The 72079-nt window shown below is 46.7% G+C and overlaps 1 long non-coding RNA gene across 1 annotated transcript; it reads left to right on the top strand.

The window, feature by feature from the left end:
* Positions 1-33480: 33480 nt before the first annotated feature.
* On the top strand, positions 33481-34474 carry LOC120991817. The gene is made up of 2 exons (XR_005776825.1): positions 33481-33611; positions 34224-34474. It is a non-coding gene; the product is annotated as an uncharacterized LOC120991817 (long non-coding RNA).
* Positions 34475-72079: the final 37605 nt, after the last annotated feature.

Below are 72079 nucleotides of genomic sequence, written 5' to 3'. Positions count from 1 at the left end.
CTCTTGGGGCAAGTAGTATGATGCTTGTTGATTGGCTGCTTTGCAGCCTTTAAAAAAGCGCCGAACACCGAACCCGGACTTTTACGAAAATGTTCGGGTCCATGTCATGGACACCCCAAAATTCGGTACGAACCCGAACTATACAGTTCGGGTTCGCTCATCCCTATTTATAACTTCTTCATATATCTTTATAGCAGTCAGTCAGAGATCAGCTTTCCTCATACAGAGCTCCAAATCCCCTGCAAAACCTTAGAATAAAATGATAAATTGTAGCTGCCTGCAGCCACCACTAGGGGGAGCAGAGAAGCATACTGTACAGGCAGTCATCAGTCCTGAGCTCCCTCTAGTGGTGTCTGCAGGCAGATCTAATGTTGCCATTTATATCAGTGCAGAGGATTTGGAGCTTTGTATCAGTAAAACAGAGCTCTAATCACTATAAAAAAATATCAAGAAATGAATCAACATAAAAAATGTCCTGATGATAAAAGGCGGACATTCACGTTACATATAAGAGGATAATAATCACATATGATCATGCAGTATATATACAGTACAGACCAAAAGTTTGGACACACCTTCTCATTCAAAGAGTTTTCTTTATTTTCATGACTATGAAAATTGTAGATTCACACTGAAGGCATCAAAACTATGAATTAACACATGTGGAATTATATACATAACAAACAAGTGTGAAACAACTGAAAATATGTCATATTCTAGGTTCTTCAAAGTAGCCACCTTTTGTTTTGATTACTGCTTTGCACACTCTTGGCATTCTCTTGATGAGCTTCAAGAGGTAGTCCCCTGAAATGGTTTTCACTTCACAGGTGTGCCCTGTCAGGTTTAATAAAGTGGGATTTCTAGCCTTATAAATGGGGTTGGGACCATCAGTTGCGTTGAGGAGAAGTCAGGTGGCTACACAGCTGATAGTCCTACTGAATAGACTGTTAGAATTTGTATTATGGCAAGAAAAAAGCAGCTAAGTAAAGAAAAACGAGTGGCCATCATTACTTTAAGAAATGAAGGTCAGTCAGTCAGCCGAAAAATTGGGAAAACTTTGAAAGTAAGGGCTATTTGACCATGAAGGAGAGTGATGGGTTGCTACGCCAGATGACCTGGCCTCCACAGTCACCGGACCTGAACCCATTCGAGATGGTTTGGGGTGAGCTGGACCGCAGAGTGAAGGCAAAAGGGCCAACAAGTGCTAAGCATCTCTGGGAACTCCTTCAAGACTGTTGGAAGACCATTTCAGGGGACTACCTCTTGAAGCTCATCAAGAGAATGCCAAGAGTGTGCAAAGCAGTAATCAAAGCAAAAGGTGGCTACTTTGAAGAACCTAGAATATGACATATTTTCAGTTGTTTCACACTTGTTTGTTATGTATATAATTCCACATGTGTTAATTCATAGTTTTGATGCCTTCATAGTCATGAAAATAAAGAAAACTCTTTGAATGAGAAGGTGTGTCCAAACTTTTGGTCTGTACTGTGTATATATATATATATATATATATATATATATATAGTGCCATCTTTACTGGGTATCTGTAGTGTCCCTTATAGCAGAAGGGCCCATATACGTAACACCGCACATAACACAGAGGGGAGATTATTCTCAAATTATATGAAGGATAACTGGCTCAGTTACCCATAGCAACCAATCAGATCATTCCTTTCATTTTCCAAATGAGTTTTGAAAAATGAAAGGTAGAATCTGATTGGTTGTTATGGGCAACTGAGCCAGTTTTCCTTTGCACCAGTTCTGATACATCTCCCCTATAGTGCAGACTGGGTTGTACTGGACCCTATACAGATATATGACATGTTTATTTCTAAATTCATCCTGCCCAGGAGTCACCCCCAAAAAGACAGTAAAATACCCCAATTAACAACATTGTAAAAAATACCCCCATTTTCAGAGCCAGCACACTAGGGGGAGCTCACTACACCCAGATGTATAACTCTATATACGGCTAGCTCCCCCTAGTGGTGTCTGGGACAGGTAGGATTTAGGATAAATGTAAAGCATCATGGGAGATGTCAGATGAGGGGTGTGAGATCTCACCGGCGTCCATCTTCACCTCTCGTCGTCCTGTAACGGTCTGAGGACCACTGACTGTTGGTTTCCTTTCAAGTTTAAATTGTCATGCCCTGCTCAGGCTATGTACGGAGGTCTGCCAGATTAGCAGCACGTGTCTAGCCTTTTGTTTTGGAGTCGAGCTAGATCCGCCTCCCTTCAGGTGCACTGGGTGGGGTCGTTGGTTTCAGTTTAAATCACACCCACTCCCAGTGTTCCTTGCGGGTTATAGCTTCTGGCTGGCTTTGTGAAAGCAAGGAAGGAAGGAAGGATTGGCTGTTCTGAAAGATAAGTTGTTTTCTTGTGGTTTGCTGTCTAGGCTGTAAGAGAGACGCCTGCCCCTCCAGGTTCAGAGGGAGCAGGCTGCCTCTATCCCCCTTTCACCATCTTAGGGACCTTGGGGTGTTTTCAGCCCAGGCACGAGGACACATTGTTCCCATTTTAAGGGTCTGAATGTGGGCATAGCAGAATAGGGAGAGCTGGTAGGGATTTGTCAGGAGGTGACCCTGATCCCCAGCTTCTCGCCTAGAAACGTATTTGTTTATTTTTCTATGTGTCTGATATCCTGTCCGCCGTGACATTATAACCCGCCAATACTTTGCCATTGCTCAGCGGTTTTGAGATGGAGTCAATTGATGCGCTAGTTGATCCCATGCAGGGATTATCCCCAGAGGTTGCGGATTTGCCAAATTCGGTCACACGGTGTCAGAATGCTCTGGCATCAGGTGCAAGTCAAATTTATGGGGAACCTAAAGTCGCTCTCCCTGATAGATTTGCAGGGGGTGTAGATGACTTTATCCGCTTTAAAGAGTCATGTAAATTGTATTTTCGGCTGCGTCAATCTTCGTCTGGTGATGAAAGTCAGAGGGTTGGTATAATCATTTCTCTGCTTAAAGGGGACGCGCAATCCTGGGCCTTTTCTCTGCCGCCCGGTTCTCTGGCCCTCCGGTCGGTGAAAGAATTTTTTAAAGCCTTGGGATTAATTTATGATGACCCAGATCGGGTCTCGATGGCGGAATCTAAATTACGTAATTTATTACAAGGTGAACATACTGCAGAGGCTTACTGCGTTGAGTTTAGGAGATGGCCTACCGAGTCAGAGTGGCATGACCCCGCATTACGTAGTCAGTTTTGTCAGGGGTTATCTGAGAGCTTGAAAGATGCTCTTGCCTTTCATGAGTACCCGGATACTTTGGAGAATGCTATGTCTTTGGCAGTACGGTTGGATAGACGCTGTAACGGGGTTCCGAAGGTGCACTCGGTCCCCCATTAGCCGCAGACCTGCTGCTTAGCTTCGGGAACGAGGATCTGTGTTTTACCTCGTTCCCAGGGCGGCTTTACTAGCTGGGTGGCTCCCTGCTCCTAAGTCTTCCTTGAGCGCCGAGCTGATCACTCGGTGCTCGACTGGTTGGTCTGTCGGTCATGTGACGCTGGCCACGTCACATGACCCTCACTCCCCACTATAAATACAGGCAGCCTGCTGGCCACAGGTTGCCTGTTAATTTAGGTTCCACCTGAGATTTGGTCTTTCCTGGCGTACTTACCTTCTGCTGAATTCCTGACGATCCTCTGCCTGCTCCTTGTGTACTTTGCTGCTCTCCTGGTATTCTGACCCCGGCCTTCTCCTGACGATCCTCTGCTGACTCCTTTGGTACTTCACGTCTCTCCTGGTATTTATGACCCCGGCTTCTCCTGACAATTCTCTGCTTGCTCTATTTGTACTTTGTAGCTTTCCTGGTATTGACTCGGTCCGTTCACGTCCTGTTGTTTGTCTGTCTGTCATCCCTGCACTTATTCCAAGTTAGGGATTGCCGTCCAGTTGTCCCCTGTCATTAGGACTCGCGAGGCAAGTAGGCAGGGCCAGGGGTAAGGGTGGAGCGCAGTGGTCACTTCCCTCCCCCCTGTGTGTGTGTGTACGCGACAGTTACAGACGCATTAGGGAGAGGTGTAAGGCTCCCTCCGCGCAAGGGATCCCTTCTGTGAGTGGTTTCGTCTCACCTGCTCCCCAGGGTGATATTACATGTAACTCTGGGGTAGGGGAGGAACCCATGCAGCTGGGTCAGGAATCTTTCCGTTCTGGTAGTAGAGACTTTAGGAGGTTGCATAAACTATGTTATTACTGTGGAAAAAGTGGTCATTTTATTTTTGCTTGTCCATTTGTTAAACCGCATGTTGAAGAGAAAGAATCACAAAAAGGTTTACTTAACCACCTCAGCCCCCAAAGCTTAAACACCCTTAATGACCAGGCCACTTTTTACACTTCTGCACTACACTACTTTCACCGTTTATTGCTCGGTCATGCAACTTACCACCTGTTGAGGGAAGGGACATATTCAGGTGTGCATGTGTGTATATATATATATATATATATATATATATATATATGTGTATGTATATGTATGTATATATGTATATATAGGCCCTTCTTCTGGGCCCGTCCAGTTGTGATGTGTTGCACACATAGAGATGTATGTGTGCCCCCTGGGCGGCATGCATCTCTATGTGTGTAAGCCATATGGGTACATATATATCTATGGATGTGGCCCAGACATCTATGGATGTATATGGGCCCCTATAATATAGGAGGGCTTATTCCTGCCCCTATGTTAATATAATGTCCGTTCATATATGCGTATAGATGTGCCCCAAGCATCTATGCGCATATATGCCGGAAACCCGCCGAAGTGCGCCTGCCAGGTGGGTGGAGGAGACCGACAGTTGGACAATTATGTCCAGCGTCGGCCTCTACAAAGGACAGAGGATCAATAAGATCCTCTGCCCTTTGTCACCATCTCCGGCCGCGCCGGAGATGGTGCGCCTAACAGAGACATGGGAACAAAGAGTTCCCATGCCCCTGTGAGTGGCTGACCTCCGGCGCTGTAATTACAGCGCCGGAGGTAAGCGTCCGCTTCACAGGCGGGAGGATCAAAGGATCCCCCCCCTGGAAGCGCGCTCCGAGATCCTCGGGCCGGCGCGGTGACGTCACATCACCACGCCGGCCCACGGGTTGAGGCCGGCGGTGCGCATGCGCACGGCGCCAAGAGGAGGACTGCGAGCGGGCGCCGCGAAGTTTAAATAGACCGGCGGCGCTCCGCTCTGCAGTCAGGTAAGTCCACCACCACCAGCAAGCGAGGCATCCCCTGGACAACGAGCCCCCCTGGACAACGAGCATATTACCGCTAAGTATATCCCCCTCCCTATACCACCAACGATATATATATATATATATATATATATATACGACATATATAGATATATATATATATATTATCCCCTGCCATATAACCCCTTATACCACCAACGATCCCCTGTCCCTGATTAACCCCTCATATCCCCTGATTCCCTTGCATTCCCTGTAGTCCCCTAAGTAACCCCTTATACCACCAACGATCCCCTGCCCCTGATTAACCCCTTATAGCCCCTAACCCTCAACCCACCAACTTCTGTGTTCCCCTATAGCCCTGGTTTCCCCATAACCCCTGGTACCTTCCCCTGCCCTGAGCCTAATCCCACTGTGTTCCCCCAGGATCCTACCCCTGACACCCCTTCCAGACTGCCCTGCTTATCCCAGACGCAGCAGTGTCTGGATTTACCCCTTGTTATTCCCGTAGGGAGAGTATATTGATAGGATTGGGTGGGCTTCTGGTAAATGTATGTATGTGTATTATAGTTAGATACTGGGGAGGAATTGGGATTGTGTTAGCGTAGACAGAACCGTATTAGTGTGTGTACTTACCTTGCTGTGGGTTGCCATAAACTATATATACCTATTCCCTTTGATATAGATATATATAGTTGGAAACATAAATCCGTCGTAGTAGTAAGGCGCGACAGCCATAGTTGTAGTGTATTGTTGGTACTGTATTATTAGTGTATTATGTGTGTTATGTTCAGTAAGGATTAATAAATACTGTCATATTTATACCTATTGTGTAACGTGTGGTTACTAGCGGTAGTTAGTAAGGCGCATGCAGCTAGTTTAGTGGTTAGTGTAAGGCAACCAGTAGCGATTTGTTGTTACGTAAGGCATAAATAGGCGGAGTTATCATAAGACGACCCACTCCTATTTATGAATATTAATTATTGAGATTTGCATAAATACCAATAATTAATATCCCCTTTAACACCACCCAAATGAATTTTACCTCCTTTTCTTCTCACTAATAGAGCTTTCATTTGGTGGTATTTAATTGCTGCTGACATTTTTACTTTTTTTTGTTATTAATCGAAATTTAACAAAATTTTTGCAAAAAAATGACATTTTTCATTTTCAGTTGTAATTTTTTTTTTAAAAAAAACGACATCCATATATAAATTTCTCTCTAAATTTATAGTTCTACATGTCTTTGATAAAAAAAATGTTTGGGTAAAAAAATAATGGTTTGGGTAAAAGTTATAGCGTTTACAAACTATGATACAAAAATGTGAATTTCCGCTTTTTGAAGCAGCTCTGACTTTCTGAGCACCTGTCATGTTTCCTGAGGTTCTACAATGGCCAGACAGTACAAACACCCCACAAATGAACCCATTTCGAAAAGTAGACACCCTAAGGCAGTGATGGCGAACCTATGGCACGGGTGCCAGAGGCGGCACTCAGAGCCCTCTCTGTGGGCACCCAAACCCTGGAGAAAGTCTATGGTGCACCAATATGCCTTAGACTTTTCCTGCCATTCATTAGTGCAGGACATGCTATGAACAGCACAGGCAGTGCATTGAATGTAGGCAGGTTATTATAGCTAAATGATAAAGTACATGGAAGATATATGATATTGGTGTTCAGGTTAAATTGCCGTGTTGGCACTTTGCGATAAATAAGTGGGTTTTGGGTTGCAGTTTGGGCACTCGGTCTCTAAGAGGTTCACCATCGCTGCCCTAAGGTATTCGCTGATGGGCATAGTGAGTTCATAGAACTTTTTATTTTTTATCACAAGTTAGCGGAAAATGATGATTTTTTTTTTCCTTACAAAGTCTCATATTCCACTAACATGTGACAAAAAATAAAAACTTCCATGAACTCACTATGCCCATCACGAAATACCTTGGGGTGTCTTCTTTCCAAAATGGGGTCACTTGTGGGGCAGTTATACTGCCCTGGCATTCTAGGGGCCCTAATGTGTGGTAAGTAGTTTGAAATCAAAATGTATAAAAAATGACCTGTGAAATCCTAAAGGTGCTCTTTGGAATGTGGGCCCCTTTGCCCACCTAGGCTGCAAAAAAGTGTCACACATCTGGTATCGCTGTACTCAGGAGAAGTTGGGCAATGTGTTTTGGGGTGTCATTTTACATATACCCATGCTGGGTGAGATAAATATCTCGGCAAAAGACAACCTTTCCCATTTTTTTATACAAAGTTGGCATTTGACCGACATATTTCTCTCACCCTGCATGGGTATATGTAAAATGACACCCCAAAACACATTGCCCAACGTTTCCTGAGTACGGCGATACCAGATGTGTGACACTTTTTTGCAGCCTAGGTGGGCAAAGGGGCCCACATTCCAAAGAGCACCTTTAGGATTTCACAGGTCATTTTTTACACATTTTGATTTCAAATTACTTACCACATATTAGGGCCCCTAAAATGCCAGGGCAGTATAACTACCCCACAAGTGACTCCATTTTGGAAAGAAGACACCCCAAGGTATTTCGTGATGGGCATAGTGATTTCATGGAAGTTTTTATTTTTTTGTCACAAGTTAGTGGAATATGAGACTTTGTAAGAAAAAATAAATAAATCATCATCTTCCGCTAACTTGTGACAAAAAATAAAAAATTCTAGGAACTCGCCATGCCCCTCACGGAATACCTTGGGGTGTCTTCTTTCCAAAATGGGGTCACTTGTGGGGTAGTTATACTGCCCTGGCAATTTAGGGGCCCTAATGTGTGGGAAGTATTTTGAAATCAAAATGTGTAAAAAATGACCTTTGAAATCCTAAAGGTGCTCTTTTGAATGTGGGCCCCTTTGCCCACCTAGGCTGCAAAAAAGTGTCACACATCTGGTATCGCCGTACTCAGGAGAAGTTGGGCAATGTGTTTTGGGGTGTCATTTTGCATATACCCATGCTGGGTGAGAGAAATATCTCGGCAAAAGACAACTTTTCCCATTTTTTTATACAAAGTTGGCATTTGACCAAGATATTTATCTCACCCAGCATGGGTACATGTAAAATGACACCCCAAAACACATTCCCCAACTTCTCCTGAGTACGGCGATACCACATGTGTGAAACTTTTTTGCAGCCTAGATGCGCAAAGGGGCCCAAATTCCATTTAGGAGGGCATTTTTAGACATTTGGATCCCAGACTTCTTCTCACGCTTTAGGGCCCCTAAAATGCCAGGGCAGTATAAATACCCCACATGTGACCCCATTTTGGAAAGAAGACACCCCAAGGTATTCAATGAGGGGCATGGCGAGTTCATATAAAAAAAAAATTTATTTGCACAAGTTAGCGGAAATTGATATTTTTTTGTTTTTTCTCACAAAGTCTCCCTTTCCTCTAACTTGGGACAAAAAATATCAATCTTTCATGGACTCATTATGCCCCTCACGGAATACCTTGGGGTGTCTTCTTTCCGAAATGGGGTCACATGTGGGGTATTTATACTGCCCTGGCATTTTAGGGGCCCTAAAGCGTGAGAAGAAGTCTGGAATATAAATGTTAATTTTTTTTTACGTATTTGGATTCCGTGAGGGGTATGGTGAGTTCATGTGAGATTTTATTTTTTGACACAAGTTAGTGGAATATGAGGGGGTGATCAATGACAGGAGGGGTGATCAGGGAGTCTATATGGGGTGATCACCACCCTGTCATTGATCACCCCCCTGTAAGGCTCCATTCAGACGTCCGTATGTGTTTTGCGGATCCGATCCGTGGATCCGTAAAACACATACGGACGTCTGAATGGAGCCTTACAGGGGGGTGATCAATGACAGGGGGGTGATCAGGGAGTCTATATGGGATGATCACCCCTCTGTAAGGCTCCATTCAGACGTCCATATGTGTTTTACGGATCCACGGATCCATGGATCGGATCCGCAAAACACGTACGGACGTCTGAATGGAGCCTTACAGGGGGGTGATCAGTGACAGGGGGGGTGATCAATGACAGGGGGGTGATCAGGGAGTCTATATGGGGTGATCACCCCCCTGTCATTGATCACCCACCTGTAAGGCTTCATTCAGACGTCCGTATGTGTTTTGCGGATCCGATCCGTGGATCCGTAAAAAAACACATACGGACGTCTGAATGGAGCCTTACAGAGGGGTGATCATCCCATATAGATTCCCTGATCACCCCCCTGAAAGGCTCCATTCCGACGTCCGTATGTATTTTGCGGATCCGATACATGGATCCGTGGATCCGCAAAACATATACGGACGTCTGAATGGAGCCTTACAGGGGGGTGATGATACCATATAGACTCCCTGATCACCCCCCTGTAAGGCTCAATTCAGACGTCCGTATATGTTTTGCGGATCCGATCCATGGATCCGTAGATCCGCAAAATACATACGGACGTCTGATTGGAGCCTTACAGGGGGGTGATCAATGACAGGGGGTGATCAGGGAGTCTATATGGGGTGATCACCCCCCTGTCATTGATCACCCCCCTGTAAGGCTCCATTCAGACGTCCGTATGTGTTTTGCTGATCCGATCCGTGGATCCGTAAAACACATCTGAATGGAGCCTTACAGGGGCGTGATCAATGACAGGGGGGTGATCAATAACAGGGGGGTGATCAGGGAGTCTATATGGGGTGATCAGGGGTTAATAAGTGACAGGGGGGGGATGTAGTGTAGTGGTGTTTGGTGCTACTTATTACTGAGCTGCCTGTGTCCTCTGGTGGTTGATCCAAGCAAAAGGGACCACCAGAGGACCAGGTAGCAGATATATTAGACGCTGTTATCAAAACAGCGTCTAATATACCTGTTAGGGGTTAAAAAAATCGCATCTACAGCCTGCCAGCGAACGATCGCCGCTGGCAGGCTGTAGATTCACTCGCTCACCTTCTGATCCTGTGAACGCGCGCGCCTGTGTGCGCGCGCTCACAGGAAATCTTGCGTCTCGCGAGATGACGCATAGATGCGTGACTCTGCCTGAGACAGCCGCCTCCGGAACGCGATCCTGCGTTAGGCGTTCCGGAGGCGGTTAAATACCTCCTGCAATCCAGCCATAGGCTGGTGAGACATAGGTCGTGTACGTTCTGCCTCACAAGTGAGGAGAGACGCACCCATACAAGCCCTAGAAAACAGTACAGGTCCCCAGCAGGAAGTAATGGAGCACAGATGCAACAGTTGAGCTACCTGCTGCCCGCGTTTGTCAGCATGGCGCATGGCAGCAGGAGGGAAAGAGGGAGCCCAGCGCCCGTGGGTAGGGGCAGCAGTGCCGGCACGGACCGCTGGGCTAACACATTACATCACTTATCCCATACTGATCTAAAATTATAGACTATATTATACCCCAGAGCTGCACTCACTATTCTGCTGGTGAAAACGCGGTAAAGTTTTATCCTTTTGCAAGTTAAGAGGGATTGGATTTATTAGAGACCTTGACTCAGGTCAGGCGATTATTATGTGAACCGTCGAGCTGTTAAATGCCGCGACCTGACCAGCCACCTCCACAGCCTCTATGTGGATGAGGTTGTCGAGTTTACCCCAGCAGAGAGCACATACGCCACTGGAATCACCCGACCCATTCCAGAACCAGAGTACTGGGAGACCAAGGAGAGCTCAGAATCAGAAGAGGAGCCAGTACACACTACTGCCCCCAAGCGGCTGGATGCCAGATATGTGCTTCGACCGACCCATAGCCAGAACCAATATGCCACTGGCTTTGTAGGGACAAATATCCTGTGGCAGCCCGCAATCGCCACTAGGGATCCAGAGGTGCGCTCAAAGAAACAGAGATCATCCAAGTTTTGGTCAATGTCCCTATCTGCACCTGACCCAGTGCAGGAATGTACCAGCTATTGCGGCAACTGGTGGTTCCTCCCATCTAGACCATCCCAGTTCAACCTCAGGAAATGAGAACGTCTACATCCCTTGCTACAGAGGTTGTCTCTGTTGCTATTACCAAACCTACTGCCACAGTTGTGCCAGCTATGATGGAAGAGGAGCCTACTGATAAGAAACCCATAATTGGGCCGGAGCCCAACTCTATTAAAAGATCTAGAAAAACCCTCTATCTTTGATGAAGTCAGGAGACAACTAAAACTGCCTATTGTGCCCCTAAAATGTGTTCCTGGAGGAACCCCAGAATGTTCATCTCCCGATTCTTGGGATTCTGGAAGCCCCAAATCTACAGATGTTCCGTCTAGCCTGGACCCCTACAATTAAAGTAGGCCGGCTACTCATTTAAAGGAAACAAGAAGAAGCAAGAGCACTGTTGAGGGCGGAGTTCTTTGTTTTGCTTTTCCAGTTTGGAACTCCCTCTCCCTTTTATTAAAAGGTCTCTATTAAAGACTCCATCATTCAGCCAAACCCAAGTTGTGTCACTGTTTGCACCAATTTTATTCCCATTTTACCCCCTTTTCAGGTTGTCCGGAACTTTAAAACAACCAAATGTTCTGCAACGTTCAAGAAAAATGTACCCAGAAAGACCTTTCTGTGCCTAATGAAGAAACTTTGCACTTTAATTCCATGTGGATTACAAATTATTTATACCCCAAATCAGGGATGGACTTTGTCTCAGGACTTTTGTCATGGACTACCTTGCCCCAATGTGAGATCACCGCCCATTTTTGTCACTGTGAAGTAACGAAGATCGCAATGCCCAATTTCCTTATGCACTAAGAAAAAGTGATATATATATATATATGTGATATAGTTGCCTATAATGTGTTGTTGTGCATAACCCTTCATTTGCAGGAGGTAACGAAGTGTCATAACAGTACATTGGAATAATTATATCCACATTTGTATTTGTGGCATGTATTTGGTGTATTTCAGGTGATGGTGTAGAGTTCCACAGCTTCTATCAGTACAAACGTCGAGGGCGACTTATATTTTAGCAGTGGTGTATGCAGTGTCCCACATTTGTGTGAAAGGGACACTTTAAACACACCTTTGTATTTATTATATGTATTACTAAATGTATGGTATTCCCTATTTATCAGGCTGATATTGTCATTACACTCATTCGCCCCTAGGTGGTGCTGGCACCACTTATTTATATAGCTTGGGGTGTGTCTAGTCAGTGCAAAGTCTGATTTGAAGAGTGTTAGTTAGAAGAAGTGTGAGGAAGGAAGAAAGTGTATGGAGGAAGAGAAACAGGCCTCCTCCAACATGTACAACATGTAGTCTGCTATTTTTACCCCTTGGTTTTGGCCAGACTAGGGGAGTATAGAGATCATTATTTACAGCAGCAAAGCACCAGACATCAAGTCTATGTCTAAATATGAAGTAAGCCTAGTGAGGGTTGGAGCTGATTCAAGCCTATGGACTTCAGAAGCAAAAGTGACCAGGAGCATCTTTAGGAGTACCGAACACAAATAGACAGTTAGGGCCAGATTTATCATTACTCTGACAGCTCACTCCACTTTCACATATGGGTAAAGTCAGTTTTAGCCCAGTCAGATTTATGATCGGGCCTTTAAGACTGTAATAAATGTGGTTTGACGGTAGCAGTTTATCCGTCAGTAAGCAGCTTTACAAAAGTCGCACATCTTTACGAAAAAGTCGCACGTTTTTATGAAAAAGTCGCATGTTCTATTAAAAAGTCTCATAAGAAAATCCTCCATAGGTTGTATTATACGCCCAAAATCCAGGGGAAATTCCCCCAAAATAGGGGCCGGGACTGTTGCTGCCCTAAATGCGGCTATGTTGATAAGGACTATGTCCATCTGCTTTGGAGTTGCACTAAAATAAGAAAATATTGGGATGAGGTTTTCTTTGCTTTACAACAGGAATCCCTAATGAACTATAACCCGGGGATATTGATAGTGATCTTCGGTGACTATGGTTCAGAAACGGAAGTCCCCCCCCAGATTAGACGGATTTGGATGAGAGGTCTGATGGTAGCGAAGGCTATATTGGTGAAGTACTGGGGCTCTGTCTCTCAGCCCTCTTTTAGGGAATGGGATCTATACCTTCAACAAATCAAAATCTATGAGGACATTGAAAGGAAGCGGAGAGTAGCACGCAGAGCCACGTAGATATCTTTAATGTTTGTATTATCTGTAGTATTTGAATGAATTGAGGGAAACGACAGCCAATGGGGGGGGGGGGAGGGATAAAAGGATATTTATGTTTATGACTATTATATTATTTACAATGATCTGTTCTAAATCGGTCTTTGTACTAATTGTATGTCTTTTTCAAAATAAAAATATAAAAAAAAAAATAAAAAAAAAGTCTCATAAGATAAGCATGGTCCTCACTGGAGTGAAATTGCGACTTTTTTGCGACTTTTTAAATAGTCCCAATAGTAAATCTGTCTAGAGATTCATTTACATAAGAAAACACGCCCACTTTCAGAAAACTGGCGAGCATAGTGCAGAGCAGAAAAAAGTCGCAAATTTGTGCGCAGTTTTAGCGTTTGGGACTTTTTCACTCCATTATTCTGACCTGAGCTAATGATAAATCTGGCCCATAGTGTGCAGAACTGTCTTTATCCTGAATACCTCAGGAGAGATTCCTGCAAATAATGAAGCAGAGTTTGTGCCTTCCATGAGGGGAACGTCTTTATGAAATAGCTCAATATAAAGTAAGGAAATAGTATATTTAGTACCAGAGTGCTATAGATGGAACTTAAGATAATTACAGAGGTATTGCCTGTAGAAGAACTTTATTAGAGATTCCCTCCATTGACAATTGCCTAAAGCCTGAAATAAGGATTGCCACTGTATCAACTTCTAAATAATTGCCTATGCCATACAAATGCACCTTGTTGATGAACTGTAACAACTGTCCATTTATTGATTCAGTAAATGTTCAACTGGTTTACAACAACTGTTGACTCTTCATCATTTACTACTACTACTACTGTCAACATTTGCACCTTACAGTGCTGGCGTCACGAACCAGGGGCCCAGCCGTACAAGCACCCTAAACATCACCATCAAGGGCACCTCAACCAACATCTGGCTGGTGTTCCCTGTAACCAGAGTGCCCTGGAGGATTTTGTGCTGTCTTCCCATCATCTGTACGCTAGCCCAGGGAGGCTCTGCTAACCATGAGTATATGAACTATTACACCCACTGGCTCACTATCCCCTGTGGTTTGGTATGGTACACCAGTGCTCCACAGCGGCAGCAGCATGATGTCCTTACACATGGTCCTGCTGATCTGTGTAGGAGGAGGAGCGGGGCAGGCTGGGAATCAGCCTCTGCTCCTCCTACACAGCAGCGCGATGTGGCACAGTATCCTGCTGCTGCTGATTGGGAGCGCAGATCATGGAAAGAGCCAGATTACTGAGGCGAGGAGTATTTATTGTTTGTTTTTTTTCACTTTCTGTGAAGGGGGCACATCTGGGCATAACCACTGTGAAAGGGGCACTGGGCACATATCTTGGCATATCCACCGTAAAAGGGCACATATCTTGGCATATCTACTGTGAAGGGGCACACATCTTGGCATACCTAATGTGAGGGGGCACATATTTTGGCATACCTAATGTGAGGGGGCACATATCTTGGCATATCTACTGTGAGGGGGCACATATCTTGGCATATCTACTGTGAGGGGGCACATATCTTGGCATATCTACTGTGAGGAGGCACATATCTTGGCATAACTACTGTGAGGGGGCACATATCTTGGCATATCCACCGTAAAAGGGCACATATCTTGGCATATCTACTGTAAAGGGGCACACATCTTGGCATACCTAATGTGAGGGGGCACATATTTTGGCATACCTAATGTGTGGGGGCACATACAGTCAGGTCCATAAATATTGGGACACCTACACAATTCTACCATTTTTGGCTCTTGGAATTTGAAATGAAACGAACACGATGTGCTTTAACTGCAGGCTGTCAGCTTTAATTTGAGGGTATTTGCATCCAAATCAGGTGAACGGTGTAGGAATTACAACAGTTTGCATATGTGCCTCCCACTTGTTAAGGAACCAAAAGTAATGGGACAATTGGCTTCTCAGCTGTTCCATGGCCAGGTGTGTGTTATTCCCTCATTATCCCAATTACAATCAGCAGATAAAAGGTCCAGAGTTCATTTCAAGTGTGCTATTTGCATTTGGAATCTGTTGCTGTCAACTCTCAAGATGAGATCCAAAGAGCTGTCACTATCAGTGAAGCAAGCCATCATTAGGATGAAAAACACAACAAACCCATCAGAGAGATAGCAAAAACATTAGGCGTGGCCAAAACAACTGTTTGGAATATTCTTAAAAAGAAGGAACGCACCGGTGAGCTCAGCAACACCAAACGACGCGGAAGACCACGGAAAACAACTGTGGTGGATGACCAAAGAATTCATTCCCTGGTGAAGAAAACACCCTTCACAACAGTTGGCCAGATCAAGAACACTCTCCAGTAGGTAGGTCTATGTGTGTCAAAGTCAACAATCAAGAGAAGACTTCACCAGAGTGAATACAGAGGGTTCACCACAAGATGTAAACGATTGGTGAGCCTCAAAAACAGGAAGGCCAGATTAGAGTTTGCCAAACGACATCTAAAAAAGCCTTCACAGTTCTGGAACAACATCCTATGGACAGATTAGACCAAGATCAACTTGTACCAGAGTGATGGGAAAAGAAGAGTATGGAGAAGGAAAGGAACTGCTCATGATCCTAAGACTGTTGGTATTCAGGAAAAAGGGGGTTAGGATAAGACATACCTTCAGGCCCCCCATTATTTACTTATCCTAAAACAAAGGACACGGACTCCGTTCAACTTTAACTCTCTTTTACTGGGTGATTGTTGGCCACAGCTCACATTATAAAGGCAACTTTAAACTCCTCCAACCACTCCTTCTGTGCGTGTGCCAACCCCTGGACACCAGAGGGCACGTGCGCCAAATCTGTTCCCATCATGCTCCTGTTCTCTACATTGCCGCCAGCTGTGACTTCCGAATTCCACACCAACCAGGAACCTCGAAAAAAGGAAATACAACATGACCATCCAAACACACGACAATCAAAAACCATAACAGGGGAGGGAGGGCAGGACCAGCTTGCCTTCGCCGAACAGAGGAAGAGGCAGGAGCGGGGGGGGGGGGGCGTATATATCACTTGTCATTGCCACCTCCCCTTCCTGCCTTCTAGCCACACCACTATCCATTTTAACCCTTCCACCCCCATTCCCACTCCTTTAACCATACATTGCCCACCGGGCCATATGAAAAGGCAGGGGCCTGCTTATAACCTGGGAAGGGATAAGGGACACCATCAGTCCCTCATCACCCTCCCTAAAACTGTCGGGTGCTCTCCAGCATACCACCTCATCAGTGAAACATGGTAGTGGTAGTGTCATGGCGTGGGCATGTATGGCTGCCAATGGAACTGGTTCTCTTGTATTTATTGATGATGTGACTGTTGAAAAAAGCAGCAGGATGAATTCTGAAGTGTTTTGGGCAATATTATCTGCTCATATTTAGCCAAATGCTTCAGAACTCATTGGACGGCGCTTCACAGTGCAGATGAACAATGACCCAAAGCATACTGCAAAAGCAACCGAAGATTTTTTTAAGGGAAAGAAGTGGAATGTTATGCAATGGCCAAATCAATCACCTGACCTGAATCCGATTGAGCATGCATTTCACTTGCTGAAGACAAAACTGAAGGGAAAATGCCCCAAGAACAAGCAGGAACTGAAGACAGTTGCAGTAGAGGCCTGGCAGAGCATCACCAGGGATGAAAGCCAGCGTCTGGTGATGTCTATGCGTTCCAGACTTCAGGCTGTAATCGACTGCTACCAAGTATTAAAAAGTGAAAGTTTGATTTATGATTATTATTCTGTCCCATTACTTTTCGTTGTTTAACAAGTGGGAGGCACATATGCAAACTGTTGTAATTCCTACACCGTTCACCTGATTTGGATGTAAATACCCTCAAATTAAAGCTGACAGTCTGCAGTTAAAGCAAATCTTGTTCGTTTTATTTCAAATCCATTGTGGTGGTTTATAGAGCCAAAAATGTTAGAATTGTGTCGATGTCCCAATATTTATGGACCTGACTGTATCTCGGCATATCTACTGTGAGGGGGCACATATCTTGGCATATTACTGTGAGGGGGCACATATCTTGGGAAATCTACTGTGAGGGGACACATATCTTGGCATATCAACTGTGAGGGGGCACATATTTTGGGATATCTACTCTGAAGGGGGCACATATTTTGGGATATCTACTCTGAAGGGGGCACATATATTAGCATACCTGCTGTGAGAGGGGCACATATCTTGGCATATCTACTGTGAGGAGGCACATGTCTTGGCATAACTACTGTGAGGGGGCACATATCTTGGCATATATACTGTGAGGGGGCACATATCTTAGCATACCTACTGTGAGCGGGCACCTATCTGTGAGTAGACGTGAGGGACTAAAACATTGGGTAGAAAATAAAAGTAGGCACATAAGGACTGATTCACATATATCCGCTCTGTAGCATGCTCTGTGTAAGGTATTTAATCTATAATACATATAGTTTCATTTCTGTAAGCGCCATGCAAAATGTCATAATGGCCCACTGAGACTTTATCGCCCAAGGACCCACATGAACCTGGAGATAGCCCTGCCTCCTGATATCTATCATAATGTGACAAATGTAGAAGAAACACCACGGGTGCTAATCCACATGTTGTACCGCCATCTAATGCTGCTATAACCATGGACCGGAGGTTCTTGGTATACATTGTTTTCAAAATGTATAAGCCCACTTGCCACGTCACGGCGACATCCTTCAAGTGGGTTCCTACACTAACACTGTAACGGATCTCCTAGCACCCCGACCGGGTACCTCCGTTGATAGATGCTCCTAATGCTTCCCGAGGTCCCCAAGCACTCCACTTGACACCGTAAGCGCTGCAGACCCCACGAACCGCCGAAGCTTGGTTGAGGTCTCACCGTCTCCTACGATAAGGCTCCAGGCTCCAGTGGGTGAACCTCTCCCAAATCCCGAGAGCAGGAACAGATCTTAAAAGGGCTAGTAGTTATGCCAGGGGAGTATAGCAAATCTTCAGCGTATAGCAATCCCCCAGTGTCGATCAGTTACCCAAACACCAGCCTCAACATGGTAAAGGGTAAAACAGGAACTCTTTATTTGAACACACAAGCATTGATTTATACACATTTTCCAACAAGGTTACCACCCACAGGGTTTTGTAAAAACAGCCAATAACCACGTACAATACACTCAGACACTCCCACACAAAATCCTCCCCTCTGCCCGTGATACAATTACCTCACTCTGGGTTGATGCAATCATCACAGGCAGGAGAATACACAATGTCCTCTGTCCTGGAGACAACCGAGACGTAATTCAATTATCTCTCAGGACAAAGGACATCGCCAATACACACAGAGAGACAATAGAACAGACCTCACTACTAAACGTATACAATGTCCCACCCTTTTCAATACACATAGTCATTTAACATCCCAAAATGGCACGAATTAGACCAGGGGTTCAAGTTAGTACAAGTCCTTTGTGAACAAAGGAAGCCTCGCTGATGAGAGGGCCCATAATCCTGGGGCAAGAGGCTGGTAGCCAGGCCCCTCCAAAACCCAGTGGCGAGGTTGGTTTCGCCACACATCTCCCCCTCCCAGGAAAGACTAACCAGATACCTGACCTCACGCCGGTCGGTATCTGAGTTAGTCTGGCAGTCCACCCACAAGCCAATACTGGACCTGTTGAATTTTGGGGCCTGGCTCTGTTCTGTATGTCCCCAGCTGTTGAGGGGGCATCTGCTTGGAGCTGTAGATACTCGGTGGGCAGAGGCCGACTGTGCTCTGCCCAGATGCCAGCTCTTCCGATGGGGTAGCCTGTGGGAAGTCCAGCTCTGGAGAAGAGGATAGGGGAGGGCAGAGGTCAACTGTGTTCTGCCCCGATGCCCGCTCTTCAGCTGGGGAAGCCTGTGTGGAGTCAGCCTCTGGAGAAGAGGATAGAGGAGGGCAGAGGCCAACTGCGCTCTGCCCAGATGCCAGCTCTTCCGCTGGGATGGGGTCAGGGAATCCTACCCCCAGGACCTTGTTGCGGATCAGCTGGGGAGAGGAGGGATCGCTTACCTCCTCCTCCTGGCATTCCTGCGGGGTTGGTGGGGACTCTGTACCGGCCGTCCAGCATCCCGGTAGGCCTGGTGCAGAGACTGCGTTCCCATCTGCATCATTGGAGTTAGGGGTGCTGTCCCCCTGTGGTTGGGGAGAGAGACCGGTTGTCTCCTCTCCCTTCAAAGTACACTGCCGCTGGGGAGCATGACCAACTGTCCCTACTCCCTGAAACTCTGGCTGCCGTTGGGGATCTGGGCCGACTGCCCAGCATCCCTGTAGGGCCGGTGGAGAGATCTCGGTCCCATCTCCACCTGCCATATGGGTTTCCCCCCAGGACCAGTCTATGAGGTCCCCTACCTCTGTAGCTGGTACTGAAGCAGGGGATACTTCAGTCGGGTCTTCCCAGCTGTAGAGTTGTAGGTCTGGGACTGCCACCCAGCTCTCTGGCAGTGTATATTGGGACCGAATTGAGCTGAAGAGGTATTGGTAATCCTGCTCCAGCTCCCACTCTTTTGACACTAGAGATGCCAGATCTTGTCTCACCTCTCTCACTGTAGCCCAGTCATGCATAGCCTCCCTGTAGTCATAGATATCCCAGAACTGGGACTCTCCAGCCTCTCCGAACTTCGGTTCTGCGAAGGCCTCAAACAACAGGCCAGGGCCATCATAATCCCCACCCTCGGGTCTGTCGTGCTCAGCCATCCAGGGGGAGTGCCGAATCACATACCACCAGAGTGCTTGGTAGGTGTTGTCTAGCCAAAGCTCCTTCCATACCAGGCTCTCCAGTTCTGTCACCCACTCACCGAGGGGCTTCTCTCCCAGAAGGGGCATTCACAGGGCCACTCGCATCCGCAACTGCTGCTCCTCACTGGGGAGACACTCGCCCCGCCGACGCTGTACATCTTCCAGGGCCTCGTGCCAGACGCCTTTCCGGACTGCATCCCTCCAGTCTGGGTCATCCTCCTCCTCGTAGTGGAACGCTGTTTGAAGACTAGCCGATTCCATCCTGCTGTAGCCAGGGGCGCTGTACGGATACTAGCGTTGCCCTCAATTTTGTAAATCCACGAATGGTGTCTCCGAGCTGCTTCTCCTCTCACTAGGACGTCATCCCAATGCTTGCCACCAATGTAACAGATCTCCTAGCACCCCGACCGGGTACCTCCGTTGATAGATGCTCCTAGTGCTTCCCCAGGCACTCCACTTGACACCGTAAGCGCTGCAGACCCCACGAACCGCCGAAGCTTGGTTGAGGTCTCACCGTCTCCTACCCAACCTGGACCTACGACAAGGCTCCAGGCTCCAGTGGGTGAACCTCTACCTAATCCCGAGAGCAGGAACAGCTCTTACAAGAGCTAATAGTTATGCCAGGGGAGTATAGCAAATCTTCAGCATATAGCAATCCCCCAGTGTCCATCAGTTACCCAAACACCAGCCTCAACATGGAAAAAGGGTAAAACAGGAACTCTTTATTTGAACACACAGCATTGATTTATACACATTTTCCAACAAGGTTACCACCCACAGGGTTTTATAAAAACAGCCAATAACCACGTACAATACACTCAGGCACTCCCACACAAAATCCTCCCCTCTGCCCGTGATACAATTACCTCACTGGGTTGATGCAATCATCACAGGCATGAGAATACACAATGTCTTCTGTCCTGGAGACAACCGAGACGTAATTCAATTATCTCTCAGGACAAAGGACATCGCCAATACACACAGAGAGACAATGGAACAGACCTCACTACTCAACGTATACAATGTGCCTCCCTTTTTAATACACATAGTCATTTAACATCCCAAAATGGCACGAATTAGACCAGCGGTTCAAAATAGTAAAAGTCCTTTGTGAACAAAGAAAGCCTGGCTGATGAGAGGGCCTATAATCCTGGGGCAAGACGCTGGTAGACAGGCCCCTCCAAAACCCAGGGGCAAGGTTGGTTTCGCCACAAACACTAATGACTATTATTATTTATTATAAGACTAGAGTATTAGAACTATTACTATTATTCCCCTTATTATACTAGTGCTAACCTATTGTTGTTAATTATGTCCCTACACCTAAAACTGTTGATCCAGAAGAAGGCGAAAACCCCTGGACACATTCGGCCAATCTGTGTCACAAGGGAAAAATTCCTTCTCAACCCCGGGAAAAGGCGATCAGTCATAGAACCCTGTATCAAGCCCCCTGATGCCTATCTCTAAATTACGTCTTAATTCCTTAACCTGTTGATCCAGAAGGCGAAAACCCCTGGACACATTCAGCCAATTCGTGTCACAGGGGAAAAATTCCTTCTCGACCCCGGGAAAAGGTGATCAGTCCTAGAACCCTGGATCAAACCCCCTGATCCCTATCCCTAAATTAGGTCCCTATCCCTAAACCTGTTAATCCAAAAGAAGGTGAAAATCCCTGGACACATTTAGCCAATTCGTGTCACAGGGGAAAAATTCCTTCTCGACCCCAGGAAAAGGCGATCAGTCCTAGAACCCTGGATCAAGCCCCCTGATCCCTATCCCTAAATTAGGTCCCTATCCCTAAACCTGTTGATCCAGAAGAAGGCAAAAGCACCTGGACACATTTAGCCTATTCATGTCAGAGGGGAATAATTCCTTCTTGACCCCGAGAAAAAGGCGATTAGTCCTAGAACCCGGGATCAAAACTCCTGATTTCTATATCTAAGTTTTCTAAAAATCATGTTGTTATTTTTTTAATTTTACTATTGTTATAGATTTATTACTATATTACTACCCTTTTACCTAAGTATTAATATTTAATAACTCTAATTTTATTTTATTTTTTAGATTTGGTTGCTGCTGGTGGTCTTACAGCTCCTTACTATCCTTCACCGGCAGAATGGTTTGAAGAGGATGGTCCAGAGGATGTTCTTCTTTCCTCTCAGGTTGGTGTTGACATACTGGAAGGTGGTTGGCTGGTGGATCTTCTGTCTTCTTCCAGGCTGATTCTGAAACCTGTTAACCCATAAAAGAGACTTAGTCACAGATCTGATAAAGGCAGTGAATGTTCTCCCAGGTGTAGGACCCTTGTGATCACACACTGATGGCCGGTCCTAAGGGTAGTAATATGGAAGTCCTGAAGAACCATTTATAACTTCTTCATATATCTTTATAGCAGTCAGTCAGAGATCAGCTTTCCTCATACAGAGCTCCAAATCCCCAGCAAAACCTTAGAAAAAAATGATAAATTGTAGCTACCTGCAGCCACTGCTAGGGGGAGCAGAGAAGCATACTGTACAGGCAGTCATCAGTCCTGAGCTCCCTCTAGTGGTGTCTGCAGGCAGATCTAATGTTACCATTTATATCAGTGCAGAGGATTTGGAGCTTTGTATCAGTAAAACAGAGCTCTGATCACTATAAAAAAATATCAAGAAATGAATCAACATAAAAAATGTCCTGATGATAAAAGGCGGACATTCACGTTACATATAAGAGGATAATAATCACATATGATCATGCAGTATATATATATATATATATATATATATATATATAGTGCCACCAATTCCCAGCACAGGGCCCTCAATAAACAATACTGGCAGGGCCTCAATAAACAATACTGGCAGGGCCTTAACTGACAGAATTTGGGAATCCTGCACCAGCCACTAGGGGGAGCTCACTACACCCAGACGTATAACTCCATATACGGCTAGCTCCCCCTAGTGGTGTCTGGGACAGGTAGGATTTAGGATAAATGTGAAGCCTCATGGGAGATGTCAGATGAGGGGTGTGAGATCTCACCGGCGTCCATCTTCACCTCTCGTCGTCCTGTAACGGTCTGAGGACCACTGACCGTTGGTTTCCTTTCAAGTTTAAATCCGGCGATCCCATTGGCTGCTGAGCAGTGACATCTGGAAGAGGAAATTTAAAGGGACAGGACGCTGTTATCTCACTGCAGTGCATGTCCTGTATGTGAGATATGATGAAGCGGTGGCGATAATCTGCGGGGACCGGCTGCTATCACTCCTCATCCACCAGGGGGCGTAATATCTGATCAGTGTTATATCCTACATATTATTACACTATTGTATGCCAAGAAGCATCGAAATCTACAATTACGGTTTTGATAAATGTTTTTACCCTTTCCTGACCAGGTTATTTTGCATCTCTGATTATGTAACTGATTTTGATAGAGGAATATTCGTAAAAAATTCCCTTACGTCCTACCAGCAGCACAGATGGGGTTAACTGCCCCCCCGTGGACTGGTAGGACCGGCGGAATTTTTAATGAGCCCAAAGAATAACCAATAGAAGAACTCCAGCTCCCTTAAAGGGAGGGGTTCGCCGCCCAGCCCACCGTGTTTTTTTCTGTCCTTTGGACAGGTGGACTGGCGAAGCTCTCCCTTTTTGGGATTTGGAGACCATTATCAGCTATGTTTGTTTGGTCTCTTTTCTTTTGTTACTTTTCATCTAGCGCTTATGTCTCTGCGCTTATTTTTTTCCATTTTCCCCCAGTCAGCTACTATAAGCGATACCTGGGGGCGATGTGTTCCTTTTGGTGCACTGGCTCCCCTCCTGAATGCATCCGTTCGTCCGATCCGGCGTGGTATGGGCGCCGCCATGACCGGAAGTGGCGCGCGGTTACTGGCGGCGTCACTTCCGGTTTTTCGGCTGATCTCGATTTGTGTGGGTTTGTTCCCACAGGGAGTGGGGGCCATATAAGGGCAAATTAAATGCCTTTCTTTACCACTGTAAGGTTTTAAAGCAAGTAGCTTTACAAGGACTCCTGGGGAGGGCTGGTAACAGGGCCCCCTCCCCTGGGTGGAGCTGTTCATCTACATAAGCTCCATGATAGCTTCATTCTGTTCTGGCTGCGCTGCTTTAACAAGCTAGCTCCAGAGTCTCCTGCATTCAGTGAGAGATATTGCTGTCATCTGATTGCTATTCTATTCAGCTTTATCATTGTGCTTGACTTCTCCTCTGGTTCGTGCCGCTAATTAATGTATGTTTCTCCCTTACTTTTAGGGATGCTTTAAATTTTTCTTCTTTCGTTTCAGCTATGGCTTCTCCTAGAGAGTCAGACCAGCAATGGAAGTCAGCGGCCAAGAGGAAACACCTGGCCTGTTACGATTGCAACACGCCTCTTGACGATAGTTGCCCCTTTTCCAGGTGCGACAGCTGCCGTCCGCCACTGCTACAGAACCTACTATGCAGGACATGTACCAGTGGGCCAAGACTTACGTAGACGACTCCATTAAGGGGGTCGTATGCCTGCTAAATGAGAGGTTACCGATTCCCTCTCAAACTCCGATGGAGGTGGTCGCCCCCCACTGATAGACCGATGCCCCTTTCTGTGGGGTCATCTTCCTCTGATGAGGAAGAGTCAACTTCATGTTTCTTTCCACCCGAAAAGACACAGAAGCTACTAAAGTCCATCAGGTCGGGGGACCATGATGTTGACGTAGGGGAGTCTTCCGATCCCGCCTGCCGGACCCAGCGGGTCTATAAGGCAGATGAGACCCTTCTCTCTATGATGCGCACAGAGTGGAAAAAGCCGGAAAAAGATCCAGTCCTTACCCGGAAATTTAAGTTAATGTTTCCGATGGCTAAACCCTTAGTGGAATCATGGGGTTCCATTCTTAAGGTGGACATGGCGATAGCCAAGTTGTCCAGGCGCACTCTGGTTCCTGCAGATGATGAGTCTAGTCTGCAGGACCCTCTAGATAGGAGGGAAGAATGTACCCTAAGAAGGGGTTACTCGGCGGCCGCAGCCTCGGCCTCGACATTCATTGCAGCCACAGAGGTCTCTTCTTTTCTTAGGTCTAGATTGAATCAGATCCAGACGGATGTCGACCAAAGTGTCTCTCGGGACGATATCCTCGCCGCCTTCAAATCCGTCAATCTGGCCATGGATTTCCTGTGTGACACATCCCAGCTACAGCTGAAATTGGCGGCCAAAACAATGGCTCTAGTGTCTGCTGCTAGGAGACCTCTGTGGCTAAAGCCCTGGAATGCAGACAATGCATCCAAGTACAACCTCTGTGGGCTTCCCTTTGAACCGAACCGGCTATTCGGTTCAGAATTAGACACCATCATGGAAGGTCTCTCAGATAAAAAGGGAAAGAGTCTCCCCCAACAGCCCTTTCGGGGCAGGGGTAGACAAGCTCGCGGGGGCCGACCAGGACAGCAGGCTGGACGTAGAGACTGGGGGGGGGCCGTCTTGAAAGTTCTCTAGACGCTCCCGTAAACCCACCAGGGAGGCAAAGCCCTCCTGACTATGGGCCTTCCAGAGGCTCTTGGATAAACCCTGCTGCCCCTGTCGTTACGCCTCTAGATTTTCCCGTACCCCTTCCTCACCTTCCTGTAGGGGGGCGTCTTTCCTTTTTCAAACACGTATGGGCCCAGGAAGTCTCAGATCCCTGGGTCCAAAGTATAGTAGCTACGGGCTATCTAATAGACCTCGTTTCTCTCCCCCCAGGAAGATTCATTGCTACGCGCAGTTTTTCGCCGGCCAGACAAAGGATCATAGAGTCCTATATCCAGGATTACCTTTCCAAGGGAGCCCTGGAGGAGGTACCGGCAGGGGAGAAGGGCCTAGGGATTTATTCTCCAGTATTTCTGGTACCCAAGAAGACAGGAGATCTTCGGATAATCATAGATTTGAGATTTCTCAATCGTTTCGTAAGGAGAACCATGTTCCGCATGGAAACCATAAGGTCAGTCAGCCACCTCCTCAGCCCTGGGGATGTGATGGCTACTCTGGACCTCAAGGATGCTTACCTCCACATCCCAATCCATCCTTCCTCCCGGAAATTTCTCAGGATCGCGGTCCAGATTTCAGGAGTGTGCAGGCATTTTCAATTTGCCGCCCTTCCCTTCGGAATCTCATCTGCCCCCCTTATCTTCACCAAAGTGGTAGTATCGGTGGTGGCAGCTCTGAGACTCCAGGGTCTGACCATTGTCCCTTACCTGGACGATTGGCTTCTTCTAGCCCCTTCAGTCCCTCTACTTTCCCATCATCTTCATGTCGCAATGTCGAAAGTGAGCCCTTCAACTTCTATTCATTATCTAGGATTCATAATCGACTCTCTGGAGCTGTCCCTCCAGTTGACGCCAGAAAGAAGAACGTGGATTCAGGACCTGGCAAGGTTCCTTTACGTACCACGACGAGTCTCTATACGGACCCTCATGAAGATGTTGGGGCTCATGTCAGCGGCTACGGATGCAGTCCCTTGGGCTTTATGGCACCTCCGACCTCTTCAGTCGGAGGTCTTAAACAAATGGAACGGCAGCCTTACGGGGCTAGATTCCCGGTGCTCCCTATCCAACCAAACCCAAAATTCCCTCAGGTGGTTGTCCATCTACCAGAAGGGAAGTCTATGACCCAACCAGCTTGGCTCATATTGACTACGGATGTGTCCCTTGTAGGCTGGGGCGCCCATTAAGACGGATCCCCAGTTCGGGGATCTTGGTCTCCTCAGGAGCGGCATCTTTCTTCGAATCTCCGCGAGATGCGTGCTATCCAGCTAGCCCTCCTTCACTTCGCCCATCAGATTCGGGGCAAAGCAGTGAAAGTCCAGTCAGACAACATGACTGCCGTGCTTTACATAAACAAGCAGGGAGGCACAAGATCCTTACCCCTTCTTTCAGAGATTGGGGTAATTCTGCAGTGGGCAGAGCTGAGCCTATCCCATCTATCCGCCACTCACATCCGCGGCTCCCTTGATATCATCGCAGACCGCCTAAGTCGCGGCTTACCGACCATTGAATGGTCACTGCATCCGGAGATCTTCAAACAGCTAGTCCTCAGATGGGGTTTGCCAGAGGTGGATCTCATTGCAACCAGGTTCAACGCCAAGGTACAGAGGTTCTGTTCCCTATACAGGGAGGACAACCCCCTGGCGATAGATGCTCTGACAATACCATGGAGGTTCAGGCTGGCGTACATCTTCCCTCCTTTTTCCATGATTCCGAGGGTATTGATGAAAATCCGTCAGGATCAGGCCTCGGTAATAGCCATCATACCATTTTGGCCCAGGAGATCCTGGTTTACCCAGCTCATTCAGATGAGTCGGGGACAATATTAGAGACTCCCCCCGGAGCAGGCCCTGGTGTCGTGGGACACTTATCTCTGCCCAGATCTGCACAGATTCAACCTGACAGCCTGGAGGTTGATCAGTCCCTTCCCAGAGTGAATAGGCTCTCTGAGTCAGTCCTGAGAACTTTGTCGCATTCCAGAGCAGAGTCTACCAAGAAGGCCTACTCCCGGATCATGAGGATCTTCACCTCTTGGTGTAGCTCCAACCAGGTGGTGTCTGCAGATCCGCCCCTCTCAGCGATCTTACAATTCCTTCAGGATGGGATAGACAGAGGTCTCTCCCCATCTACCCTGAAGGTCCAAGTTTTTGCCATCTCGGCCTGTCTCAACAGGCCATATTCTCGGGACCCGCTCATCAAACGCTTCCTTAAGGGAGCGGAAAGATTGAAGCCTACAATACTGAAACCCATTCCTCAATGGGATTTGTCAGTTGTTCTCAAGGGGTTAGCATCTCCCCCCTTTGAACCCTTGGAGGAGGCAAGCTTTAAATTTCTAACACTCAAGGTGGTCTTTCTTCTGGCCACAACCTCGACCAAAAGAATTTCGGAGCTGCAAGCTTTCTCCGCTTTACACCCATACACCCATGTTCTTACAGGATAGGGTCCTTCTAAAATTTCTACCTTATTTTAGACCTAAAGTTCCAACCTTTCAAAATATCAATCAGGTAATCTCTCTACCTGTATTATTCTCTGCCTCCTCCTCTGATGTTCCAGTCCGACATCCACTGGATATATCGAGATGCCTCCAGATCTATGTGGATAGATCCAAAGAATTCAGGATAGATGAGAATCTCTTTATCCTGTTTGCCCGTAAGTCTAAAGGCCGTAAGGCGTCTAAAACTACTATTAGTCGCTGGGTCAAGGAAGCCATTAGGGAAGCTTTCACCTCCCAATCCTTAGATCCTCCGGAGTTTGTGAGGGCCCATTCTACAAGGGCCGTAGCTACCTCTGTCGCGGAGAGAAGTCTTCTCCCCCTAGAGTTGATCTGTAAGGCAGCTTCCTGGAGCTCTGAATCAACCTTCATCTCCCATTATAGGATAGATGCTAAGGTAGCAGATTTTTCGGCCTTTGGGCAGACAGTCCTTACTTCTGCTGAGCATGAGGACCCTCCCTAGGGGATTCTTCTTGCTATCTCCCCATCTGTGCTGCTTGTAGGACGTAAGGGAATCGTTAATTTCTAACGATAATTTGTTTTCCCTTAGTCCTAACAGCAGCACACAAATTTCCCACCCTAAAAGTACTTTCTTGTTATAGACACAGTGGACTGGGGGGTGAACCCCTCCCTTTAAGGGAGCTGGAGTTCTTCTATTGGTTATTCTTTGGGCTCATTAAAAATTCAGCCGGTCCTATTAGTCCACGGGGGGCAGTTAACCCCATCTGTGCTGCTATTAGGACTAAGGGAAAACAAATTATCGTTAGAAATTAACGATTCTGCTGTTGGTAAAAGATGTCAATTATGTCTTCACCATTGGCTCCAATCTGTGACAGTGATCAGGAAGCTGGAAGATCTTCCGGCCACACACCCTGTGATATATCATCATCATCACCCAGATCTCAGGAATATATGTTACACGTACTGATATAGTATATACTTACTTCTAGGCTTCCATGACTTATCCACAAGCTGGTTTTAGAAAACTTGGGTGACAACTAATACGGCCGCCAGTGCAGATCCCCCCCAAGGGTTGTCACATGGGGTGTACAGGATTGTGGATGGCTACAATGACTAATAAGAAGAAAACCACCATATACTGCTAAAGTAATACCGCCATATACAGCCGGTATATAACCACCATATACTACTAAAGTAATACTGCCATACACAGCCTGTATAATACCACCATATATTGCCAAGATAAGAGTGTCATATACAGCCTATATAATACCACCATAAACTGCTAACGTAATATCACCATATACAGCCGGTATCATACCACCATGTACTGCCAAGATAATAGTGTCATATACAGCCTATATAATACCACCATATAGTGAGAACATAATACTGTTATTTATAGGCTGCAGAAAATATCCATATGGTGCTAAGTTAATACTGCCACATACCGCCGTCATAATACCACCATATTGCGCTAACATAATAATGCCATAATCAAACTGTATAATACCACCATATACTGCCATGATAATGCTATACAGCCTGCATATTATCACTAGGGTTGAGCCAATAGAGCTTCGGATCAGAGATCAGAAGAACAAACTTTTTAATGCGGTCTCTGTACAGCATTAAAATGTATTGGCTCTGCGTAGACAAAATTTGTATCGGCCAAAGTTGCGAGACTTCACTGAATTCATTCGGTATTCCTTTCTTTAAAGGGAACCTGTCACCTGGATTTTGTGTATAGAGCTGAGGACATAGGTTGCTAGATGGCCACTAGCACATCCGCAATACCCAGTCCCCATAGCTCTGTGTGCTTTTATTGTGTATAAAAACCGATTTGATACATATGCAAATTAACCTGAGATGAGTCAGAGCTTGAAATATGACTCTTCTCTGGTCACACAAGTAAGATATGACTCTTTTATGTTAATTTGCATATGTATCAAATCGTTTTTTTTACACAATAAAAGCACACAGAGCTATGGCGACTGGGTATTGCGGATGTGCTAGTGGCCATGTAGCAACCCATGTCCTCAGCTCTATACCCAAAATCCCGGTAAAAGGTTCCCTTTAAAAACATTTTAAAATAGAAATCCGAAGTCGGGTTTGGTACTGGCTGGTACCTCGGTATTGAACCCGACTTTGGATTCCTAATTTACTATAGTCTTTCATTGAAGTCTTGCGCGACTTCGGCCAAGACGAATTTTGTCTACGTAGAACCAATACATTGTAAATTCTGTACGGAAACTACATTAAAAACAAAGTTTTGGAGCGAATCGACTTTGGATTGATGATCCTAAGCTCGATTCGCTCAACCCTAATTATCAACATATAATGTTAAAATAATATTGCCATATAACGCCTGTGTAATACCACCGTGGAGTGCTAAGACAAGACCGTCATATACAGCCTCCAAAATAATACCATATAGTGCTAAGATAAACAGTCAGTTATCTTTAATGGGGGGGCAGAGGAAAATAACCTGAAATAAGCAGATAACTTACCAACGGGGTCGTACGTCAATCGCCGATCATCAGCCATAAAACAACCACTGTCGGCTTGAACATCAGCATCCATAATCATAATGATCAGTGACTGCAGCTTAGCTGCATTGTGTATAGGAGGTCCTGTCTCCATTTAAACTTGGTCTGCTGTTCTGTATCTCCCTCATGCTTTACACTGCAGCACTGCCTGTTCAATTTTGCTGCTGTGTGTAAGTGGAAGGTAAGTATGTGGAGAGATGATCAGGTTACAGTAAGGATAGAAGATTATAAAATACAGGGACACAAACCCTCAGAGAGAAGAGGACTATCCTGCATGTAGATGGCGGGGCATTAATAAGGGGGAGGTGCTTTCATCAGCCATTGATTAGTAAACTCTTGACTCCTCCTCCTGAACTGTGCAGGACTCAATGCAGGAGGAGAGGTTTTGGGGAAGTTGCTTGGGCTGTTTCCAAATTTTTGCGCCTACTTACGCTCTTGGGTACAGTAAGGCCCCATAGACTTCTTTGGGGGCCGTATTATGGCGGCGTACCACTTGCATATAACTCTGGTGTCAATCGGCGGCCGAAATGAAATGGATTCTACAATTTGGACAACCCCTTCGTAATCACCAGTGTGAGCACAACACAAAAGTACAGATCTCACATACTGCAGACCTTCTGATGAGAAGGACGAGGCCTTATCCAAGCAATCAACGGTGGACAGAATCTCTTCCTTACTTTTCAGAAAAGAGATTCTGCAGCATCTGCGCCTCAAATTCTGTAATTTTATTTAAAGGATTAGAGTGTTTCATATAATATAAAGATCTATATAAAGTTTTGGAACTATACAGATAAGAAAATAATAATCAGCCACCAAATCAAACTAAAAATGTGAAGCAGAAAATTTACTGTTAAGGTAAAAATCAATGTATAGAAAACTGAAAATCTGCATCCATTAAACAAACACTATCCATATATCTTAGTTCATTAACATATTCAAATAATCTGGCCTTCATCCTGGCAGAGTTTTGTGATGTCACCACATTTGCATAGAATGTTCTAGAACTGGGCCTACAGCCGTGATGTCACTGGATGACATCTCAATGATGGATTTGTGAAGGTGGAACTCAATGTTGGATGCACACAACTTCAGAAAGAAGATTGGACGCCATCATGAGGATTCATAGGCGTCTGCGGTATGTTGATCGGCGGCTGCTGGTCAACTCTCTCTCATCCTGCATGTCGATTGGCTCATTCCTTCTGACCCGATTCAGGAAACTGAATCAAAAATGGAGGACTCTGATGAGGAACTCCAGCTTCCTGGCCAAGAAATCAACCATCATGACACAGGTCAGGAGCTTCTTCAGGTCAGTTACCTTAAGACGTAAAAACCACGTCATCCGCCATGACATAGCTGAGAAGACACCAACTATTTTTATTGCTGATCCAAACGTTGCACATGAGGGGCCCCTAATACCACAAGGCATGTCCCTGGGAGAAAAAACAGAAAGTGGGGAACCCCCACAAAAAAGACCTCGGGACGCTGATACTGTGGAGCCATTTCTTGACCACAAAGCACCACCTTCTAAAAAAAACACCAAAGAGCTGTAAGCGACGATGTAATAGAAAGACTCGTCAAAAACAACACATAGCAATGAAGGATGATGTCTCTTTAAATTTTGTGACCCGTAAAACATCGGACAAGAAAATGGCTGAGTCTGCTGAAGAACTTTTAAAGGCATCTCGTGAAGCTTCCAAGCCAGTCCTAAACGGAAAGCACCAACCTCCAATGACAGTCAGTCTGGGGACATTTCCACCAGCCAAAAGAGCTGCGGCAGAAAACATGTCCGCTCCATCTACCAAAGATGTAGGAAGCCCGGAGCTGGGAACATCACAAGTGGAGATGGCCTATACCCAGAGAGCACAGAACAACTTGTCTCCAAAGCACTTATCCATCCTGAAGAGCAGCGGCCAGGAAGGCATGCTGGACGATGACATCATTAATAAGGCCCAGGATCTCCTGCAGAATCAGTTTGGGGACTTTGATGGCCTGCAGCCCGCCGCTGCTATTCTCTTTCCAGGGTACAGTGTGCTAAAGAAGGCCGTACAAATCCACTACGACGAGGACAGGGTGCACTGGCTGACCACCTGCTTCAAAAATGGCGACATCCTAGTGGCCGACAGCATCAAGACCAGCAAATTGCCTCTATCTGTTTGCGAGCAGATTAATAACATCTACAGTGTAGTGGTCAATGAGCCCCTGAAAAATCTAGAATTTCTCAACGTGGATCAGCAGAGAAACACCTATGACTGTGGGGTGTTCGCCATAGCATTTGCCTTTGAGTTTCTGGCAGATGACGGTGAACCCACGGCGATCTTCCAGCACGATGTGATGAGAGACCATCTAATATCCTGCCTGCAGAATGGCAGGATCACAGGCTTTTCCAAAAAGGTCAATTAGCGACTCCATGTCTTTCATGACATGTCGAGTCTATGATGGGCCAAGAGATCGCCCTGACCAGAAGCCTGATATTACCGAAACAGACCTGGATCCTCTACTTCACCAAAGCTGCAGTCTCTACCCAATCCCAGATTACAACCGCTAGCCCATGGCACAGGTCTACAACCCACAGACTTGTTGGCATCGGTAAGTGACTATTCTAAGTTTGATCATTTCCGTGTACGTATTGTAATAATGTCTTCTCATGTGATAATATATGTATGTGTAGAAAGTACTTAGACAACACCAAATGTTCGGGGTAATCACACCCCACAAACATTGGCCTTTTAGCCTATGGGTCCCATAACTTTGCTGTGTTTATAGTTATACCTATTTATGAGGGGGGGGGGGAGGGGGTAGCCTAGTTTATTATGTTAACTCAGTCCTACAGACCCGATTATCAGGCAGTTGTGTCCTAGGAAAATTTGTCAGACTATCAGATGATAGGGACCACATCCATGAGGAGACCTTGTTTCCTCATTGTGTATATTGATATTGTTTTCTGTATAATTTGGACACAGCGGTATCCACTGGTCACCACTGGAAATGAAAACTGCCTGGGGTTAAGAAGGCAATTGCAGCAGATCGGATCACCAGAGGTCTGAGACAAAATGAGGTGCAGAAGAAACCATCTCCTGATCTTCACCAGTGACCCCTGCTAGAAGGTATTGGCCTTAAGAACCAAAAAGAGCCCTAAATAAGGTAAGATCCTTGTTACAGGAGTCATAAAATATGATGCGATTTATAATAGGAGCTCATAATAATAATAGACATGATGCCAAATTCTGGAGACACCAGAGTGATGACACAGAATAATGTAGGGTTTAGATTCTCGACGAAGATGATTAGAGCAGTAGACATTAGTGGAAAATCATCCAAATCGCCTGATACATGGCATATAAGAATGATAAAATTCTAACTGCCTACAGTTGCCACTAGGGGGAGCTCCCATTGACCTTGATATGTAGATCACCTTGAGCAATGGCTCCCAGAATTTTAACTATAGAAGTGTGTAAGAAAGCAGGGGTTTTGATGATTTGTATCAGGAAAACTGAGCTCCAAACCTTCCTGAGCTCCAAAAATATATGAAAATAAATCATCCCACGCTTATAAGGTGTATTCTGTTTATGTTGGATACAGCAGTGGGTCCCAGAACAAGATAACAGCTATATCAGTCAATGACATTGATAATTGTTGGTATCGCTGTTTTGAAACATGGGCCCAAGTTTAATACAGTAAATTGTGTGTCACTTACATGTAATTTTTCGTTCTTCCATGTTCAGTCATAATTAGTTATATTTTTTGCATCTGCAGATCACTGTACCAGAGCGGGGGTCTCACTGTGTCCCTGCAATGAATATGGGATACAGCTGGAGGTGATGACTCTACCACAAGTCAGCGACATGGTGGCCACCATGTCAGGATCAGATGACCTGCACTTCAGCAAGAGGCAGATTCCGGGCTCGGTCTCTGCACTCACCCACCGGACTTTCTGCAGTCAGACGTATTCACTAAAGAAGTGAGTTTCCTGCTGCATCAAAGGCAGATTCCAGGCTTGGTCTCTGCATTCACCACTGGACTTGACATTCACCGGACTTTCCGCAGACAGGTGTATTCACCAAAGTAGTGAGTTTCCTGCTGCATCAAAGGCAGATTCCAGCTTGGTCTCTGCATTCACCACTGAACTTGACATCACCGGACTTTCTGCAGACAGGTGTATTCACCAAAGAAGTGAGTTTCCTGCTGCATCAAAGGCAGATTCCAGGCTTGGTCTCTGCATTCACCACTGGACTTGTCATTCACCAGACTTTCCGCAGACAGGTGTATTCACCAAAGTAGTGAGTTTCCTGCTGCATCAAAGGCAGATTCCAGGTTTGGTCCTCTGCAATAACCACTGGACTTGTCATTCACCGGACTTTCCGCAGACAGATGTATTCACCAAAGAAGTGAATTTCCTGCTGCATCAAAAGGCAGATTCCAGGCTTGGTCTCTGCAGAAGTCAACCTACTTGACATTCACCAGTTTTCCACCGCCTAGGGGAGGGGCAGTCCTTCAGCCATGGCTCCCTAGAGGTTTCCTCCACTGGGGGTTTTCCTCTCCTGAGTGCTGAAGGCCCGACTCATCATGAGTCAAAAGGCCCATCATCAACAGGGCCACATTTAAGACCAGTGCCCTGACTTCTAATGAGAACAACTACTGTACATTTGATACCTTGCAGTTAATAAAGAAGTCAGTGTATATTAAGTAGTGGTGTGTCTGAGCCTCTTTATAAATCTTCATAGTCAACTGGATGGGGGTGCAGGGTGTCGGACCCTTGCTGCTCAGATAGTTATGGCCTTTCTTGGTTTTACAGCTAGGCTTATTTTTTTTATTCCCTACCTACAGTGGGGGACTGATTGGTGGGGACTGCTGGGTCCCCCATGATCATGAGAATGGGGATCCTGTGTCCCCGAAGAAATGGAATGGTAGGTCAATCATGTTCCCTTCTGCTTCATTCAGTGTCTATGGGACTTCTGGAAATAGCGAGTCATTGTACTCGACTATCTCCAGCAGACCCATGGAGAGTAGCTATGTGCATGCTCGACCTGCCACTTCATTCATAAGTGGACACAGGATCCAGTTCTAGTGATCAGTGGTGGTCCCAGAAATTTTGTGGATAGGGGAAAGTTTTGTATCAACAGAAACTATATCCGGACCACATACCCCTTGAAGTCAACAGGCGCGCAAAAATGTGGATGTAACATGGACCATATCCAGATTTTTGTTATAGCGAATCCGCAATTTGTAGACCGCAAAACAGATATGTTGTGTGCATGGAGGTTATATGAAATAGATTTTTCTACATAAAAATATTAAGAGGTAGAGTCAGCGATGTACCTCCAACGGAGGCAGACCACGCAGTTGCTATGGGACCCCTGGAGGAAGGGGCCCAGTCATGGACAAAAGTCCTGGCCCACCTAATTACACTTAATTCTCGCTCCTGTCTTGAGTCCCTTGTCTGGGGCTCAGGCTCTGCTTTTCAGCTCCCTGCTTCCTCTATCCTGTCCTCGGGGCCCCCCTTTACTCAGTACATCATCTGTGGCTAGCTCTGCACCCGCTGGAGTCCCGACTAGCGCTCTATGTTGTCTCGCTGATAGGCGCTAAGTTGGCTTGTTCTGTGCCACGGGAGTTGGATTTCATTCCTCTGCAAGTGACAGTGCAGGGGATGATGAGAGTGACTTCTGCGAAAACTATGACTTTAGGTGAGAAGTGAGTGTGCTGTCAGTAATATGTGTTTTGTGGAGTAGTGAACCCTTATTTCCAGTGCTGAACCCCCAGTTCTGCTCTGCAGACCGACATAGTGTAATGCCGCCATGTCCTGCTCTGTGCACTCAGGTACAGTAAGTGTCTCTGTGTCAGCTTCATGCACTGATGTAGAGACACATTGTTTGTCCTGCTTTACACTGCAGCTTAGCTCCATTTGGCATTACTATGACCACAGGAAACAATCCTTCACATTACAGACGTGGGGCTGCATGCAACTACCTGAGACGCCATAAGGGGGGCACTCCAAAATATAATACTGGAACATGTATGAAAGAAACTAACTGGTGGTAGGAAACCTATCCAGATGTGTAGATGAAACTATATGGGTAATGTAGAAGAGACAGCGGCAAAAGGAGGTATATGACGGTAGAATATAAGAGAAATACATGATCGGCATGCATATAAAGTTATAACGGTGTCTTCTAATATGGGCTGAGTTTCCACAAGGAACAATAAATTGAGTAGGTTGAAACCCAGTGTGCCCTTCCCATTCACAATACATTTTGAGCCTCATGCCCCGTACAGAAATGCCCACTTTGGGCACATTGGCACAAGTGCTGCCCCTTTAGGGTCCGTTTTACAGGATGATCAGGAGCCAGGATCTCAGAGCAGATGGGGTAAAATACTGCATCCCTATCTGGACTCACAGTAAGAAATGAGGAAAGTTACACATTCATAACCTAGAAATCGAGTTGTGCTTTTATTCCATTCACATTCTATGTAGAATCCCCATCATCATATACAGTCAGGTCCATAAAGTATTGGGACATCGACACAATTCTAACATTTTTGACTCTATACACCACCACAATAATTGGAAATGAAACGAACAAGATGTGCTTTAACTGCAGACTGTCGCTTTAATTTGAGGGTATTTACATCCAAATCAGGTGAACGGTTGTAGGGATTACAACAGTTTGCATATGTGTCCTCCCACATGTTAAGGGACCAAAAGTAATGGGACAATTGGCTTCTCATCTGTTTCATGGCCAGGTGTGTGTTATTCCCTCATTATCCCAATTACAATGAGCAGATAAAAGGTCCAGAGTTCATTTCAAGTGTGCTATTTGCATTTGGAATCTGTTGCTGTCAACTCTCAAGATGAGATCCAAATTGCTGTCACTATCAGTGAAGCAAGTCATCATTAGGCTGAATAAACAAAACAAACCCATCAGAGAGATAGCAAAAACATTAGGCGTGGCCAAAACAACTGTTTGGAACATTCTTAAAAAGAAGGAACGCACCGGTGAGCTCAGCAACACCAAAAGACCCGGAAGACCACGGAAAACAACTGTGGTGGATGACCAAAAAATTCTTCCCCAGGTGAAGAAAACACCCTTCACAACAGTTGGCCAGATCAAGAACACTCTCCAGGAGGTAGGTGTATGTTGTGTCAAAGTCAACAATCAAGAGAAGACTTCACCAGAGTGAATACAAAGGGTTCACCACAAGATGTAAACCATTGAGAGCCTCAAAAACAGGAAGGCCAGATTAGAGTTTGCCAAACAACATCTAAAAAAGCCTTCACAGTTCTGGAACAACATCCTATGGACAGATGAGACCAAGATCAACTTGTACCAGAATGATGGGAAGAGAAGAGTATGAGAAGGAAAGGAAACTGCTCGTGATCCTAAGCATACCACCTCATCAGTGAAGCATGGTGGTGGTAGTGTCATGGCGTGGGCATGTATGGCTGCCAATGGAACTGGTTCTCTTGTATTTATTGATGATGTGACTGCTGACAAAAGCAGCAGGATGAATTCTGAAGTGTTTCAGGCAATATTATCTGCTCATATTCAGCCAAATGCTTCAGAACTCATTGGACGTCGCTTCACAGTGCATGTCACCCGGTGCGGTAGATAATTGTGTAACCCCCCCCCCCCCTTCCCCGAAGCAATAATTATTTTGCTATATATGGGGGCTATGGTGGTGCTACTGCCGTAGGGGGGCATCCGTTAGCTCAGCAGGCCCCCCTAGCAGTCAGAGCCTGGTCTCGGGAAGAGCACTTCCAGATTATTTTCTGTCCGCCGCCACAAAACAATGGTGCTTATAGAACAGACTCCACAGTGTAGAGGTATACTGTATATTGTGTGGCACAGTATATGCTATATGTGTATAACAAACATATTTCACATGAAAACTTACAATTACTTGGCTTGGCCCTTGGATCTCGGACGCCACTTCAACACTTCAACACTTTGGCCGGGGGCTCGGTGGAGCTGATGTTGTGCTTTATCCTAATGAGAAAGATTTCATAATAAGGATTTGGAGAAGGGGCAGAGGGATAGCAGAGCAGGGAGAGGCTGGTTCTGCTACTAGATATTCATATCATGAGGGAGTAATAAAAGACCACATAATGCCCGACCCCCCCCCAGTAGTAATAATTCTCTTTATATGTTCAAAAAATACACCCTTGTAATGCCCCCAGTTGAGCTAATGTCCCCATAGTGCCCCCATAATGTCCCAGTATAAAATACCCCTATATAGTGCCTCCCAGTAAATTCCCCCATAGTGCTCCTCATCCCCCCCTTCCTGATAGTGCCCCCCATAATGTACCAGTATAAAATGCCCCATATATAGTGCCCCAGTAGATGCCCTTAGTGTCCGGCCTCTGATAGGCTGCCGGCCTAGTGATCCCCATTTCACTACATCACAGAAACAACTGAAAAAAAGATCTAAAAGCAGTTTAGCAGCAAACTTTGTGAAACTTTGTGAAAACTAATATTTGTGTCATTCTCAAAACTTTTGGCCACGACAGTACAGAGCAAATATACAGAAGGAAAGACACACACCGCCTCCCGTAGAAATTACACAGGTTGTAACCTTTCAAAACCATATTAAAGTCTAGAGATGGCTATAATATACTAAAAAGATCAGCAACTGTGAACATACATTACATCACTTATCCCATACTGATCCAGAATTATAGACTGTATTATACCCCAGAGCTGCACTCACTATTCTGTTTGTTGAAATCACTGTGTACATACATTACTTATCCTGTAGTGATCCTGAATTACATCCTGTATTATACTCCAGAGCTGCACTCACTATTCTGCTGGTGAAATCACTGTGTACATACATTACTTATCCTGTTAGTGACCCTGGAGTTACATCTGTATTATACTCCAGAGCTGCACTCACTATTCTGCTGGTGCAGTCAGTGTGTACATACATCACATTTCTTATCCTGTACTGATCCTGAGTTTTATAGCAAGACACGGAGGCTCCTATTGCTATCTCTTCCTTTACTGTCCACCAATAGCAGCAAAGAAAATTTACATAATGAACAATGTAACCATAAAAACCATAGTCCCTCCCCAGACAGCCCCTATAACCGGCAGCTCCTCCTCTGGGTCTTCCTCTTTCTTTGCTGCTGCCACCAAATAAGTGCTGCATTTTTGTTCTCTCATTACTATAGTCCCTTTAGATCTCATTGTGATCCACATGTTTTAGGGCATCATTGTTTATTGTCTGTTATCTATATATTTGCTATATGGTTCCCCTTATTTTATGGACTGGGGATGATTCTTGTCTGAGTTTCTACTCTCTTTTCGCACCGTTTCGGGTTCCCCCCCCCCCCCCCATTATATTTCTTGTGCTTTATTCCCTTTATCTGTTGATTATTCTCTACTGCACCCCCGTTTTTTCCCCTTATCTCTGCATTCACTTGTTTTTCTCATCCTCCCCTTTACCTGCGGTCGGTGCTCGCTTCTGTCTTCAGATACCTGGGCGCCCGGCACTTCTCCTATTGCGGCCGGATCTTCTTCTCCGGCCCTGCTGGAATTTGCGAGATCTCGGGAGATCCCGGCGGCCATTTTGATCGGTATTCTCCCCGCCTATCGCGGGATTTCGGCGGCCATCTTCAAGCCCTCATAGCTGGGCTCCGGATCGGCTGCCGAAGCTCCTGCTCCTGTCGCTTCGCTTTTGGGGTGATTAACCCCTACCTTGCCACTCCCGCTTTGCCTTGTGAGTACTGGGATAACCCTATAGACCCTTTAGGCCCTATAGTCAGCTTCCTTTGGGAGATATATCTTGCATTATGTCGGCCTCTGACCAGCCTTCCACCCAGGCCTGCCCACATCCTCCTGAGGCTGTTGGGGTTGAGAGGGAAGACCCTCATTCCCTAGCACTGCAGCAGTCTGTCTCCAGTGCTATAATGGCTGCTATGGACTCTATGTCCACTATATTATCTGCAAGCATTTCTCAAGCTCTTGCTGCACACCCTCCTAGAGAGGCCCTGCAGGCTGCCCCTTTAAGGGATCCGCCATCCAACGCCATTGACACTCCTGTATCACAGGAAAATAGAACTGGTGTGCGTACTGCCACCCATGGAGAGCGTGCTGGGATCACGCAAGAGAGCCTTGCCGCGCCAGGCAGAAAGGGCGCGTACATGGAAATGTGCTAGAGCACAATCGGGCACTGACTCGGACTCTGATAAGGGTTCAGATGTAGAGGCGTTTGCGGATAACAGCTATCCCTCTGATGAGGAAGTTCCTGATCTAGGGCCGGACCCCAGGGGCCCCATACCTTCGACTTCGCTGGTCAAGGACTCGGCTTCTCCCGTAGTCGATTTAGCATCTGCCTTGGTAGACCCTTCTGGCGAACTGATGTTCGACCCAGACGCCCTCCACCACCCCAGGTCGGCGGAGTGGCTTCCTTCGGACCATGTGGGCAAGTACCTTGAATGCCGAGTTCTGTCACCCGCTGAGTAAAGAGGCTCGTACAAGCTAAGAGCTGAGTGCCCCAGGCCCCTGACCCTAACAAGGTCTGCGACACTCCTGTTGGTCGACCCTAAAATGACCCAGTTTTTAGCCAAGACCGGCTGGAAACCCCCTCGGTAAGGGGTCGGACTCCGCCTTACGGAGCTGTTAGGATAAGCTCCTTGATGTTTTCGGCCCTCTGACTAAGCTGTTAGAAATTGCTGAGGCGGCCAGAGCAGATGGCTCGCGGATAGACCCCGAAGAGCTTCGCGGTTGGGCCCAAAGAGCGATTTGTATCGCTGGAAATGCCAATACATCTTTGGCCATTGAACGGTGTAAGGCCATTCTTTTTAAGATTGATCCCAAGCTGGCCAACCTTGCCCTTACCGAGGCAGGTAAGGACGCACAGGGGCTTTTATTTGGCGACTCTTTTATAAAAGATCTAAGCCGCTTTGTTGGAGCGTTTACGGCCTTAGATAAGGCCCAATCCTCTATGTGTAGAGTGTTTCAGGGACGGGTCTCCACCAGGGCCGGCAGTAGCAGGGGCCGCCTGTCCGGCCGATCCACTTTTCAGGCCCGTAGCGCGGGCCGAGGCTCCTTCTACCAGAGACCCCCTTTCCAGGATCAAAGGAACTCCTCGCCGTTCTTCCCAGCCAGAGGCGGCCATTGGCGTTCCAGGTCCTTCCGTGGGAACCCCAACTCCAGAAGACCTTTCGGTAGGTCTTCCCCCTGTGGGGGATTTTTCGGATCATTGCATCGGGGGCAGACTCCGTCATTTTTTCCATGCCTGGTTAGACATCACATCCAACCCGTGGGTCTTGTCCACAGTCAGGGGTTTCCATATCGAGCTCATAGACTTCCCCATGCCACCTCCCTCCACCCCTCTTTTTGCACTGTCAAGACCCGATTGCTCTTTCGTAGTCCTAGAGCTTGTGTCACTGTTCCACAAGCGGGCGATAGAGCGGGCTCCTCCTTCTCCCGGGAGAGTCCTCAGCAATATATTTTGGTTCAGAAGAAGGGCGGTCAGATGCGCCCGGGTTTAAACCTTCGGGCTCTGAATACCATAGTGCGCTATCGCCACTTCAAGATGGAGGTGATTCACCTCCGCAGGGATTTACTTCTTCCCGGGGGACTGGATGGTGAAATTGGATCTCAAGGATGCTTACCTGACGGTCCCAATTTCTACTCAGTCCAGAAGACCTGCTCAGTTTTCTATGGAGAGGGGAGGACTTGGCGTTACACTTGCCTTCCTTTCGGTCTGTCATCAGCTCCTTGGTGTTTTCACCAAACTAATGCGCCCGGCCATGTCTTGGCTTCGCAGTCGGGGCGTACGTTTGATTGTCTATCTGGACGACATTCTTATCTTGCATCAATCCAGGTTGACCTTGCTGGAGCATCTAGGCTGGACCTCGGATCTACTTTCACGCCTCGGCTTTCTCCTCAATCTGGAGAAGTCGTCCCTGAATTCCCCTCTACAGAGGATGGAATTCCTGGGGTTCACAGTATATTCAGTGTCGAATCCCTCAGCCTCCCACGTCGAAGCTGCGCTCCATTCGAGAGGAATTACGACACGGCCTGTCTGTCTCTCAGTTGACTTTGCGACACCTAGCCCGCATCATTGGCCGCTGCTTGGCCCCTATCCATCCAGGCGGTATTTCCGCGAATTATCGCGGCCCTTCAAGCTCTGAAGATCGCGCACCTTCGTTCAGGTCCGGCGTTGCAGATACTGTGACCCTGGATTTGGAAGCCCGGGGAAGAACTCCCCTGGTGGATCGACAACCTGGAGGCATGGAATGCAAGGCGATTTTCGGCCTTCAACCGGAATTTGTGGTGGAGTCGGATGCGAGCCTACAGGGCTGGACGACGGACGAGACGCGCCTTCACATTAACGCGTTTCGAGCTTCTGGCCGGGATCTTTTGCCATTCGGAGCTTACCAATGGGATGGAACATGCCTGCATCCGCCTACGCATGGACAACGTTTCAGCGTCCGTTACGCCAACCGTTTAGGAGGTACCCAATCGGCGACTTCGTGCTCGGCTTGAAAGAAATTTGTTCCTATTGCCTGTCTAGGGATATCAGGTTCAGGCGGAATACCTTCCCGGCCTCCACAACACTCGGGCTTTAGGACCGCAGCGATTGGAGGCGGAGCCCCGCGAGGATATTCTCCGCGATATCAGATGTCTGGGGTCCTTTCACCATAGACCTGTTTGCTTCGAGACTCAACGCACAGCTTCCTCGCTTCTTCAGCTGGCGCCCGGATCCTGAAACGGAAGCAAAGGACGCGTTTCTTCAGGATTGGTCGATGTCTCTTCTATATGCGTTCCCTCCGTTTGCAATGATTCCGAGATGTATTTGCTGCAAGTTCGTCGGCCAGAGGGCCGAATTGACCGTGTGGTTCCATTTTGGGGGACTCAGAGTTGGTGTTTCCCGGCGCTGCTAGAGCTCCTCGTGGACGTGCCCCTTCTTCTTCCAGACCACGTGGATCTTCTTTGCGTCCCCCGGGGGTTGAGTCATCCTCTTCAGCGCGGGGATCCCTACAGCTGCTGGGCGTGCCGTCTCTCAGGATTTCCTGAGAGGTCGAGGGCATTTCTGATGCAACTAGGCACCTCCTGGACAATGCATGGGCTCCCGGCACAGAAAATCTAATCGTGCAGCCTGGAGATCTTGGGCTAGTTGGTGCTTGAACGGGACGTGGATCCCATTTCGGCACCTGTAAGTCATTTATTACAATTTCTTAACTCGCTTGTTTGAGGCCGGAAAGGCTTATAGGAGTATTAACCTTTTGCGGTCGGCTATTTCGTCCACTTCATCAGGGCTTTGAGGGTATGCCTGCGGGACAACATCCTTTAGTATGCCGCTTACTGCGTGCTCTCGCCTTGCTCGTCCTCCGCTTTCTCGGTTTGCGACCTCTGGGATGTCTCTTTAGTTTTGTCGTCGTTTTGACTGCTTGGCCCAGCAATCCGATCTTTCGTTGAGACAATTATCAGCTAAGTTGTTGGTTCTTTTCTGTCTGATCTCCTGTAAACGGGTGTCTGATGTTCGGGCTCTGGATCATGACGCCAGGCCTTCCCCAGAAGGCGTTCTCCTTCAATATTTCTAGGCGCACCAAGACTAACATCAGTGAAGTTTCATATCCCAGTTTCCCGTCTTCTCCGGCTCTTTGTCCGATGGCCTGCTTGCAGAAATACTAATCCAGGGACGAGGGCCTATCGCTCTCTTTTGATCCCACAGCTTTTTCTTTCTATTCGCCATCCCTTCGGTCCGGTCTCCAGTCCGACTTTGGCTCGTTGGATGAAGTGGGTTTATGTCCCTTGCCTGGAGTGGATACTTTTAATTTTACGGCGCATTCTGCGAGAGGTGCATCTTACGTCTGGCTGACTGGTCTAGGGTCACGACGTTCAGGAGTATTATTTCCGTCCTCCTCCTCATATATTATATATAGGAGCCTCCGTGTCTTGCTGTAAAACTGTCACGGCACGGTTTTTGGCCGTGACTTCCTTGGGAGCCGCATACTGTTGCCCGCGGTTTTGGGTTGTTGTGTCAACCGCAGCTTGAGGCATAATGTAGTTAGCCTCAGGTGCGGTTGCCCGCGGACAACAGCTAGTGTGTGCGGTTCCCTTGGAGTTTATGTGCACGTTTGTATGCACTTTTGTATGTTCCTGTGTGCACTCTGTTTTGTGTGTGGTGTGCACTGACATCTTCCCTTCACTGTGGTTGCCCTGGCAACGTTTGTTGTATGTGTACATGTGGTGGCAGTGTCCCGGCCTTCGGGCTGACTCCCAGGACACGCTTGCCACCCATGTCGTTGCCTGCGGCAACAGCCACAGTGTGTTTGTAGTTTTGACACTTCCCCCTTTAAGTTATGTTTTCCCTTCTGTGGTATTGGAAGGGTTAACTCCCTTTCTGTGTGTCTGAGTCACGGGGTGTGTCTGACTGTTGTGGTGAGGCCTCTTGGCCCTATAAAGCCTCAGTTGTAGGCAGTAGCCAGAGAGGGTGTTTCAGCCATGCTGGCTGTAGACATCCTCCTGGTTACTTACCAACTGCCAGTGGGGGCAACCTTCTGTGTCATAAGCTTATATATGTCCTTTGGTGTCTGAAGATGTGTTTGCTTTTATGTTGTTTTATTGCACCTGTGGTCCTGGGTTCCCGTGTGTTGTATGTTTGTGTGCTGAGTCCTGCTGTCTGTGGGCAGTACAACCCACATGGGTTCCAGGCTGGTTGTCTGTGGTAGGTCAGTGTGATGTTTGTGGCAAGTACCTGCACTGCCACAGGTTGCACTTGTTCCCCTTGCTTGCAGCTTGGCCAGTGATACTCCTGTTCCTCCGGATCCAGAAGGAACAGGGATGTCTTACTCTGACTCCTAGCCTTAGGGACCGGCGGAGGGCGAGTAGGGATCCGAGTTCCTGCGCATGGGTCCTCCTACCGTCAAGGTCGGCCCATGCAGGTAGGAGTTAGGGTCAGGTTAGGGACGCTGTTAGGAGGTGACCTGCTCCCTAATCCTGTTCGTCCTGGTCAAGCAGCGACCATCTTCCTTCCGGCACACGGCTGAGGGTTTCCCATCTTCAGCCGTGACAAAAACTTAATGATTTTCCTAGTCTATGACGTAAAGTCATGGTTTTAATTAAAGACAACGGAGGTGAGTATTGCCCACCCTGGTTTCGGCCCGCCCATTTATTTTATTTATTCGGAGGAGGTTATGGTTTGCTTGTGTTTATTTAATGTATTGTAATTTAATGGATGATTTTACGGTTCATTACCGTTTTATCGACTGTCTACTTGATTTGTTTCTGCCTGGTATTTACACTTGCCATTTTATGTATTTTCCTTTCAGGATGATGTTCCGCTGTTTTCAAGGATTTACGTCCTTCTGTTTTTTCTTCAGAAGTGTTAGCCACGTTGGCTTTGGTTGTGCGGTTCGGTTGGAGCGGTGATGTTTCGCTTCCAGATTCCAGTTCTAGTTGACGGTTCCAGTTGGTTTCCAGTGATGGTGTCAGGTCCAAAGAAAGAGGAGAGACCCAGGAGGGAGCTGCCTGTTATAGGGGCTGTCTGGGGAGGGACTATGGTTGCTATGGTTACATTGTTCATTATGTAAATTTTCTTTGCTGCTATTGGTGGACAGTAAAGGAAGAGATAGCAATACTCGCCTCTGTGTCTTTAATAAAACCATGACTTTACGTCGTAGACTAGGAAAATCATTAAGTTACATCCTGTATTATACCTCAGAGCTGTACTCACTATTCTTCTGGTGGAGTCAACCGTGAACATACATTTGTTATGCAAGCGGGTGTGGACCCACTGTGCCACTGACTGGCATACTCTGGGAGGGCGTGACTAAGCAACTAGCCTCTGACGGTGAGGATAGGCTTGGGCCGTTAGAGTAGTTGCCAGGTGCCACTCCAGAGCTGTCCCCAAGTTAGTGGCCAACTGACCAGGGGTCAGAGATACCGGTGCAAGCACCGATGGGAAGTATGTGGTCAGGAAGCCCGGGGTCAGGCCAGGCAGCGATAAAAAAAGGGGGGGGAAGGGGGGTCTGGTAACGCAGTGACGAGGTCAGAGGCAGTGCCAAACAGGCTGAAATCTGATAATTCCAAAGCAGGGTCCGGTACACAGCAAAGCCGAATTTGAAAAACACTTTCACACTTGAACTAGACAAGGTAGTGACCATGAGTTTTCTCATGCATCTTCCTGTGGTAGGAAGCACCTTTAACCACCTCAGCACCCCTAGCTTAAACACCCTTAATGACCAGGCCACTTTTACACTTCTGGCACTACACTACTTTCACGTTTATTGCTTGGTCATGCAACTTACCACCCAAATGAATTTTACCTCCTTTTCTTCTCACTAATAGAGCTTTCATTTGGTGTATTTAATTGCTGCTGACATTTTTACTTTTTTGTTATTAATCGAAATTTAACAAATTTTTTGCAAAAATATGATATTTTTCAATTTCAGTTGTAAATTTAAAAAAAAAAAACGACATCCATATATAAAATTTTCTCTAAATTTATTGTTCTACATGTCTTTGATAAAAAAAAATGTTTGGGTAAAAAAATAAATGGTTTGGGTAAAAGTTATAGCGTTTACAAACTATGGTACAAAAATGTGCATTTTCCGCTTTTATAGCAGCTCTGACTTCTGAGCACCTGTCATGTTTCCTGAGGTTCTACAATGCCCATACAGTAGAAAAAACCCACAAATAACCCCATTTCGGAAAGTAGACACCCTAAGGTATTGGCTGATGGGCATAGTGAGTTCATTGAACTTTTTATTTTTTGTCACAAGTTAGCGGAAAATGATGATTTATTATTTTTTTTCCTTACAAAGTCTCATATTCCACTAACTTGTGACAAAAAATAAAAACTTCCATGAACTCACTATGCCCATCACGAAATACCTTGGGGTGTCCTTCTTTCCAAAATGGGGGTCACTTGTGGGGGGTAGTTATACTGCCCTGGCATTTTAGGGGCCCTAACGTGTGGGAAGTAGTTTGAAATCAAATGTGTAAAAAATGCCCTGTGAAATCCTAAAGGTGCTCTTTGAATGTAGGCCCCTTTGCCCACCTAGACTGCAAAAAGAGTCACACATGTGGTATCGCCGTACTCAGGAGAAGTTGGGCAATGTGTTTTGGGGTGTCATTTTACATGGATGATCACCCCTTTGTAAGGCTCCAATCAGAACGTCCGTATGTGTTTTTAAGGATCCACGATCCATGGATCGGATCCGCAAAACACATACGGACTTCTGAATGGAGCCTTACAGGGGGGTGATCAATGACAGGGGGGAGATCAGGGAGACTATATGGGATGATCACCCCCTGTAAGGCTCCATTCAGACGTCCGTATGTGTTTTACAGATCCACGGGATCTATGGATCGGATCCGCAAAACACATACGGACGTCTGAATGGAGCCTTACAGGGGAGTGATCAATGACAGGGGGGGTGATTAATGACAGGGGGGTGATCAGGGAGTCTTTATGGGGTGATCACCCCCCCTGTCATTGATCACCCCCTTGTAAGGCTGGCTCCATTCAGAGGTCCGTATGTGTTTTGCCGATCCATGAATCGGATCCGCAAAACACATACGGACGTCTGAATGGAAGCCTTACAGGGGGGTGATCATACCATATAGACTCCCTGATCACCCCCCTGTAAGGCTCCAATCCGACGTCCGTATGTGTTTTGCGGATCCGATCCATGGATCCGTGGATCCGCAAAACACATACGGACGTTTGAATGAGCCTTACAGGGGGGTGATCAATGACAGGGGGGTGGTCGATCCAAGCAAAAGGGACCACCATAGGACCAGGGTAGCAGATATATTAGACGCTGTTATCAAAACAGCGTCTAATATACCTGTTAGGGTTAAAAAAAATCGCATCTACAGCCTGCCAGCGACGATCGCCGCTGGCAGGCTGGTAGATCCACTCGCTCACCTTCTGATCCTGTGAGACGCGCGCGCCTGTGTGTGCGCGTTCACAGAAATCTCGCGTCCGCGAGATGACGCATATATGCGTGACTCTGCCAGGAGTTAGGCGGTCCGGAGGCGGTTAAATACCTCCTGCATCCAGCCATAGGCTGGTGAGACTGAGGTCGTGTACGTTCTGCCTCACAAGTGAGGAGAGACACACCCATACAAGCCCTAGAAAACAGTACAGGTCTCCAGCAGGAAGTAAACTCTGGCATGGCGCACAGATGCAACAGTTGAGCTACCTGCTGCTGCGCTTGTCAGCATGGGCGCATGGCAGCAGGAGGGAAAGAGGAGCCCAGGCGCCGTGGTAGGGGCAGCAGTGCCGGCACGGACCGCTGGGTCTAACACATTACATCACTTATCCATACTGATCTAAAATTATAGACTGTATTATACCCCAGAGCTGCACTCACTATTCTGCTGGAGAAAACGCGGTAAAGTTTTATCCTTTTGCTAGTTAGAGGGTTTGGATTTATTAGAGACCTTGACTCAGGTCAGGCGATTATTATGTGACCCGGTTCGAGCTGTTAAATGCCGCGACCTGACCAGCCACCTCCACAGCCTCTATGTGGATGAGGTTGTCGAGTTACCCCAGCAGAGAGCACATACGCCACTGGAAACACCCGACCCGTTCCAGAACCAGAGTCCTGGGAGCCCAAGAGAGCTCAGAATCAGAAGAGGAGCCAGTACACACTACTGCCCCCAAGCGGCTGGAAGCCAGATATGTGCTTCAACCGACCCGTAGCCAGAACCAATATGCCACTGGCTTTGTAGGGACAAATATCCTGTGGCAGCCCGCAATCGCCACTAGGGAACCAGAGGTGCGCTCAAAGAAACAGAGATCATCCAAGTTTTGGTCAATGTTCCTATCTGCAACCTGACCCAGTGCAGGAATGTACAGCTATTGCGGCAACTGGTGGTTCCTCACAATCCAGACCATCCCAGTCCAACCTCAGGAAATGAGAACGTCTACATCCCTTGCTACAGAGGTTGTCTCTGTTGCTATACCAAACCTACTGCCACAGTTTTTGCCAGCTATGATGGAAGAGGAGCCTACTGATAAGAAAACCCATAATTGGGCCGGAGCCCAACTCTATTAAAGAATCTAGAAACAAACTCTATCTTTGATGAAGTCAGGAGACAACTAAAACTGCCTATTGTGCCCCTTAAATATGTTCCTGGAGGAACCCCAGAATGTTTATCTCCCGATTCTTGGGATTCTTGAAGCCCCTAATCTACAGAGTTCCTCAAGCCCGGACCCTACAATTAAAGTAGGCGCGCTAACTCATTTAAAGGAAACAAGAAGAAGCAAGAGCACTGTGAGGGCAGAGTTCTTTGTTTTGCTTTTCCAGTTTGGAACTCCCTCTCCCTTTTATAAAAGGCTCTATTAAAGACTCCATCATACAGCCAAACCCAAGTTGTGCCACTGTTTGCCACCAATTTTAATTCCCATTTTACCCCCTTTTTCAGTTGGTCCGAACTTTAAAACAACCAAATGTTCGCAACGTTCAAGAACAATGTACCCAGAAAGAACTTTCTGTGCCTAATGAAGAAACTTTGCACTTTAATTCCATGTGGAATACAAATTATTTATACCCCAAATCAGGATGGACTTTGTCTCAGGACTTTTGTCATGGACTACCTTGCCCCAATGTGAGGATCACCGCCCATTTTTGTCACTGTGAAGTAAACGAAGATCGCAATGCCCAATTTCCTTATGCATTAAGAAAAAAAAAAAAAAAAAAATATATATATATAAATATATAATATATATATATGTGATATAGTTGCCTATAATGTTTTGTGTGTGCATAACCCTTCATTTGCAGGAGGAAACGAAGTGTCATGACAGTACATTGCAATATTTATATCCATATTTGGTATTTGTGGCATGTATCTTGTGTATTTCAGGTGATGGTGTAGAGTTCCACAGCTTCTATCAGTACAAACGTCGAGGGTGACTTATATTTTAGCAGTGGTGTATGCAGTGTCCCACATTTGTGTGAAAGGGACACTTTAAACACACCTTTATATTTATTAAATGTATTATTAAATGTATGGTATTCCCTATTTATCAGGCTGATATTGTCATTACACTCATTCGCCCCTAGGTGGTGCTGGCACCACTTATTATATAGCTTGGGGTGTTGTCTAGTCAGTGCAAAGTCTGATTTGAAGAGTGTTAGTTAGAAGAAGTGTGAGGAAGGAAGAAAGTGTATGGAGGAATAGAAACAGCCTCCTCCCAACATGTACAACATTAGTCTGCTACTTTTACCCCTTGGTTTTGGCCAGACCTAAGGGAGTATAGAGATCATTATTTACAGCAGCAAAGCACCAGACATCAAGTCTATGTCTAAATATGAAGGTAAGCCTAGTGAGGGTTGGAGCTGATTCAAGCCTATGGACTTCAGAAGCCAAAGTGACCAGGAGCATCTTTAGGGAGTACCGAACCAAATAGACAGTTAGTGTGCAGAACTGGTCTTTATCCTGAATACCTCAGGAGAGATTCCTGCAAATAATGAAGCAGAGTTTGTGCCTTCCATGAGGGGAACGTCTTTATGAAATAGCTCAATATAAAGTAAGGAAATAGTATATTTAGTACCAGAGTGCTACAGATGGAACTTAACCCTTAAGGACCGGGGCTCATTTTCACCTTAAGGACCAGGCCATTTTTTGGAAATCTGACCAGTGGTCACTTTAAGTGCTCATAACTTTAAAACGCTTTGACTTACCCAGGCCGTTCTGAGATTGTTTTTTCGTCACATATTGTACTTCATGTCACTGCTAAAATTGGGTCAAAAATTTTTATTTTTTTGCATAAAAAAATACAATTTTTACCAAAAATTTAGAAAAATTAGCAAATTTCAAACTTTCAGTTTCTCTACTTCTGTAATACATATTAATACCCCCAAAAATTGTGATGATTTTACATTCCCCATATGTCTACTTCATGTTTGAATTGTTTTGGAATGATATTTTATTTTTTGGGGATGTTACAAGGCTTAGAAGTTTAGAAGCAAATTTTGAAATTTTCAGAAATCTTCAAAATCCACTTTTTATGACCAGTTCAGGTTTGAAGTCACTTTGTGAGGCTTAGATAATAGAAACCTCCCAAAAATGACCCCATTCTAGAAAACTACACCCTCAAGGTATTCAAAACTGTTTTTCAAACTTTATTAACCCTTTAGGTCTTCCTCAAGAGTTTAATGGCAGATGGAGAAACATTTTGAAATTTCTATTTTTGGAAAATTTTCCAATATAATCAATTTTTTCCAGGGAGTAAAACAAGGGTTAACTGCCAAACAAACACTCAAAATGGGGTTTGCCCTGATTCTGTAGTTTGCAAAAAACACCCCATAAGTGGTCGTAAACTACTGTTTGGCCGAACGGTAGCACATAGAAGGAGGGGAACACCATATGGGTTTTGGAAGGCCTGATTTGGCAGACTGGTTTTGTTTATAACCATGTCCCATATGAAGCCCCCTGTAGCACCCCTAGAATAGAAATTTCAAAAAAGTGACTCCATCTAAGAAAGTCAAACCCCTCAAGGTATTCAAAACTGGTTTACAACTTTGTTAACCCTTTAGGTGTTCCACAAGAGTTAATGGCAGATGGAGAAACAATTTTGAAATTTCTATTTTTTGGAAAAGTTTCCAATATAATCAATTTTTTCCAGGAGGTAAAACAAGGGTTAACTGCCAAACAACACTCAAAATGGGTTGCCCTGATTCTGTAGTTTGCAAAAACACCCCATATGTGGTCGTAAACTACTGTTTGGCCGAACGTTAGCACATAGAAGGAGGGGAACGCCATATGGGTTTTTGGAAGGCAGATTTGGCAGGACTGGTTTTGTTTATACCATGTCCATTTGAAGCCCCCTGTGGCACCCCTAGAATAGAAATTTTCAAAAAAGTGACTCCATCTAAGAAAGTACACCCCCTCAAGGTATTCAAAACTGGGTTTACAAACTTTGTTAACCCTTTAGGTGTTCCACAAGAGTTAATGGCAGATGGAGAAACAATTTGAAATTCTATTTTTGGAAAAGTTTCCAATATAATCAATTTTTCCAGAGTAAAACAAGGGTTAACTGCCAAACAACACTCAAAATGGGTTGCCCTGATTCTGTAGTTTGCAAAAACACCCCATATGTGGTCGTAAACTACTGTTTGGCCGAACGGTTAGCACATAGAAGGAGGGAACGCCATATGGGTTTGGAAGGCAGATTTGGCAGGACTGGTTTTGTTTATACCATGTCCCATTTGAAGCCCCCTGTTGCACCCCTAGAATAGAAATTTCAAAAAGTGACTCCATCTAAGAAAGTACACCCCTCAAGGGTATTCAAAAACTGGTTTTACAAACTTTGTTAACCCTTAGGTGTTCCACAAGAGTTAATGGCAGATGGAGAAACAATTTTGAAATTTCTATTTTTTGGAAAAGTTTCCAATATAATCAATTTTTCCAGGAGTAAAACAAGGGTTAACTGCCAAACACACTCAAAATGGGTTGCCCTGATTCTGTAGTTTGCAAAAAACATACCCATATGTGGTCGTAAACTACTGTTTGGCCGAACGTAGCACATAGAAGGAGGGGAACGCCATATGGTATTGGAAGGCCAGATTTGGCAGACTGGTTTTGTTTATACCATTTCCCATTTGAAGCCCCCTGTTGCACCCCAAGATAGAAATTTCAAAAAAGTGACTCCATCTAAGAAAGTACACCCCTCAAGGTATTCAAAACTGGGTTTACAAACTTTGTTAACCCTTTAGGTGTTCCACAAGAGTTAATGGCAGATGGAGAAACAATTTTGAAATTTCTATTTTTTGGAAAAGTTTCCAATATAATCAATTTTTTCCAGGAGTAAAACAAGGGTTAACTGCCAAACAACACTCAAAATGGGTTGCCCTGATTCTGTAGTTTGCAAAAACACCCCATATGTGGTCGTAAACTACTGTTTGGCTAAACGGCAGGACATAGAAGAAGGGGAATGTCATATGGTTTTTGGAAGGCAGATTTTGCTGGACTGGTTTATTGACACCATGTACCCTTTCAAGCCCCCTGATGCACCCCTAGAGTAGAAACTCCATAAAAGTGACCCCATCTAGGAAACTACGGGATAAGGTGGTTGTTGTTTTGGGACTATTTTAGGGGTAAATTAGATTTTTGGTTGCTCTATATTACTCTTTTTGAGGCAATGTAACAAAAAAATTAAATTCTAAAATTGTTTCTACATTCGCTATTTAGTTTTGTGGAACACCTAAAGGGTTAACGTAGTTTGTAAAGTAACTTTTGAATACCTTGAGGGGTGTAGTTTCTTAGATGGGGTCACTTTTTTGGAGTTTCTAGTCTAGGCTACATCAGGGGGGGCTTCTAATGGGACATGGTGTCAAAAAAAAAACTGTCCATCAAAATCTGCCTTCCAGAAACCATATGGAGTTCCCTTCGTTCTATGCCCTGCCGTGCGGCTATATAGCCATTTACGACCACATATGGGGTGTTTCTGCAAACTACAGAATCAGGGCCATAAATATTGAGTTTTGTTTGGCTGTTAACCCTAGCTTTATTACCGGCAAAAAGGATTCAAATGGAAATTTTGCCCAAAAATTGGTGTTTTGGCACCGTTTTTATTTTATATTTTTAACACCGTTCATCCGAGGCGTTTGGGCAAAAGTTATTTTTAAAGCGACGACTTTTACGCACGCGACGATGCCCAATATGTATGGCTCTCAGACTTTGGAGACACTAAGCAGGCATCCTAAAAACTGCGGCCCTCCAGATGTTGTAAAACTACAATTCCCACCATGCCCTGCTGATGGCTGTAGGTTGTCTGGGCATGCTGGGAGTTATAGTTTTACAACATCTGGAGGGCCGCAGTTTGAGGATGCCTGCACTAAAACGAATATTTTTTTGGGAAAAAAAAAATGTTTCCGTGTCTCCAAAGTCTGAGAGCCATAGTTTTTTATGTTCTCTAGTGGACTGTTGGGGATTATAAAAATTTAGTACTCCATGGAAGTGTGATACTCCCTGAAGCAATCGATAATGCAGAGGCCCGGATGATCGGGGCACGTGTCACACTGAGTGGTGGTGTCCTTCCGTATCCCCCTCTTGTGACACACTCTGCACTTTTTTTGGGTTCGTCCCTTCTTTCCAGTATGGGGGACCAGTGTTGGCCAGGGACGATCCGGGCGCCTCCAATTCCCGAGGTACTCCGGCCTGCTCTTTCCCGGTCCGAAAAGATCAGGGCCTTGAGGACTGCCTCATAGAATTGGAGGAATGTCCCTGTGCTGCCAGCGCTTCGGGATAGTACAAAAGAGTTGTACATGGCAACCTGCACCAAGTAGACCGCAACTTTTTTGTACCATGCCCGGGTTTTGCGCATGGCGTTATATGGCTTGAGGACTTGATCAGAGAGATCAACTCCTCCCATATACCGATTGTAGTCGACGATACAATCGGTATTGAGGACCGTTGCCGCGGTACCTCGCACAGGGACTGGGGTGGTGCTGTTACTGTGGATTGTGGACAGCATAAGGACATCCCTCTTGTCCTTATACCTGACCAGCAACAGGTTTCTACTGGTAAGGGCACAGGTCTCACCCCTGGGGATAGGTACCTGGAGGGGGTAGGCAGGGACGCCGCGTTGATTTTTCCGCACGGTCCCACAAGCGAACGTGGATCTGGCGGCAAGGGACCTGAACAAGGGGATACTGGTATAAAAGTTGTCCATGTACAAGTGGTAACTGTTATCCAGCAGTGGGTACATAAGGTCCCACACGAGTTTCCCGGTAACACCCAGAGTGGGGGGACATTCTGGGGGTTGAATACGGGAATCTCGCCCCTCGTACACACGAAATTTGTAAGTGTACCCTGAGGTACTCTCACAAATTTTGTATAGCTTCACGCCATACCTCGCCCGCTTTGTGGGAATGTATTGGCGGAAACTGAGTCTCCCCTTGAACGCAACGAGAGACTCATCAACCGCGACCTCCCTTCCAGGTACGTAGGCCTCCATGAATTTGGCCCCAAAGTGATCGATGACCGGCCGTATCTTATACAGCCGGTCATAGGCAGGATCACCTCGGGGTGGACATGCTGCATTATCGGAATAATGCAGACATTTCCGGACGGCCTCAAACCGGGAGCGTGTCATGACCATACTGTACAGTGGGGTCTGGTATAGGACGTCCCCACTCCAGTATTGCCTGACACTGGGTTTTTGGACTAGACCCATATGCAGCACGAGGCCCCAAAATGTCCTCATCTCGGCTGCACTGACCGGCGTCCAGCCACCGGGTCTAGCCAAAAATGAGCCTGGGTTTTGAGCGACGAACTGTTGGGCGTACAGATTCGTCTGCTCCACCATCAGATTCACCAGTGGGTTACTGAAAAAAAAACTAAAATAGTCAATTTCAGTAAACCCCACTGTGGGAATCTGGATTCCAGGATTGCCAGCAAAATCCGGAATCTCAGGCTCAAAGTCCACTGGGGGACACCAACTAAGTTCATCGGCAGGGGGCTCCGGTGGACTTATTTGGTGGGCCGGGAAACCAGTACGAACCCCAGGGCGGCTCGTACTAGGGTGGGCCACAGGATCCCTAGCATGTGGGGCCCCTGGCTCCGCCTGGCGGCGTCTCCGCCGCCTCGGTGGCTCATCATCATCCGATGATGATGAGGAGGATGCGGATGACAAAAGGAACGTGGGGTCATCCTCATCCTCACTGGGGCTCTCAGAGTCGGAGGCAATCTGGGCGTATGCCTCCTCGGCCGAGAACATCCGGCGGGCCATGGGTGTGTGTGCGTGTATGTGTGCGTGTGTGGAAACCTTTATTATATGTGCGTGTGTGTGGGGGCAACGGGTGTTCACGTACTAAAAAAGGCAAAAAAAGAAAGGGCAAGTGTTAGGAAAAAAAAAGTTCAAATTTGCTGATCAGCGGTACAACGCTGATCAGCGGTCGGTGGGGTGGTGCGGTGGTGGGGTGGGCGATGCGCTAACAGTGGACGGATGCTAAAAAGTGCCGGCCAGTCAGCGCACGCAGAAAAAAAAAAAAAAAAAAAAAGTGGTGGTGAGGGGAAGGGGGGCTGGTGGGGGGTAGGGGGGCTGGTGGGGGGTAGGGGGGCTGGTGGGGGAAGGGGGGCTGGTGGGGGGCTGGTGGGGGTGGGGGGGGTGCGGGGCTGGTGGGGGGGCACAAGTGGCAGGGGGGGGTCTGGGGTCTGATGGATCAAAAAAAGTTTTGAAATAAAAGAACTTTTTTTCTTTTCTAACTTTTCCCTTCTTTCCCTGCCTAACGGTGCCTCTCCCTCACTGACCCTAACCTACCTGGGTGGCGATGGGTGCAGGAGGGTGATGGATGGCGATTAGGGGGACGCAGGAGCTGGTGCCGAACGGTGCTGCACGGTCAGGGTGCTGGACAGGAAGAGGAGGGGAGAGAGGAGCGCAGGAAGTTTGAATCTCGCGCCTCTCTCCCCTGCTCCAATCAGCACCCTGGACAGCGGCGTTCAGCACCAGGGCCAGCAACGCCTCTCCAAATCCTCGGACTGCGATAGGTGGTGTATAATTACGCCACCGATCGCAGTCTTTTTCCGGTTCATCGGGTCACAGGACACCCGAATGGACCGGAAACGCAGAAAACCGCAGGTCTGAATTGACCTGCGGTTTTCTGCGATCGTCGATACGGGGGGGTCAAATGACCCCCCCCTGCATTGTTACGGGATGCCGGCTGAATGATTTCAGCCGGCATCCCGTTCCGATTAACCCCCGCGGCGCCGGAATGCCGATTTTAAGTCAGGACGTACCGGTACGTCCTGTGTCCTTAAGGACTCGGGAAATAGGGCGTACCGGTACGTCCTATGTCCTTAAGGGGTTAAGATAATTACAGAGGTATTGCCTGTAGAAGAACTGTATTAGAGAATCCCTCCATTGACAATTGACTAAAGCCTGAAATAAGGATTGCCATTGTATCAACTTCTGAATAATTGTCTATGCCATACAAATGCACCTTATTGATGAACTGTAACAACTGTCCAGAGACTATTGATTCAGTAAATGTTCAACTGGTTTACAACAACTGACTCTTCATTATTTACTACTACTACTACTCTCAACATTTGCACCTTACAGTGCTGGCGTCACGAACCAGGGGCCCAGCCGTACAAGTACCCAAAACATCACCATCAAGGGCACCTCAACCAACATCTGGCTGGTGTTCCCTGTAACCAGAGTGCCCTGGAGGATTTTGTGCTGTCTTCCCATCATCTGTACGCTAGCCCAGGGAGGCTCTGCTAACCATGAGTAAATGAACTATTACACCCACCGGCTCACCACCACTACACTCACTATCCCCTGTGGTTTGGTATGGTACACCAGTGCTCCACAGCGGCAGCAGCATGATGTCCTCACACATGGTCCTGCTGATCTGTGTAGGAGGAGGAGCGGGGCAGGCTGGGAATCAGCCTCTGCTCCTCCTACACAGCAGCGCGATGTGGCATAGTATCCTGCTGCTGCTGATTGGGAGTGCAGATCATGGAAGGAGCCAGATGAATGAGGCGAAGAGTATTTATTGTTTTTTTTTTTCACTTTCTGTGAAGGGGGCACATCTGGGCATAACCACTGTGAAGGGGGCACTGGGCACATATCTTGGCATATCCACCGTAAAAGGGCACATATCTTGGCATATCTACTGTGAAGGGGCACACATCTTGGCATGCCTAATGTGAGGGGGCACATATTTTGGCATATCTACTGTGAGGGGGCACATATCTTGGCATATCTACTGTGAGGGGGCACATATCTTGGGAAATCTACTGTGAGGGGACACATATCTTGGCATATCTACTGTGAGGGGACACATATCTTGGCATATCAACTGTGAGGGGGCACATATTTTGGGATATCTACTCTGAAGGGGGCACATAACTTGGCATACCTAATGTGAGAGGGGCACATATCTTGGCATATCTACTGTGAGGGGGGGCACATATCTTGGCATATCTACTGTGAGGAGGCACATATCTTGGCATAACTACTGTGAGTGGGCACATATCTTGGCATATCCACCGTAAAAGGGCACATATCTTGGCATATCTACTGTAAAGGGGCACACATCTTGGCATACCTAATGTGAGGGGCACATATTTTGGCATACCTAATGTGAGGGGGGCACATACAGTCAGGTCCATAAATATTGGGACACCGACACAATTATACCATTTTTGGCTCTTGGAATTTGAAATGAAACGAACAAGATGTGCTTTAACTGCAGACTGTCAGCTTTAATTTGAGGGTATTTACATCCAAATCAGGTGAACGGTGTAGGAATTACAACAGTTTGAATATGTGCCTCCCACTTGTTAAGGAACCAAAAGTAATGGGACAATTGGCTTCTCAGCTGTTTAATGGCCAGGTGTGTGTTATTCCCTCATTATCCCAATTACAATGAGCAGATAAAAGGTCCAGAGTTCATTTCAAGTGTGCTATTTGCATTTGGAATCTGTTGCTGTCAACTCTCAAGATGAGATCCAAAGAGCTGTCACTATCAGTAAAGCAAGCCATCATTAGGATGAAAAACACAACAAACCCATCAGAGAGATAGCAAAAACATTAGGCGTGGCCAAAACAACTGTTTGGAATATTCTTAAAAAGAAGGAACGCACCAGTGAGCTCAGCAACACCAAACGACGCGGAAGACCACGAAAAACAACTGTGGTGGATGACCAAAGAATTCTTTCCCTGGTGAAGAAAACACCCTTCACAACAGTTGGCCAGATCAAGAACACTCTCCAGGAGGTAGGTGTATGTGTGTCAAAGTCAACAATCAAGAGAAGACTTCACCAGAGTGAATACAGAGGGTTCACCACAAGATGCAAACCATTGGTGAGCCTCAAAAACAGAAAGGCCAGATTAGAGTTTGCCAAACGACATCTAAAAAAGCCTTCACAGTTCTGGAACAACATCCTATGGACAGATTAGACCAAGATCAACTTGTACCAGAGTGATGGGAAAAGAAGAGTATGGAGAAGGAAAGGAACTGCTCATGATCCTAAGACTGTTGGTATTCAGGAAAAAGGGGGTTAGGATAAGACATACCTTCAGGCCCCCCGTTATTTAATTATTCTAAAACAAAGGCCACGGACACTGTTCAACTTATAACTTCTTTTTACGGGGTGATTGTCGGCCACAGCTCACATATAAAGGCAACTTTAAACTCCTCCTCCAACCACTCTTCTGTCGGTTGTGCCAACCCCTGGTACACCAGAGGGCACGTGCCCACTCTGTTTCCCATCATGCTCCTGTTTCTCTACATTGCCGCCAGCAGTGACTTCCGAATTCCACACCAACCAGGAACCTCGAAAAAAGGAAATACAACATGACCATCCAAACACAAGACAATCAAAAACCATAACGGGGAGGGAGGGCGGGACCAGCTTGCCTTCGCCGAACAGAAGAAGAGGCAGGAGAGGGGGGGGGGGGCGTATATATCACTTGTCATTGCCACCTCCCCTTCCTGCTCCCTAGCCACACCACTATCCATTTTAACCCTTCCACCTCCATTCCCACTCCTTTAACCATACATTGCCATATGAAAAGGCAGGGGCCTGCTTATAACCTGGGAAGGGATAAGGGGCCACATCAGTCCCTCCTCACCTTCCCTAAAAACTGTCGGGTGCTCTCCAGCATACCACCTCATCAGTGAAGCATGGTGGTGGTAGTGTCATGGCGTGGGCATGTATGGCTGCCAATGGTACTGGTTCTCTTGTATTTAATTGATGATTGTGATGCTGACAAAAGCAGCAGGGATGAATTCTGAAGTGTTTTGGGCAATATTATCTGCTCATATTCAGCCAAATGCTTCAGAACTCATTGGACGGCGCTTCACAATGCATATGGACAATAACCCAAAGCATACTGCAAAGGCAACCAAAGAGTTTTTTAAGGGAAAGAAGTGGAATGTTATGCAATGGCCAAATCAATCACCTGACCTGAATCCGATTGAGCATGCATTTCACTTGCTGAAGACAAAACTGAAGGGAAAATGCCCCAAGAACAAGCAAGAACTGAAGACAGTTGCAGTAGAGGCCCTGGCAGGCATCACCAGGGATGAAACCCAGTGTCTGGTGATGTCTATGCGTTCCAGACTTCAGGCTGTAATCGACTGCAACCAAGTATTAAAAAGTGAAAGTTTGATTTATGATTATTATTCTGTCCCATTACTTTTGGTTGTTTAGCAAGTGGGAGGCACATATGCAAACTGTTGTAATTCCTACACCGTTCACCTGATTTGGATGTAAATACCCTCAAATTAAAGCTGACAGTCTGCAGTTAAAGCAATCTTGTTCGTTTTATTTCAAATCATTGTGGTGGTTTATAGAGCTAAAAATGTTACAAATGTGTCGATGTCGAATATTTATGGACCTGACTGTTTCTTGGCTATCTACTGTGAGGGGGGCACATATCTTGGCATATTACTGTGAGGGGGCACATATCTTGGGAAATCTACTGTGAGGGGACACATATCTTGGCATATCTACTGTGAGGTGACACATATCTTGGCATATCAACTGTGAGGGGGCACATATTTTGGGATATCTACTCTGAAGGGGGCACATATCTTAGCATACCTGCTGTGAGAGGGACACATATCTTGCCATATTTACTGTGAGCGGGGCACATATCTAGACATATCTACTGTGAGGAGGCACATATCTTGGCATAACTACTGTGAGGGGGCACATATCTTGGCATATATACTGTGAGGGGGCACATATCTTAGCATACCTACTGTGAGCGAACACCTAACAGTGAGTAGACGTGAGGGACTAAAACATTGGGTAGAAAATAAAAGTAGGCACATAAGGACTGATTCACATATATCCGCTCTGTAGCATGCTCTGTGTAAGGTATTTAATCTATAATACATACAGTTTCATTGCTGTAAGCGCCATGCAAAATGTCATAATGGCCCACTGAGACTTTATTGCCCAAGGGCCCACATGAACCTGGAGATAGCCCTGCCTCCTGATATCTATCATAATGTGACAAATGTAGAAGAAACACCACGGGTGCTAATCCACATGTTGTACCGCCATCTTATGCTGCTATAACCATGGACCGGAGGTTCTTAGTATACATTGTTTTCAAAATGTATAATCCCACTTGCCATGTCACGGCGACCTCCTTCAAGTGGGTTCCTACACTAAACTGTAATGGAATCTACTAGCACCCCGACCGGGTACCTCCGTTGATTGATGCTCCTAATGCTTCCGAGGTCCCCAACCACTCCACTTGACACCGTAAACGCTGCAGACCCCACGAACCGCCGAAGCTTGGTTGAGGTCTCACCGTCTCCTTCCCCCCTCCGACTACGACAAGACTCCAGGCTCCAGTGGTGAACCTCTCCCAAATCCCAAAGAGCAGGAACAGATCTTAAAAGGGCTAGTAGTTATGCCAGAGGAGTATAGAAAATCTTCAGCGTTATAGCAATCCCCAGTGTCGATCAGTTACCCAAACACCAGCCTCAAGCATGGGTAAAGGGTTTTTTTTAAAACAGGAACTCTTATTTGAACACACAAGCATTGATTTATACACATTTTCAACAAGGTTACCACCCACCGGGTTTTGTAAAAAACAGCCAATAACCACGTACAATACACTCAGCACTCCCACCCAAAATCCTCCCCTCTGCCCGTGTATACAATTACCTCACTCTGGGTTGATGCAATCATCACAGGCAGGAGAATACACAATGTCCTCTGTCCTGGAGACAACCGGAGCCGTAATTCAATTATCTCTCAGGACAAAGACATCGCCAATACACAGAGAGAGACAATGGAACAGACCTCACTACTAAACGTATACAATGTCCCACCCTTTTCAATACACATAGTCATTTAACATCCCAAATGGCAACAAATTAGACATGGGGTCAAGTTAGTACAAGTCCTTTGTGAACAAAGGGAGCCTGGCTGATGAGAGGGCCCATAATCCTGGGGCAAGCGGCTGGTAGCCAGGCCCCTCCAAAAACCCAGTGGCGAGGTTGGTTTTCGCCCACACATCTCACCCCTCCCAGGAAAGACTAACCTATACCTGACCTCACACCGGTCGTATCTGAGTTAGTCTGGCAGTCCACCCACACCAATACTGGACCTGTTGAATTTTGGGGCCTGGCTCTGTTCTGTATGTCCCCAGCTGTTGAGGGGGCATCTGCTACTCCTTGCTTCCTTGTTGTTCTCTAGCTTGGAGCTGTAGGTACTCGGTGGGCAGAGGCCGACTGCGCTCTGCCCAGATGCCAGCTCTTCCGCTGGGGTAGCCTGTGGGAAGTCTGGCTCTGAAGAAGAGGATAGGGGAGGGCAGAGGCCAACTGTGTTCTGCCCCGATGCCCGCTCTTCAGCTGGGGAAGCCTGTGTGGAGTCAGCCTCTGGAGAAGAGGATAGAGGAGGGCAGAGGCCAACTGCGCTCTGCCCAGATGCCAGCTCTTCCGCTGGGACGGGGTCAGGGAATCCTACCCCCAGGACCTTGTTGCGGATCAGCTGGGGAGAGGAGGGATCGCTTACCTCCTCCTCCTGGCATTCCTGTGGGGTTGGTGGGGACTCTGTACCAGCCGTCCAGCATCCCGGTAGGCCTGGTGCAGAGACTGCGTTCCCATCTGCATCATTGGAGTTAGGGGTGCTGTCCCCCTGTGGTTGGGGAGAGAGACCGGTTGTCTCCTCTCCCTTCAAAGTACACTACCGCTGGGGAGCATGACCAACTGTCCCTACTCCCTGAAACTCTGGCTGCCGTTGGGGATCTGGGCCGACTGCCCAGCATCCCTGTAGGGCCGGTGGAGAGATCTCGGTCCCATCTCCACCTGCCATATGGGTTTCCCCCCAGGACCAGTCTATGAGGTCCCCTACCTCTGTAGCTGGTACTGAAGCAGGGGATACTTCAGTCGGGTCTTCCCAGCTGTAGAGTTGTAGGTCTGGGACTGCCACCCAGCTCTCTGGCAGTGTATATTGGGACCGAATTAAGCTGAAGAGGTATTGGTAATCCTGCTCCAGCTCCCACTCCTTTGACACTAGAGATGCCAGATCTTGTCTCACCTCTCTCACTGTAGCCCAGTCATGCATAGCCTCCCTGTAGTCATAGATATCCCAGAACCGGGACTCTCCAGCATCTCCGAACTTCGGTTCTGCGAAGGCCTCAAACAACAGGCCAGGGCATTCATAATACCCACCCTCGGGGGGTCTGTCGTGCTCAGCCATCCAGGGGGAGTGCCGAATCACATACACCAGAGTGACGTGGTAGGCGGTTGTCTAGCCAAAGCTCCTTCCATACCAGGGCTCTCCAGTTCTGTCACCCACTCATCGAGGGGCTTCTCTCCAGAAGGGGCATTCACAGGGCCACTCGCATCCGCAACTGCTGCTCCTCACTGGGGAGACACTCGCCCCGCCGACGCTGTACAATCTTCCAGGGGCCTCGTCCAGACGCCTTTCCGGGACTGCATCCCTCCAAGTCCGGGTCATCCTCCTCCCCGTAGTGGAACGCTGTTGAAGACTAGCCGATTCCATCCCGCTGTAGCCAGGGGCGCTGTACGGATACTAGCGGTTTTGCCCTCAATTTTGTATATCCAAGAACGGTGTCTCCGAGCTGCTTTCCTCTCACTATGGACGCCATCCCACCTGCTTGCCACCAATGTAACAGATCTCCTAGCACCCCGCCCGGGTACCTCCGTTGATAGATGCTCCTAGTGCTTCCCCAGGCACTCCACTTGACACCGTTAAGCGCTGCAGACCCCACGAACCGCCGAAGCTTGGTTGAGGTCTCACCGTCTCTACCCAACCTGGACCTACGACAAGGCTCCAGGCTCCAGTGGGTGAACCTCTCCTAATCCCGAGAACAGGAACAGCTCTTACAAGAGCTAATAGTTATGCCGAGGGGAGTATAGCAAATCTTCAGCATATAGCAATCCCCCAGTGTCGATCAGTTACCCAAACACCAGCCTCAACATGGAAAAAGGGTAAAACAGGAACTCTTTATTTGAACACACAGCATTGATTTATACACATTTTCCAACAAGGTTACCACCCACAGGGTTTTGTAAAAAAAGCCAATAACCACGTACAATACACTCAGGCACTCCCACACAAAATCCTCCCCTCTGCCCGTGATACAATTACCTCACTGGGTTGATGCAATCATCACAGGCAGGAGAATACACAATGTCTTCTGTCCTGGAGACAACCGAGATGTAATTCAATTATCTCTCAGGACAAAGGACATCGCCAATACACACAGAGAGACAATGGAACAGACCTCACTACTCAACATATACAATGTGCCACCCTTTTTAATACACATAGTCATTTAACATCCCAAAATGGCACGAATTAGACCAGGGGTTCAAAATAGTAAAAGTCCTTTGTGAACAAAGAAAGCCTGGCTGATGAGAGGGCCTATAATCCTGGGGCAAGAGGCTGGTAGACAGGCCCCTCCAAAACCCAGTGGCAAGGTTGGTTTCGCCTCAAAATCTAATGACTATTATTATTTATTATAAGACTAGAGTATTAGAACTATTACTATTATTCCCTTTATTATACTAGTGCTATCCTATTGTTGTTAATTATGTCCCTACACCTAAAACTGTTGATCCAGAAGAAGGCGAAAACCCCTGGACACATTCGGCCAATCCGTGTCACAAGGGAAAAATTCAAATGGATTGAGAAAACAGGGGTCACACCAAATAATACGCGGAGTGCAAAGGGTGGTGAAAAGAGCATGAAACAATATCACCGGACCCAAGAGAGAGTCACAAGAACCACCCCATATATGCACATCTGACAATAAGTCAATATAAAAATATATATAAAGTTTATTAGACACACACACCAACAGATACACATTAAAAATTGTATACAATTAGAACAAAGTGCGGTATGCAATATAATATATGTAACCGACACATGCAGGTCCACTGGGTTGCCACAGAATGGGCATATACATTATAAACCAGCATATAAAAATCCAATACAAAACATATAGCAAATATGAAATGAGGTGAGACCACTAGAAATGCAGACAGACCATGATGAGGTCTAAATTGGAGAGTCAAACCTACATAAACCTGCTGGTGCAGTGGACCTGGAAGAGTGAGAGAACGCCCAACGCGTATCGCCGGAACAATCCGGCTTCCTCAGGGGTAAGGAGCTGTGTGTTGGGGTATCACTTTATATAGGATGATAAATAGGGCAAAATGACATTCACCTGTGCAGCAGAGTGTTCTGAGCAGTGTGGAGGCATATCAAACAATCCATGACCAGAAACCAGAAGTGTGGAGGTCACAAGGGAAAAATTCCTTCTCGACCCCGGGAAAAGGCGATCAGTCATAGAACCCTGTATCAAGCCCCCTGATGCCTATCCCTAAATTAGGTCCCTATTCCTAAACCTGTTGATCCAGAAGAAGGCGAAAACCCTTGGACACATTCAGCCAATTCGTGTCACAGGGGAAAAATTCCTTCTCGACCCCTGGAAAAGGCGATCAGTCCTAGAACCCTGGATCAAACCCCCTGATCCCTATCTCTAAATTACGTCTTAATTCCTTAACCTGTTGATCCAGAAGGCGAAAACCCCTGGACACATTCAGCCAATTCGTGTCACAGGGGAAAAATTCCTTCTCGACCCCGGGAAAAGGCAATCAGTCCTAGAACCCTGGATCAAACCCCCTGATCCCTATCCCTAAATTAGGTCCCTATCCCTAAACCTGTTAATCCAAAAGTAGGTGAAAATCCCTGGACACATTTAGCCAATTCGTGTCACAGGGGAAAAATTCCTTCTCGACCCCAGGAAAAGGCGATCAGTCCTAGAACCCTGGATCAAGCCCCCTGATCCCTATCCCTAAATTAGGTCCCTATCCCTAAACATGTTGATCCAGAAGAAGGCAAAAGCACCTGGACACATTTAGCCTATTCATGTCACAGGGGAATAATTCCTTCTTGACCCCGAGAAAAAGGCGTTTAGTCCTAGAACCCGGGATCAAAACTCCTGATTTCTATATCTAAGTTTTCTAAAAATCATGCTGTTATTTTTTTTATTTTACTATTGTTATAGATTTATTACTATATTACTACCCTTTTACCTAAGTATTAATATTTAATAACTCTAATTTTATTTTATTTTTTAGATTTGGTTGCTGCTGGTGGTCTTACAGCTCCTTACCATCCTTCACCGGCAGAATGGTTTGAAGAGGATGGTCCAGAGGATGTTCTTCTTTCCTCTCAGGTTGGTGTTGACATACTGGAAGGTGGTTGGCTGGTGGATCTTCTGTCTTCTTCCAGGCTGATTCTGAACTCTTCTCAGGTTCTTGCTCTTCACATCTAGTTTCACCATCCTCTGTTCTTTTTTCTGCTTCTTCTCAGTAGTCTCATCCTGCTGCTCCCGGGATGTCTCTGCCTTCTCTCGCTCTCTCTTGGCCTTCTCCACCGGCAGGTCTTCGCACAGTTGGCTTGCCTTCATCAATGCCGGCTCTGGATCTTCTTCCTCCAATGGAAATGGCAGGTATTTCTTCTGAACTTCTTGGTTGGTTGGCATGAGGCGCTAAGAACAGATTCAGTCACTCATCTATGAGACGTTCCTATTAAACCTTCACATCTATAGACAGAACATGGAGGAATCTGGAGGACAATATGACAGAAAGTAGAATCACTCACCTCCATCTTGAAGATTGGAGACGGGAGGAATCTCATGTAATAGATGAGACGTTGTTGGTCTCTCTCCTCCATGGTGCAGGGATAAGCTGCAGGGAGAACACAACTAGATCATGAGTTTACTTCAGATCAATCTAAACTTCGAGCTCAGATCAAGTTTTTATAGTTGAGTCTTATTACCAAAAATACTCACTTGAGAAGGGTCCCAGGCCATAGATGCACTGCTGGAGGCAGTAGATGTACTAAAGAGAAGAGAATACAGTAAGTGACCACTTACCACTCCTCATGGATGATAGGACAAAGGGTCAGATTACAATGAAGCCACTTACCTCCAGAGAAGTGCGGCCTGCTCCAATCCTGTATTTGTCCAGAATTGGAGAAATCATAGTGCGATCTGTTAACCCATAAAAGAGACTTAGTCACAGATCTGATAAAGGCAGTGAATGTTCTCCCAGGTGTAGGACCCTTGTGATCACGCCGGTCCTAAGGGTAGTAATATGGAAGTCCTGAAGAACCATTTATAACTTCTTCATATATCTTTATAGCAGTCAGTCAGAGATCAGCTTTCCTCATACAGAGCTCCAAATCCCCTGCAAAACCTTAGAATAAAATGATAAATTGTAGCTGCCTGCAGCCACCACTAGGGGGAGCAGAGAAGCATACTGTACAGGCAGTCATCAGTCCTGAGCTCCCTCTAGTGGTGTCTGCAGGCAGATCTAATGTTACCATTTATATCAGTGCAGAGGATTTGGAGCTTTGTATCAGTAAAACAGAGCTCTGATCACTATAAAAATATATCAAGAAATTAATCAACATAAAAAATGTCCTGATGATAAAAGGCAGACATTCACGTTACATATAAGAGCATAATAATCACATATGATCATGCAGTATATATATATATATATATATATATATAAATAGTGCCATCTTTACTGGGAATCTGTAGTGTCCCTTATAGCAGAAGGGCCCATATACGTAACACCGCACATAACACAGAGGGGAGATTTATCTCAACTTATATGAAGGAAAACTGGCTCAGTTACCCATAGCAACCAATCAGATCGTTCCTTTCATTTTTCCAAATTCATTTGGAAAATGAAAGGTAGAATCTGATTGGTTGTTATGGGCAACTGAGCCAGTTTTCCTTTGCACCAGTTCTGATACATCTCCCCTATAGTGCAGATTGGGTTGTACTGGACCCTATACAGATATATGACATGTTTATTTCTAAATTCATCCTGCCCAGGAGTCAGGAGTACAGAACTCACCTCCAAAAAGACAGTAAAATACCCCAATTAACAACATTTTAAAAAATACCCCCATTTTTAGAGCCAGCACATTGTCCCCATTTACAATACTGCGAACAGAAAGCCCCCAATTCCCAGCACAGGGCCCTCAATAAACAATACTGGCAGCACAGGGCCTTAACTGACAGAATTTTGGAATCCTGCACCAGCCACTAGGGGGAGCTCACTACACCCAGATGTATAACTCCATATACGGCTAGCTCCCCCTAGTGGTGTCTGGGACAGGTAGGATTTAGGATAAATGTGAAGCATCATGGGAGATGTCAGATGAGGGGTGTGAGATCTCACCGGCGTCCATCTTCACCTCTCGTCGTCCTGTAACGGTCTGAAGACCACTGACCGTTGGTTTCCTTTCAAGTTTAAATCCAGCGATCCCATTGGCTGCTGAGCAGTGACATCTGGAAGAGGAAATTTAAAGGGACAGGACGCTGTTATCTCACTGCAGTGCATGTCCTGTATGTGAGATATCATGAAGCTGTGGCAATAATCTGCGGGGACCGGCTGCTATCACTCCTCATCCACCAGGGGGCGTAATATCTGATGAGTGTTATATCCTACATATTATTACACTATTATATGCCAAGAAGCATCGAAATCTACAATTACGGTTTTGATAAATGTTTTTACCCCTTCCTGACCAGGTTATTTTGCATCTCTGATTATGTAACTGATTTTGATAGAGGAATATTCGTCAAAAATTCCCTTACGTCCTACCAGCAGCACAGATGGGGTTAACTGCCCCCCCCCCCCCCCCCCGTGGACTGGTAGGACCGGCGGAATTTTTCAATAGAAGAACTCCAGCTCCCTTAAAGGGAGGGGTTCGCCCCCCAGCCCACCGTGTTTTTTTCTGTCCTTTGGACAGGTGGACTGGCGAAGCTCTCCCTTTTTGGGATTTGGAGACCATTATCAGCTATGTTTGTTTGGTCTCTTTTCTTTTGTTACTTTTCATCTAGCTCTTATGTCTCTGCGCTTATTTTTTTCCATTTTTCCCACAGTCAGCTACTATAAGCGATACCTGGGGGTGATGTGTTCCTTTTAGTGCACTGGCTCCCCTCCTGAATGCATCCGTTCGTCCGATCCGGCATGGTATGGGCGCCGCCATGACCGGAAGTGGCGCAAGGTTAATGACGGCGTCACTTCCGGTTTTTCGGCTGATCTCGATTTGTGTGGGTTTGTTCCCACAGGGAGTGGGGGCCATATAAGGGCAAATTAAATGCCTTTCTTTACCACTTTAAGGTTTTAAAGCAAGTAGCTTTACAAGGACTCCTGGGGAGGGCTGGTAACAGGGCCCCCTCCCCTGGGTGGAGCTGTTCATCTACATAAGCTCCATGATAGCTTCATTCTGTCTCTGGCTGCGCTGCTTTAACAAGCTAGCTCCAGAGTCTCCTGCGTTCAGTGAGAGATATTGCTATCATCTGATTGCTATTCTATTCAACTTTATCATTGTGCTTGACTTCTCCTCTGGTTCGTGCCGCTAATTAATGTATGTTTCTCCCTTACTTTTATGGATGCTTTTAATTTTTCTTCTTTTGTTTCAGCTATGGCTTCTCCTAGAGAGTCAGACCAGCAACGGAAGTCAGCGGCCAAGAGGAAACACCTGGCCTGTTACGATTGCAACACGCCTCTTGACGATAGTTGCCCCTTTTCCAGGTGCGACAGCTGCCGTTCTGCCACTGCTACAGAACCTACTATGCAGGACATGTACCAGTGGGCCAAGACTTACGTAGACGACTCCATTAAGGGGGTCGTACGCCTGCTAAATGAGAGGTTACCAATTCCCTCTCAAACTCCGATGGAGGTGGTCGCCCCCCACTGATAGACCGATGCCCCTTTCTGTGGGGTCATCTTCCTCTGATGAGGAAGAGTCAACTTCATGTTTCTTTCCACCCGAAAAGACACAGAAGCTACTAAAGTCCATCAGGTCGGGGGACCATGATGTTGACGTAGGGGAGTCTTCCGATCCCGCCTGCCGGACCCAGCGGGTCTATAAGGCAGATGAGACCCTTCTCTCTGTGATGCGCACAGAGTGGAAAGAACCGGAAAAAGGTCCAGTCCTTACCCGGAAATTTAAGTTAATGTTTCCGATGGCTAAACCCTTAGTGGAATCATAGGGTTCCATTCCTAAGGTGGACATGGCGATAGCCAAGTTGTCCAGGCGCACTCTGGTTCCTGCAGACGATGGGTCTAGTCTGCAGGACCCTCTAGATAGGAGGGCAGAATGTACCCTAAGAAGGGGTTACTCGACGGCCGCAACCTCGGCCTCGACATCCATTGCAGCCACAGAGGTCTCCTCTTTTCTTAGGTCTAGATTGAATCAGATCCAGACGGATGTCGACCAAAGTGTCTCTGGGGACGATATCCTCGCCGCCTTCAAATCCGTCAATCTGGCCATGGATTTCCTGTGTGACACATCCCAGCTACAGCTGAAATTGGCGGCCAAAACAATGGCTCTAGTGTCTGCTGCTAGGAGACCTCTGTGGCTAAAGCCCTGGAATGCAGACAATGCATCCAAGTACAACCTCTGTGGGCTTCCCTTTGAACCGAACCGGCTATTCGGTTCAGAATTAGACACCATCATGGAGGGTCTCTCAGATAAAAAGGGAAAGAGTCTCCCCCAACAGTCCTTTCGGGGCAGGGGTAGACAAGCTCGCGGGGGCCGACCAGGACAGCAGGCTGGACGCAGAGATTGGGGGGGGGGGGCGTCTTGAAAGTTCTCTAGAGGCTCCCGTAAACCCACCAGGGAGGCAAAGCCCTCCTGACTATGGGCCTTCCAGAGGCTCTTGGATAAACCCTGCTGCCCCTGTCGTTACGCCTCTAGATTTTCGCGTACCCCTTCCTCACCTTCCTGTAGGGGGGCGTCTTTCCTTTTTCAAACACGTATGGGCCCAGGAAGTCTCAGATCCCTGGGTCCAAAGTATAGTAGCTACAGGCTATCTAATAGACCTCGTTTCTCTCCCCCCAGGAAGATTCATTGCTACGCGCAGTTTTTCGCCGGCCAGACAAAGGATCATAGAGTCCTATATCCAGGACTACCTTTCCAAGGGAGCCCTGGAGGAGGTACCGGCAGGGGAGAAGGGTCTAGGGATTTATTCTCCAGTATTTCTGGTACCCAAGAAGACAGGAGATCTTCGGATGATCATAGATTTGAGATTCCTCAATCGTTTCGTAAGGAGAACCAGGTTCTGCATGGAAACCATAAGGTCAGTCAGCCACCTCCTCAGCCCTGGGGATGTGATGGCTACTCTGGACCTCAAGGATGCTTACCTCCACATTCCGATCCATCCTTCCTCCCGGAAATTTCTCAGGATCGCAGTCCAGATTTCAGGAGTGTGCAGGCATTTTCAATTTGCCGCCCTTCCCTTCGGAATCTCATCTGCCCCACTTATCTTCACCAAAGTGGTAGTATCGGTGGTGGCAGCTCTGAGACTCCAGGGTCTGACCATTGTCCCTTACCTGGACAATTGGCTTCTTCTAGCCCCTTCAGTCCCTCTACTTTCCCATCATCTTCATGTCACAATTTCCTTTCTGCTCCGCCTAGGCTGGATTATCAACTGGCAGAAGTCGAAAGTGAGCCCTTCAACTTCTATTCATTATCTAGGATTCATAATCGACTCTCTGGAGATGTCCCTCCAGTTGACGCCAGAAAGAAGAACGCGGATTCAGGACCTGGCAAGGTTCCTTTACGTACCACAACGAGTCTCTATACGGACCC

The sequence above is a fragment of the Bufo bufo genome, chromosome 2 (assembly GCF_905171765.1).
Source record: "Bufo bufo chromosome 2, aBufBuf1.1, whole genome shotgun sequence".
Taxonomy (NCBI): domain Eukaryota; kingdom Metazoa; phylum Chordata; class Amphibia; order Anura; family Bufonidae; genus Bufo; species Bufo bufo.
The sequence above is the reverse complement of the archived record's forward strand: the minus strand, read 5'-3'. Positions and strand labels throughout refer to the sequence as shown.